Source organism: Coffea eugenioides, chromosome 8 (genome assembly GCF_003713205.1).
Source record: "Coffea eugenioides isolate CCC68of chromosome 8, Ceug_1.0, whole genome shotgun sequence".
In the NCBI taxonomy this organism is placed as follows: Eukaryota; Viridiplantae; Streptophyta; class Magnoliopsida; order Gentianales; family Rubiaceae; genus Coffea; species Coffea eugenioides.
The window spans coordinates 3758581-3829461 of record NC_040042.1 but is presented as its reverse complement, the minus strand read 5'-3'; the positions used below and the strand labels follow the sequence as shown (position 1 = coordinate 3829461).

The window sequence follows — 70881 nt, the reverse complement described above, 5'->3', positions numbered from 1 at the left end:
TATTTGAACCAGAACCTCTAATTTCTCGACGCTCGACTTTTAGCTATTTTTAGGGATAACTTGTGTGCGCACAAACAAATTGTAAAGTCCAAACACGCCATAACCTAAATGATGATTAATTTGCAATTAAGGTGGATGAATGAACTCAATTAAGGCGGTCAAACAGGGATGGCCCAAGGGGGAAGAATAGGGCCGTCCAGGGTGGGAGCGTGAGGACAAAAGTGGGATCCACTGGCCGCAGCACCATCTCCCACTTGCCCATTCCCAGTTCCCACCCGCTTTCAATTTACTCTATATAAAATTCGTCACACCTTCCCTCACGTTTAAGCTCAGCATAACCTGGTCAACTTAGCCTCCTTAACCCTGATTAGTCCCACCAAGTCCAATTAATACACACCTCTGATAATTACAAAACCAGCATCTAATCATGATTGCAATCCTATTGACCCCAACATAAATCCAGGTTTTATTTGCTTAAACAAAGGATCGATCTACTTGGTGCCCTGGGCTTAAATTAAACTTGTGCAACTTGAAATTTAATTAACTGCCGTTCTAATTATTCCATCAAACTCCTTTAATCCCTACTTCCAGCAAATTCCAGATCAAGTACTCGCCTCCCAAAGCTCCAAAACTATCCAATTTGCACCTAATTTCCAGGCATATGGCTATGTTTTGGAGGTTTCAAAGCATATATAGAGGAATCATGATGATGTTACATTCTAGGTCTTCCTCACAGTTAAAAATGAGAGGGGACCAGATTACCAAAAGCTAATGTGCTTGTAATAGAATAACTACTCTAATTTAAAGATGGAAGAGAGAATGTAAATCGCGACAGTCCGAGTTAATTTCACTTCGATATTGAGAATATTAAAGTTGATTCTCAGGTCGAGAAGGTTTTGATCGTTAACGTTGAGATCTCAGAAATTAGAGTCACGGGTTCAGATCTCTTCCCTCCTCCTACTCCGCTTCTTGATAACGAGCATCGTTATAAGCACTCCAATTAATTGTTAATGACACATCAATTCCTTTGTATTTTTTTTTTTTTTTTACAAAAGTTCATGAAACAAATTATTTTGAGAGAATAAAGGAGTGAGAACAAAAGCAACAGAAATCTATGTTAATTATTTTGAGAAGATTGCGTGATCCATGTTGTTAGCTAAATTGTGTTATATATTGAGGAGTGCTTCCATTTGCATGCCTTTTATAGTTTTAAAGAATTTTGCTTCTATGGAGAGCTAGCTTGAGAATGAACGGTTAATAAAAGACCATTAAAAAAGTTTTTTTAATCAACAAATCTAATCTTGTCCTCATGACAAGAATGATGTTCTTTCATTATTAATCACTGAAATAGGTTCGTTGACATATTAATCCAAATTTTTTATGAGTTCGGCCAAACGAGAAAGAGTAGAGTTTTACTTTATTGTATTTCTAAATAACCATTTCTTTTCACTGTGGCAAGTGATAAAAATTAATATATCATGTACTTTATTGCTCCCCCTCTCTCCCCTAATAATATTGAAATCTAACTAATGCAGCATATTATATCGCTAATTAGTTTATCATTACAATGCTGCATCCTTGGTTTTACTTTATTAATTTTTCTCGTAAATTCATAGTTTAAAGTCGTGAATTAAATTTTTCTAACAGAATCCAATAGCAAAACAATTATTTATGCCAATAAGCATTCCTTCATTTCAATATAAAATAGGGTTAACAAAAGCTATTATATTCTTTAAATAATTAATCCGAATCCTACCATAGCTAATTAGCTAGCTTTAACAAAAAGTCTTCTTTACAAGCTGTTACCACAAGGATCCCATTTTCTAAAACACTGCCTTAATTTGTCTTACCCCACGCGCGCTACATGAAACTTGTTTTGGATTAACAATGGGGCTAACTACATAATTTTACCTCCAATCCTATTCTCTTGTAAGTCTTCTAAAACCCCCCAAAAATCTTGTGAGTTTTTCGAAAAAATTTTTAAAAAAAATATTTGCTTACATTACAAATACAATTTTCAACGCACTTTTTTATCTTCTCAGTTATCTTTTTATCTCGCATACATCACATCACAAAAAGTGCTACAGTAATTATTCCAAGTAATCTCCTATCCAAACACACTCATTATTAGTAAATTATTTTTTTATCTCACCTGCATCACACCGCTATCATACAAATTCTAAAAAGTTTCAATCCAATAAGGCTTAATAGCGTTAAGTTAGCTTAACCTTCTATAGAATTTACCGTTATATATAGTTTTACCTCACTTTAAAGCTTTCTTTCTCAAGACAAATTATATGGTAGCAGTGGCATTAGAGTAAAGAAATATTTTTCAACTTCGACAATATTTTAAGTCTATATTTAAGCTTTTGGGGCGAGAGAAATGACTTGGTATCGAGTCCTTGTCCCCCTCCCGTCCCATCCCGTCCCTTCTCTCTCTCTCTCTTGCTCTTCCTCTCCTTCTTCCCTTCCCTTTCTCTGCACTCAAAATCTTCCGCAGTTGTTTTCTAATCTCTATTCAAATCTAGGGTTCGAGTTCCGGAGCTCTTTTCTATTCTTTTTTTTTTATTGCCTTATCTTTTCCCTCCCACTCCATAAAATATACTACCACAAAAAGACGGGAAAAAAAAACAGTACTCCCTTTCTTTAAAATTTTCCACTTTGATATTTTTTTACTTTTTCCCTTGTTTTCTGTTGTTCGTGCTTTGTGTTAGTATTTCTTTTTTGATGATCTTGTAAACCATGGCCGGTTTAGATTTAGGCACGGCTTCTCGTTTCATCCACCACCACCAGCAGCCACAGCCGCAGCTCCACCACCGCCCTTCAGACTTGCATCTCCAGCATAATACTCAAAGAACACTAGAGGATGAAGATGATTTTCCCAGTGATGATCACCAAGATGCAGATGCATCCCATCAGCTCGACCTTATAGGGGCAAATTCCGGGGGTCCCGGGGATATCGTAGCTCGAAGGCCTCGAGGACGACCCCCGGGATCCAAGAACAAGCCCAGACCACCAGTGATTATAACCAGGGAAAGTGCCAATACTTTGAGAGCACATATTCTTGAAGTCGGCAATGGCTGTGATATTTTTGACTGTGTTTCGTCTTATGCTCGTCGGAGACAACGTGGGATCTGCATACTAAGTGGGAGTGGAACAGTCACAAATGTTAGTCTTCGACAGCCAGCTGCAGCTGGTGCTATAGTAACCCTGCATGGGAGGTTTGAGATTCTATCGCTTTCGGGATCCTTTTTGCCTCCACCTGCACCACCGGGCGCCACGAGCTTGACTATATTCTTGGCTGGCGGGCAAGGCCAGGTTGTTGGTGGGAGTGTGGTGGGAGAGTTGACGGCTGCTGGGCCGGTTATCGTTATCGCGGCGTCGTTTACTAATGTTGCTTATGAGAGGTTGCCTTTGGATGAAGATGAGCAACTGCAGATTCAACCGCCAGTGTCTCAAGCTGGTTCTGTTGCTGCTGCAGGTGGTGGTGGTGGTGGAGGTGGAGGAGGAGGGGTTAGTAGTCATGCTTTTCCGGACCCCTCTTCTGGGCTTCCATTCTTCAATTTGCCTCTCAATATGCCTAATTTGCCAGTTGATGGATGGACCGGAAACACAGCTGTTCGACCTCCATTTTAGTTAACTACTCAAGCTCAGATACGGAAGGTCAAGTGATAGAAAAGGAAATTCTGTGGTTTTGGTGGGCTGATTGGATTGGATTGGAGGAGAAACAGGATTGGTGAATGATGATGAAAAGGTCAGGAAATTAATTAAATCATTGTATTTTGATCAACTATGATCATTCTTCTTCTCCTCTTTCTTCTCTTACCTTGGGTTGTAAGGGGTTTTTCTTCTTCTTTCCTTTCTTATGCGGGGGTTTTTGTAACACTAGTTCCTGGAAATAGTCCTCTCACTGTTTTTTTTTCTTTTATCAAGCTCTTTTTATAAGAAATGGTTTGAGAATCAGATGTGGATTTTCCCCTTGTTTAACAGTTGCCTACTTAATGTTAAGTTTATCTATATGTACATGCTTTTCTTGTTATTTTTTTTCGAGCTTACCGCATTTCTTTCTTTACTCTTTTATTTTTTTTATTTGTTTTTGGTTGATTTAATGCACGATATGCCAAAAAGTATTGTAGTTTCACATTTTTTTTTCTTCTCCTTTTCTGGTATTTAAGACTTTTAAGTTAATCAATTCAAACTACGGATGGGTTTCAGGACTAAATCTAGTGGGATTGGAGAAATAAACCTGTCTTGGACAGCATTGCTTTCAAGGGATGATAAGTATACTAAGAAATGATTAAGGTGTTGTCTGAAGGATTCCTTTTGTTGGATGAGTTGTACTACATATGGTTTTTCTAAGACGAGCAACATTAATGTTTTTGCTGAATTTCTTGATCTACTTCTTCTGGGAAATTGATCCAACCGTCCTTTTACTGAAAAACGTATAATTTTCTCCCTCTCTCTCCCCTTTTCTCAGCTAAATGTTCTGGAAAATGTAAATCTGAACTGAAACCATGGGAAGTTGTCCATCAAAATGTTTGAGAGACATTTCAAGAAATTAGTCATCTTCCCTTCCATCAATACAGGATGTAAAAATATTCAATTAATAGTAGTCCATTTTCATTTGGCTTCTTTCTGATAAGAGGTAACACCTATATATCTCAAGACATTTGTATTGAGTTTTCTATTGCTGGTCAATATTAGAGACTTGAAACATACAATAGAACGTAGACATATTCAGCAAGGCCTAATTGGCCACCAAAAACTCTACCCTCGGCATCCTTGGTCAATGTCCACCTGGTTCCACACTAAAAGCAAAGACATACATAGGGAAATTGCTTCATCTCAACAACTTTCCTGCCACAAAGATCGCAATTCTTCATTTAGTTGGGGAAGCAGATTACTGTGCCAGTACTCTTGTTCTAAGTCCACCATGCATGCAACCTTGCCACAATTGAAAGAATCAAAGTTGCAGAAGCTCGCAAGTTTTTTTAGTGTTAAATTGTGATTATGATCATGAGAACATGATGCTTTCTATCCAACTTTTCAATAAATGTTACTTGGTTTTTGAACAGTTAGTTGATACTTGATAGGACACAAGAAATATAATATAGCATCCACTCCTATAGCTATCGTTCTCCTTTTTGATTTTGTCCATGATTTAGATAGTTTTCTGACCAGTGTACAGTTTATCACAGTTTCATACCGTTTTGCATTTTAGTATCCAATACCATGTTCTTCTATAGGTTGTATCGGTATGCAAGTCCCTATACACCCCTAACTCTAACAAAGTAGCAATAATCCTTGTATTAACATATGCAAGGGTTTTCTTTAGATATTGAAGTTTCTTCATCAGTTTGAAAGGCAGTATGAATTTGTTTTGATTTTGTATAATTAGTCTACTGCGACAGATTACATCTCATTGGCTCAAAGGATGAGCAGTTTAATTTGCAGGTCCATTTTGTCGTTCGGTTTCATTAGGAAATGTTCGATTAATTTAGGAACTATTGGTTTCTTTGGACTGTTGATGCATCCACCCAATGCATTTGGTTTTCTAGTAGCTTGAATTTCTTCTCAAACAAGACTCGATTAGCTTTTGTTAAGGGGCTACATTTATCTGACATCGGCAGAACTGCAACACTGCAGATTCATATTAGGCATGTCTGATCTACTGATTGGCATGAACCAATACCCTATATGTCATTAATTCTTCATAAACTCTTGAAATTCTCCAGCCTAATACCTTCAATACTGCAGATTCATATTAGACATGTCTGATCTACTGAATGGCATGAACCAATACCCTATATGTTAATTCTTCATAAACTGTTGAAATTCTCCAGCCTAATACCGCCTTTTTCAATAGAAGTATTTTATATTCCAGCATTCTTCTTCATCAAGAAGATTTTGAATAAACAACGGACCTATGCTACGTAGATGCAATATCAACTCCCTTTATTCCCCACTTGAGATGCAATACCAAGGTGCTACTGATTTGAAAGAAAATGGCCATTTTGTTTTGCAATTGGTGAGATCCTTACTGCACTTTCATCGGACACATTTTCTTCTGGAATCAATTTAGATTCATTAACTAAAAGCATATCCCTGGACAAATATGCTTGATTATGGACGTTCATACTAATGTTATAGTGAGATCATCCTTAGGTCCGTTTGTAGACTAATTAACAAACTTATCGCATGTGACATAGAAAGATGATAGAGACATGGTTGCTTTGGATATTTTATATTCGAATGTTGCTTTATTTTCTTTTCACCAACTATGTAAAGTACGATTTTATGGACTCAATTACTGTACATTTTTGCTCATTACACCATAATACAACCTAATCTGAGTTACAGACATGTTAACATGCCTTATTTTTTGTCTGAGATTGAAAGAATGAAGCGTGAAATATGATAAAACCAACCTGCAAAATGTAAAGTATTTTGTTTGGCAACTTCAACGGTTGAGGCCGGAACCCTTAGACGTGCATGGACAAGGGTAAAATAGCTGAAACAACCATACCAGATTTCCAGCTATTGCCTGCAAGAACAAGTATACTGAATCCGTTTGAAGCACACAAGTAACTTGATGTCAGAGCACCTAGACAAAGATCTCTTTGCGGGGTGGTGTTGAAATAGGTATAGATCGCTAAAAATGACCAGGGCAGAATCTATATGTATGCCCTCTTCTTTTGCCAGACCCCTCGATCGACACCTATGGGCTACATAAAATAACTTGATTTGAGACTTTTGCAGCTATACCGTGATTTTAGCTGCCAACCTGGTTTTACAAGATTTAAGGGAGAAACTGGATCTTGTTTAGTACAACAAATATATTAACCATCAGTCTAGCATCCATACAAGCTTAACTAGCTAGGCAAGCAATTATTGCACGTATAACACCAGCATACCGCCCCCTACCGTACTAATGAGCTCCCATTAAATTTCTTCTACTTTTTTCTATTTTCTATTAGCAAATCCCAAAGCATAATTACTTCAACATCTTGCACAAAGCATATTTCGTCGAGAAACATGGTTTGCATAATTAACCCGCGAGCGGGGCTAAGTCGCAACTAATTATTGTTTGCTTGCGTTACAGACATATTTTAAGAACAAATCAGCAAGAATCTTTGAATTTCTTGTTCTTTGTCCTTGATAACTGATGATAGATGAATTATTGCTGGAAGACTTGGATTTTAAAATTCCGAATTGACTTTGTTTTAGGCATATTTACGTACATAAATGTACAGTGGAAGAATTTGGCCACATCTAGTCTCTATGGGACTGCTAATTGGGGCATTTTATAGTGATATTTGAATAATTAAAACCTCAAATTAGCGTGTCACTTTCAACCTCACGGTTGGAAATAGAGATGTGGACCAATATACACTTGATTTATATGTACGAATTAATATACAAACTTTTGTTCTTTGTCATTTGTAAATCGACAGGGAGGTGCAATTCAATTTCGACCACAATCTTGCACACTTGTTACAAACTGATAGTTGTGGAAATAGAATAGCAGTTGATGGAATCATATACTAGTCGTTTTGCTATAGATTTGCTGTTGGCTGGAGAAGTCAAAGAGTTGACCACAAGTTTCTCAGGTGATGCTACAATTTTGTCTGTTCAGGTTAAGAAAATAAAGGTGGTCCTAACATTTATGTAGTAGTAGTTTTCAAAGAGGCAAATTACATCAACTTTGCATTAATTAAACATATCAGGTACAGCTTAGGTAGACAAAGAAAGAGATTGGCTTAACTCATATTCCTGCCAGCAATGTATGTGTGAGATGTCATGAAAAGCACATAGTATTATTGAATTAGAAGAGCCCCATTACTGCAAAGTGAAAGGTTCATGAGATGATAAGATTATGCAACATGAACGATTTTGATTTTATTTGGACAAAGGAAAAAAGAAGGAACCAACCTGATTTGATGGTTTTGAACTAGATTTGAAGAAGAAAACCTCTGGTTAGGACACCAAACAGATAGATAGTTCAAGAAACAAATGATAACTAGGCCCTTTGTTTCACTATTGGTTGTTGCCCCTTGTAATTTGGATTGGATGTGCTATATAGATTCTTGCTCACCCAAAATTGCAAAACCAAAGGCCTTAAACTCTGTGGATTTTTCGTCATCCCTGAGATCATCTTTCTATTGACGAAATCTGCTAAAGTTTGAGATAAGATAGAGAGAAGAGGGTAATCAACCCCATGACTGGATCCAACGCATATATGACCTCTATGAACGTTCAGCATTGTTCAAATCAACGTTATGCATGAACAAAACTGATTTAACATTCTTCAACATTGCCAAAATCTGCATGATGCGTTGTTACACCATACCATTCTTAAGCACTGAAATGTTTATTAGCTCTAGCGGTTGCACCTAGAACTGGCTTTTTCTCTCATTTTTCTTACCTCAACTTGTAGAAGAACATCCAGAAATTTACGACCTCAACCCCAAATCATATGACCAACAAAACCGTGCACCATGGGAAGGCCAAAAGCATAATCTCCTTCTCCATTCAAGAAATAGTCTCTAATTATATCTACTACTACTACTAATCCCTGTTTGGCAAAGTGGTATACATGACAAAATGCGATTCCTTCAAACTTTATATTGAGTTTGCATTTGGTTATCCTAGATAAGATCAATTCTATATGGGAAAAAAATATCATACCATGGTTTTGTTGATGTAATTCCTATTTTCAAGTATATTATGTGGAGATTTTTTACTTTTTTTTTTGTCGACACGATAGATTCTATTCTACGTCTTCTCCTATTCTGTACTAGGGGAAAGGGGACTTAAAGAGGTTAAGGAGAATCCAGTAAACCATACCGATTCAGACAGTTGCCTATGTACGCATCCGTTGGTAAGATTTCTAAAAAAAATTTAAATATTAGAATGCAGGCATACATGCTCCGACCATCTGTTATCCACTGGTTCAAGCCAAGTCCATTTAAGGTAGACAAGACAATATTTGGATGCTGGATATAAGCACAGAACAAGACCAAAATCTAGACATTGGTCAACCCAAAATATACAAATCAAAAGTTGAATAATTGTCTTCTGGGCCTTGGCAATTTTAGCAGCACTTAAACATTTGTTGTAGCTGGGCTTTGCTCCTGTCGAAGTTGTTAAACAGAAATGTTGTCTTACAATTATGAAGCTCATCATCGGAATCGCAAGCTATTAAGGCCCTATAGAGGTTGTGAATTTAACCCACAAACTGTGCCATTCTGGTCAGCATATGATGGACTTCAAGCAGCCATAATACTGTTCTATTTTACTGTCCCATTTTGATTGTTAGGTTTCTTTGCTTGTAACAAAGAGTTAAATACGCTAAATCTCCATAACGTTTGGTGTGTTTGCACTTTCTCTACTCATTATTTTTTCTGCATTTTGTCCTTTCTATTAAGTCACATCAGTTTTGTATGTTGAAAGATGTTGAAAGTTTCAATTTTGTCCTTATTTCTTCTTTTTTTTTATCCATTCTTCTCTTTGTTGCCTGAATTTGTCGTATCACTTATTTTCATTGGTAAATCTTTTCTTTTTCTTTTTGAAAAATAAAGAACTAAATTCAGAAAGTATTCCACTTGTATTTTTAAATAAAAAAGGAACATATCGCAAACTTCAGTAAATTCGACATCTTGCCATAGTTCAGATATTCCTCCTCAAATTTTGAACAAAATAAGCAGATGTGAGATGCAAATATGGTAAAATATCTCGTATACATGTTGTTGACATTTGAAAATTGTGAAAGAAAATGTTTTGTTGTTAAAATTACATAATATTCTTTTACAATAGTTATTAAATTAAAATTTTTTTCTACATGGAATGACTTTATTCTTACACAGTTCGCACGCAAAATTATTTTGTTCTTACATTTACCTTAAATTCCAAAGGTATGTGACTTTTTTAAAAGTGGTTGGATCCAACTTTTAGGTAAATTTTCTCAAAAAAAAAAAGTTTGTATCTTCTTTTTTGGTATTGTTTCCACTAATTGTCAATTTGTGGGCATTTACGCATTTTCACAAAATTGTTTGTGCTAGCCATTAGTAAAGTAGGGAAAATACAACAAAAGGAACATTACATTAGGCCGGAAACCCCAAACCCTGCCAAACTTTAGTGGGGCTTAATGCATTTAAACAAACAAAAAAAGCCAGCGAGATGAAAAAGTTAGGAGAGACTTAGTCAGTTGTTTTGGTCACTAACATTATCAGATTTTCATTTTATATATAGTCAATTGAAATTGCCGTGAATAAAATAGTAGCCCGTGGAAATGTGGCTTGATATAAAATGTTCCAGTTCTAAAATTCTAATTTTTAAAGGGAACCAAAACATTTAAAATAAAAATTATGTAGAATAAGCAACAAGCCAGTGCAAAAGTGCTCAATTCTTTCTTTTTAATTTTTTTTTAATCAATACTCGATCATAAAGATTAAATTTAAAAAAAAAGGAAACAAAACTTATTACTACAAGTATGAGTTGCGTAGTTCAGACAAAAGACTTCTTTCAAAAAAATGATTCTACAATAAAGTATTTGTCTCTTAAATTGAAGCATAAATTTTACTAGATCTATTTAGCATTAGTTACGTCATTTGACCTTTACAATACTTTTTTTTTTCGACGCTCGGTAATAGTCTATTTTATATCTACTTCTACTCCTACTCTATCCTATTGTAGGGGGGACCCAACTGAGCCTATGAGGGGGCCGACGGGAACTCAATCACCATTGAACCAGACAGATTAACTACACACCCGTCTGGATTTAGAGAACCACACTTGTGGCAATTAGACCACCAAGCTTTAAAGGCTTAATGGTGGCCAACTCCTCTATTGGGAGTTCATTTGACCTTTGCAATATGAAAGACAAAGTTATGAACTAATTTCAATTTCATGACAAACTCATGTACGAAACTGAACTACAAAGCAAACTCTTTTTATAGGGAAATACAGGATGATATGCCCACGTTTGATTCAGGGGAATGCCACCCTCTTTGTCGTAATCATAAACCTAGTATGCAATTTGACAATTCACCCTTTTCTTCCGAGCCCTCCCATCTCTCTTCGCACTCTTCCACTCCAACTGTGAAATACAATATTCGAATTCTGAACTAAAAAGTGAAAAAAAAATTTCAAGAACTCTCTCTTAACCATTGAATCGACTATAGTGATTGATCATTCACCCTTGTATGCTTGGTTTAGGGGCGGAATGGATTTTATTCCATTAAAAGTTAATTAATTTGAAATTCAAAGTATAAGTGGAGAATACCATGAACTTTCAATCCTATTAAATGTTTCCCATAATGATTACCAAACAATAGGTTACAAGTATTGTTAACTTTGATATCATTTTCTGCCCCTCATTTCCATTTACCAAACACCCCACACCCCTTAATTCTTTCTGATTTTTTTCCCTTTCTTTCTGATTTCTTAACTCGTAATTTAAATCAAAGGCGGTCTCCAATTGTTATCTTCCAAAAATGGGACACAATCTATTGTTTCTGTACACTTATATTCATCAAGAAATTCATCCATTTTTATGAATAGCTAAGTTTAATAAAGATCTTTGTCTTGTCGAATAAGTGATCTAACGTTTGCTATGATCAAAATTGTAGTCAACATCGGAGGAAATGGAAGAATGGAATTTTTTTTTTTACTTTCATACCGTGGAGATAATTTTAGATGCTCTTAAATTACTCATGAAAATAAACCAAATTTCACAATAGCACTTGTCCTTGACCCACAATAATGAAAAGTGTTCATTTGCGGCATTATGTTGCAGAAAATGTCAATCTGCTACATGAATTTGCATGACTGCTCGATGCTAAATCACGTGAACAGCATAAAGAAATTAAGAGGAAACTTCAATTGTAATAAATATCAATATTCAAGTATATATCATGTTATCTTCCCTCAAACAGAAAGAGCAACAATTAATTATCCGCCACCAACATCAAGTACATATATGAGAACTTTCACTTTTCTTCTTTACTTTTGGTTGAAGCTCATGTGTGAGACTGAAATTATATACAAACACTAATGGTTAAAGAAAGTTGCCGGATGGAAACACAAATTTTCAGAATTAGACAGCTTTCCCTTGCTCCTTTGCAGGCCCCCTGTGATCAAGCCAATGCCATGGACATCACATCTAAAACATCAGTCTTAATATATAGGCCAATCTTCCCCCTGTGAAAATAACACAAAATCAAGATTAGAAGAATATTCAACAATTGGAAAGGCCAAAAGGTGAAGGACTAGCTAAGAAGCATATTCTTTAGATTCATAATCAACATATACATACAATGAAAAAAATTTCTTATTATTCACAAACACATTTGTAAGGTACTTTGTTATCTCACATATATTACATTAGATGAGTGTTACAGTAAATAATACAAAAAAAAAAATTCAAATGATCTTTAATCCAAATGGACTCCTTATCTGTTGCGTACCTTCATGACTAGCTTGTATAGTGAACCCCTGATTAATTCTCTTGAGCATAGAAGTCAATAATCTCTTTGAGGTTAAGTTGAAAGAAGGAAGAACAATCATTTTGCATCAGCCACAACATATGCTCAAACAAAATTGCATCAACATCCACAAATATCACTCTTTTAGCTCCCTTCATGTACACCACTCCTCCCATATTTTCCTTCTTCACCATATCAATCAGAACCCTGAAAGGGCTTTCTTCTAATACAAAAGGCTCAACCAAAAATTCCCTCTTCTCCTTCCCAACCACGACGGTCACCGGCTCATCAGACTTGCCAAAGACATCATCCGTCAGCTGCCGGTAGCCAAGTCGTGAGCCCGAATAACACTTTCTCAATATTGCAACTGGCAAAATTATGCAGTCCATAACGAGCTTTCTTCTAAGAATATGTGTGTGAAAGCTTCTAGCGAGCCTATAGGAAACTCTTGGGGCTATATAGAGGAGAATCTATATGGGAGTTTGGCTATCTACGGTCTTTGACTTTAAGTATGCTGGCTATGGCTTGCTTGTTTTGGAGCGTTGTGGAAGGTTCTTAGATGCTATGGGAGATTTAAGGAGAAAGGGTCATTTGGATTGATGTAGTTGAAGTGGCCAGCCAACGGCTAATGAAGCTGTACATATACAACAAGCAAGAAGCATAAATTCCATGTTTCCCTATTTATAGTCCTGCAGGCATAAAGGAGCCGTTGGGATAAATAAAAAGTTGAAAATCAATTCTTGTATAGCCTCCTATCTTAAAGTATGTACAGCTACATGTATTTTTCCTACATATATGATGTTTATACTCACTTTTTTCACATAAACTGTAAGTAATTAAGTGGTAAGGACTTTGGTGAACAAGAATCTAATGCATGATGGTGCAAGTTTAATTATTAGTGCAAAAAAAATTTTGGGAATCAGGGCAGAAAACTGTTTTTTTTTTTTCTACTACAGGAAGGATAGAATTTAAGAAGTAAGAAGGCAATAGGGGATTAATTTAACCGGCAGGAAACTGTTGCTAGCTCAATGTATCCACAATTTTGGGACCCAAAAAAATAAAATCAGATGTGGGATCTTTCTATCAAATTTATTTTCGTGACAAGGGAAAAAAAATAAAATTTGGAATGTGGCAGAAGAGGTCAAATTGGCGGATAGATCTGGACGAGTAGAGAGCGTGTGATGATTGACCGGGAGTGTGATAGGTTTATCTCAACCAAGCAAGCACATATGGACGTGTTGTTCCAGGAAACTTTAGCCATGTGGGCTTCCACTTTCATGCACTGAAAAGAAATTGCTTGGTGAAAATGAACCTCCACCAACTTCTTAATTTTCAGGGGTACTAGAGGATGCAATTGGGGTTTATACTATAGTTACAAATTTTTAATATATTTGTGAGCATTATTGACTGACTCAAAATTTATACTGACAGCGAAATCTTTTCTTTTCTTTTTGAGTCTTTGGTAGGTCCTTTTTTCTTTATATATACATATACATATATATATAAATTTACAGGATGAGCTTGGAAATAACATCTTTTTTTTACGCAATTATGAATCTAATCACTTTTTTTGAAAGCTTATCATAAGTTCAAATGACGTTTCTTTTTTTTTCTTTCGTCTTTCTTATTGATTGAGACATAATAGCAACTATTCTTGATAAGGTCATTGATTTCAAACAATACGTGCCAGTTGTGTGTTGGGATCGATACGCGTTATGAGCTTGCACCTGGTTGCACACTTCTACAGTTCTACCAGCTTCAAGTCTCAAAGTTTATTCCAGAAATGCGAAAGAAACAAATATAGTGGAAAATAGGGATCCCTTTATATATATATATATATATGTGAGTATTTTACATGACTTGCCAACATGTGAATGACACTTTTGAGAATTCAGCTAAAAAAAAAATTATGGTTGGAGAATTAAACAGCAAAAAATGTGACAGAACAGGATAGAAAACACATAGCCAATATGAAGTAGGGATTTCTGGTTAAACATCAACTACATGGATAGGTGAAATTTAAATCCTCTCATCCTGTCATATCAAAGGTGTTCACTTGTTTCAAAATTCGTTACTCTTATATTAGTGTACATGGTGATTGACAAGAAAGAAAGCCCGTTTGGATTACTATTTTTTGAAGTGTGAAGCGAAAAAATAATTGAAAATGTATTTTTTTTGGAAAGTTACACACTGAGAAGTTATTATTTTCTTTGATTATGTTGTATAATTGTGTATGTACAGATAGATTACAGTGTTTAAGTTTGACAAGTCGAAACTTAATTATAGGCCGTGGATTCATCGCAGCTCCATCTCAGAATGAGAGAAAAAAAATTATATGTGTCGCATTTAAGGATTTTATGTTTAATTTTTCAGAAAATTTCGGGGGAATACAAATTTTAATTTTCTCAGTGATCTTTTTGAAGATACAGAAGTATTTTGACTGGCTTATGAAAATCAGAGGTCAACTACAAATTGGTATTGTCAGGTTGTTCCGCAATGAAAAGGAGTCGGTGTTAGGCTACTGATATTGGGACTTGGCCGGTTAGACAAATGACTTACTTGGAGCTAAATGGCCAAATCTCATCATAATTTCGTTTCTTTCAAGTCAAACTGAAAAGTACTAACTCATAGGGTAAAACGTTAATTTTGACATATTTCAACATGGTTTAATAACCAGTATGACAATTGCCTAAATTTTATTTAAAAAAAAAAACTAAATGACAATAATTTTTTGTACAGTAGACAACAAAATCTTTACATTCATTTTCAAGTACCAAAAGTTTTAAAATTCATTTTTTTCCCTAGATTTTCAACTAGTACTTGGCTTCATTCCATCATTTATAAACTAAGTGTTAATTGTAAACACCAAGAACATTAGGGAGGCAAAGTAAAGGAACATAGAAACTTTCAGAAATTATAAGGGGTGCAATTATAGGATAAAATGAAAATTCCTCAGAGTTAAGATGGGGCAATTACCCATCTACACTTGAATTTGATTCCTCCACTGCTTATTCCAACTGAAATACATAGGTTAGCTTCATCTGTCATTTTTTCTATCTGGCATTTTTCTCTTGTCTTCTTGATGCATCAGCTAGTTTGTAGCTTTCTCGAATTTTTTCCCCCTTTTTGTTTAGCTGATTAATTTTTTTGAGCTTCATAAAATAACACCCAAAGTATTGTTAAAGTTTGTACCCCCCATTCTAAAATCTGGTAGAGACCAATATTATGTAATGATTGAGGATGCCACGCTAACAAACCTTCACCAAAGCAAAAGATATTGGTCCAATTGTCCTGGTTTCTTCTACAAATTATACTCTTCTTGTGTCTCTTGTGTAATATGTCAACCCACCTATTTATAGATAATATTATTTGGCCAAAACCTAAATAATAATAGGAAATCAATTTTAATTCCTAAACTTGTACATAATAGAAAATAACTTCTAATCCTAAACAAAATAGAAAATTCTTTGGTTACTACTTCAAGTAACTAAAACCAATTAGAAAACTAGTTACTTCCATACAAAATAAGAAATCTGTCTAAAAGAAATTAAGCCAATTTCCTAACATTTTCAATATAAATTTTCTAAAATTACTCCAAAAAAAAAAAAAACCATCCAAATAGAATTGTCAATGGATTAATAGAATTCTCTACTCTTCTTAGAAGAGAAGGGTAGTTGTAAGTATCCGTAGTTGTCTCAAGGGTCAAAATTACTAAGTAATCTCTTTGTAGAAAGAACACAAATTACGCATTCGATGTCGGTAAGTATACATCCTCTCTACTAAGTAACTACGCGGCTTTGTTTAGAGTTGACGTTAAATAAGTGCCGGCTGTGGCACTACCTCACCGCGTTTTCTTCTGTCTCTCTCAGCCCTATTTTCATACCATGTTCGTGTGATTTGAGGGTTTTTTTTTTCTTTTAGTTTGGTACGAGTGAAACTTAGGAAACGGGAAGGGTCACAGAGAATTTGAACTCAGAATCTTTAATTTTTGAGGTTTTAACATTACTAGACAAAGGTCTACTCGAGGTATGATTTGAGTTGAGTGTGTCTTTCTTTCTTTCTTTATTTTTTGAATAAATTCCTGAAAAATAGATGTTTTTAAATCCAAATCCTTGATAGTAGTAACGCATATTTCATGTGTGTCTAAAACTGAAAGCTGCAATTATCTTCATATCCTAACTTATTTTACATTATTCAAGAGATTAGATCAATATCAAGTCACATTTTAAATTTTGAGCTCTGAAATGAGAATAATCAACTTTTTATTGTGAATATTTGTTGATTTTCTTGTTCTTGCAGAAGCATAAAGTAACACTTGAAAAGCAATCAATGAATCTACACCATACTTTCATTTTCGTCTTGTTCTAATCTTGGGTTTAAAGCTACGGTTCTTAACTATAAATCTACGAACAATTCTAGCAAAAAAGAAAAAATGAGGAAGTTTTGGCTTTACGAGTCCAAAATTGACAGTTTGGAGCAAATTTAGTTGCTCCTCTGTTCATACGTGCATGTCAAGTCATTCACGAGCTTTTCTTTATCATGTCCATATACGAGCTCGAAGCAAGTCTAGCTCCTTCTCTTTTCTTTTCTTTTTTAATATGATTACAATTAATTCATAATTATAAAGTCAATAAATGCGGACTATGATTCAATAACATGACTAATTACCACAATTACTGAGATGAAAACTAACGAGTAATTAAAAGAAACTCATATTTTGTGAGACTTAGAACCTACCACTTCTAACTCTTACTATTTCAACCTTGACAATTAGAACAAAACCTCATCATCAACCTAGAGCCAAAAGTATGCTGAAAATTTATATTTGTCAAATAATTAGGCAAGAATGAATGACCGCATTCTATTGCTATATATGCACTACAAAATGCTTAACTAACAATGATGACCTACATTTAATTTTATGTCTGTTTTAAGCATAAAATAGAAAAAATTATCATCCATCTTGTTCTTGTTAAGATCAGCATTAATCTTGGACTGAAGCATCTTTTTAAACCGGTAGAACCATTTTTCATTCTTGATGTTCGCCTAATTAATAGAACGGCCTACTCAAATCTATAAAATAAATTTCAAGGGAGACATCGCAACCAACCGTTTCTCTAAGGGACTGGCCAACCGACTTGGAGTTATGCTATGGTTCTGTCTACATCACGCTCGTTGATTACTCAGAATTAATAAGAAAAGTACACTCTAGATTCGTCTGTAATCCATAATTATTAAATTCAGTCTGACCTAACAATTGAATCAATCGGTCCAATGACCCGAGCATTAGAGCGGGTCGGATGTTTAATCGGACAAAAAATTAATCCAGGATAAACCCATTTGACCTGGTGGTTCAACTGAAAACTCATCTGATTTTTCAATTGATCCGGTTTACCTTTTTTTTTAAAAAAAATTATGGGTCATTGTTTTGAAACTATATATATATATATGTGTGCTTTTGATTACTAAGAATTAATAAGAAAAGTAAACTCTAGATTCATCTGCAACCTGCATCTCTCAAAGGCTGTGAATAAAATAAAAAGAATTCGTAAGCAAAGACCCACAATGGAAATTAATATAATCAAATGCTGTGACAGTTTTGCCGAGTAATTTACTGAATCATTTGCATAATCTTTTTGAGAAGATGTGTGATAAAAATGGATTTAGAAATACATTGATACATGAAATTTTTGAAAGAACAAGGAACGACAGGAAAAAAAAAACTTAGAATACTAAAAGAGTGGCCTAACTAGTGGAGACATTAGCCAATGATCGAGAGATCATTGATTTGACTCCCAAGTTCTCACTTTCCACTTTCTACCTTGTAAGGCATGAAGTTTTCCTTATGCTGAAAATTAGTAAATTAAAATTAAAAAAGCCTGTCCATGCTAAATATGTTGTGAAAGTTGGAAATATGTTTCCTGTTGGTTAAGGATATCAAAAGTATACCTATAATGACACCCTAACCTCCAAATTAATGAAATCAAACAAGTACCTGGACTTGTGAGGGATGCCAGTTTGCCGCCTTTAAGTTTTATAAAAAGCAAAAATAAAAAACCTTCAAATCATAAATTCAGAGTAATATATGCATTTAAGAGGTTAAGATGACCAACTTGGTTTAATTCAAAAGAAAGAAGGAATATGCCAACAAAATTCTGCACACCATGAATTTGTGATCGCGAGCTTATATGTGCTCAAAACTGGTTTCTAAACTTTTGGTGTTCCTTGTAAAAAAATAAATAAATAATAGCAGTCATTCTTTTAATTTCCTTAGATCTTGTAGAATTAGATGACTCAAGGTCAATTTCATATATTTATTTCAGGTGAAATTATATAAATAACCCCTCACATTTGAGAACCAACTTTCTTTTAGTCCCTTACACTATAAAATTAATGATACATTTTGGTGCAAAACTATTCAAAATGTTGTAAGGATTGCAATATCTCATTTCATGCCATGCCCACACCATATGACATTACATTTTTGGGACAATGCATTTTTTTTCCCTCCAAACAATAATTGCATGTATTTACATTACATTATATGGTTATTTATTTCCTTAAAAATGCCTCTTTACACAACTTTTTTCTGTCAATTTCCAACCCACTGAGTTCATTTAACGCATCAAAGGGAACCCTGAGATTTTCTTGATTGGTTTTATTTCCTTTTTGACCTTTTTTCTAGCTGAAATAAAAATTAAAAGTTGATTCCTGTAATTCAGCAAGGGGGAACCTAAATAAGATTATCTTGATTAGATTTATGTTCTTGTTAACCCTTTTTCTTGGGGAAAAAACAGTCCTAATTAAAATCCAAAATCAGATCAAACTTTTTTCTTGTCGGGGAAAAAATGGTCCGAATAAAAATTCAAAACCAGACGTGTTTTTAGTGAATTATGGTGGGCTTGATCGTTTAAGCTTGAGCCTGATCAGACACACAGTCGATAGTCTTTAATCTGGCTTATTGACTCCCAATGGCTAAGCCCATCATCATTCCATCACATTATTGCCCCGCTGGGTTAGAAGCTCCCACTGCTGAGCTCGGCTTACGGACAATTTTTTTTTTTTTTTTTTTTTTGTATCTATTAATATAGTGGTAAGCGAAATATTGGAAAATCGACGTGGGAAATATTTACAATAACCGACTTTAACATTATTTGATAGGATGAACAATATATTCAAGGGGATAGCAATTATTTCTAAACAAATATTAAGGGATAATTTCTGAAATTGTAGCCACCTCTCTTGAGGTTTGTAAAATTACAGAAACCTCCTCTAAAAGGTATGTTTTGGTAACAAATGGTGATGTAAATACAAAAGGTCTAAGGAATAGTCTATACTACCCCTATTTGATTTACAAAACAAATTAAATGATAAAAGAAATCAAATATCAGCATTGCTTACTGAGTAAAAATTTTTAAGGTAATTCTTTGCAACGAAATTAGGTCCTGTTTCAATGCATCATTGTTTAATGTTTGGAGTTTTTTTAACAAATGTACCCCTACTAGTTGGCTGTTTATAAAACTAAGTAAGAAATCCATTTAATTGACTAAGCAAATGAATACAATGTATTAGCTGAGATGAGTTCAGAGTTTTTGGATAAAGAAATATTTGCAAAATGCGGCTTTCCTTTCCCTTTACACCCACTTTTCACTTAGAATTTGCAGGGTCGTCAAGATTATTATTGTATTAGGTGAGATGAATTTTCAGAACAAATTAGTTCCTTTAACCGAGCAACGACGCCCTAAGATGGCCATGATTAGTTATACTTCCTTAGTTTAAATGTATAATCCATCAAGTTCATGCCCTCCCTCTTGAGTAATTTAGTTCCACTTACAAGTGTGTTTGGATAGGAGATTATTTAGAATAATTTTCTTTTCAAAAAAATATTGTAGTACTTTTTTGATGCAATGTATATGGGATTATTTGGCTTGATTCCATTCCAGTTTTCAATTGGATTCTAGGCACTGACTAGCCAAACAAAAATTCACCCACACAGAAAAATAGAACCTTTTCCCAGCCTGCTTCAGTTTCTATAGTCAAATTCTAAATTTTAATGAATCCAATCCCACTACACTTTATTGTCACCCCTCAAAACCATTGCCTAATAATTCAGTCCTGTGGCGTGTTGATTGATCCATCATCCACATGCAAAAGAGATGTGACATACATTAACCTGCATTTGATATAGATGTAGCACACAACTGCTGATGACTTTTGCTGTTGATTTCTCCATGTAGATGCCATAATGTCATGATGGCTATTAAGCCAAAAGCGACAAAGAAAAGGGGGCTTCTGAAGTGACAAAAAAAAAAGTATATGCAGAAAAAATCAGCCAATGCAATGCGCAACAGATCAACATTTGAGCTAGTTACTAAATTAGTGGTACAGTAAAAGCTGAAACAGCTTCATTGGGTGCCATTATCACTGCAATGACAAAGTGAAAAACAGTGCAATGTATCAATTTTTTTGTTTTTTTTTTTGGTTGCAAAACAATAGTTGGAACTTTTTTTTTTCTCCATTTAGTCGAAGAAATCATCTGAATGAAGAAAATCTTTAAACAGTATACACCTAATAATAATTCCTAAAGGCAAAACCCAAAAGCTTACAAATAAGCCAGTTAGGTTAACAGAAATTAAATATCATGGCAGAAAACCAACACATTCTGAGAACAGGGGTGGCAAATAAATTATGCCTCGGCTGGCCAGCCATATCCAGATCTCTGACAGGAGCAAACTAAACATGGACAGAACAAAAAAATGAAAGACTATGAAAGGTTGGGGAAGAGGAGAAGTCTAGGAAAAGGAAACAAAAGCCCTATAATCTGCCTGTTAGCATTTTAGTCAATCTCTAACCTTGGCGCATCAACTAAACAAGTCAAGAGCCCAAGAAACATGATGTCAATTTGGATGCATCTTGACAGTGGAGTTTGGCCAGCCCATGTTTGTGTACATTGGAATGTTTTGGATTGTTTGGGCATTATTGTAAGGCCCTGAGCTACGATTAAGCGGACTACCATTGTCGTCTGATGAATCACTGGATGCACCCTGGGAGGGAGGACTGGCTCCTATAACTGGATTACCAAAACTCAACATGCCTGGGGCTGGTGCAACAGTTGAGCCTTTTGGCTTTTTCCCATCTGCAATGAAGCTACCAACAACCACCTGGAAGAGACAAACAGATGGTACAGCCAGCACTACACAGACACGTATCACTGACAGAAAGAAGAATAAAACAGTACCTGTACAGGTGTAGCAGCCATAAGCATTCCTGCAACTCCACCACCCAAGACTCTGCCGTCTGACCCTGCCAAGGACACGCTCAAACCTCCAGTTCTACTGCGGCTACCATTATTTTCAGATAGCAAGAAGGAACCTGATAATGAGATAATCTCAAATCGACCCTGTAAATGAAGCAGCACAGTCCATGAATATGAAATAATAGGTCAAAAAACAATGATAAAATCTCAAACTAAACAAGGCATACAAGTTCAATCAATTAAAGAAAAATGCCAAACATAGAGAAGGACAAAAACAAGATAAGCAGCAAACTAGTCATCAATTGACTACATGAAGAGGTTTTTCCCACTTATGACTGGCAATCATTTTTTCAGCTTTGCTTACCCAGGCACCCCAGACTATCACAAGTGTAGTCCACACATACACCAGGGAGAAGAACAAGCTTTACTGGCTCTGGTAGGGGGGAAAAAAAGAAAGAAAAATGATGCAAAGATACCTTTGGTAGTCATTATGGTAGCAATTTGGCTGTAATACATACACTCTTACAACATGTTACCTAGCACCAGTACACCATAAACCTAACTGAGAGTACATTAAGTCACATCTCCTCCAGGGTCCACCTCTAACATATACACTCAAACAACACTGAAGCAGAATAACAGAGTCAAGAAGATCAACATAAGGCACTATTACAGGTATACTCATGCATGTTTCTGACCAATTCTGTTCTCTGTTTTTAAGTTTCAAGTATCTGGTTCCTTAATTTCACGACTTTGACATTCTAACGTATTTGAAGAGACATAATACAATGGGAACTGCAATAGGACATGTCAAAAACACCAGTTTACCATATCTGGTGAGTTGAAATGTGGAAAACAAACTGAGATATTGCATATGTAAAGAAACTGCAATTTTTCCTCAGAAACTTCTGTGACAAGGAATAATACTGCTTCAGTATACAGACTCATAACTCTGTAATCAATATAAGTTTTACTTATAGCTCAGCATTAAAAAACAAAGACTAGCCATGTTAACAAGTTAGGGTAAGATGCTCTAAGACTTGAGCAACACTATGAAAACAGAAGCAGGGAATGGCCTACAGCCTTGTAAGGTCTACGAAATTCAGTTTTATTCGTGCTTGCTAATGGGATGTTCTAGTGTATGTGTATCAAACCCATAATATCCATGCTAAAACAAAGGAATCTCACATTGCAGAAAATATGAGTTCAACATCCTTCTGAAATGGAAAACAGCTGAGAATTTCCTGAAAGAGCTAACCTATGCAGCTTTATTCCTGCTTATATAGACTATCATACACCTCACGCCATGGTGACAATGATGCAAAGACTCATTTTGACACTTCAATAAGGGTAAAACAAGTATCTCCACTTCACCTCCCTAAAATTGCATACAATTCAAAACTCATGTGCCTTCAGTTTAAACCAACCTCCACATAAAACTTGTTGAAAAAATTCAAACTGATGCCAAAAAAAAATGTTTTTAGTTGGGGCGTGTGTGCACACGCACGCGTGTAGCATCAGCCATGCAAATAGGAATGCTTTTTCCCTGAACAAAGAAACGACAATTCTCCATAAAGCTCCCTCTTTTTTCCCTCAGGAAGTTGACTTAAATTACATGCTTGAACATGTCCCAACTATTCCCATGTATATCACACCTCTACAGTAATACAAGTTTTTGCCAATTTCAAGCCTATTTGCATATGCTTGGCATTGCACCATTGTATTTGGGCTCCGAGTGGCATTTGGTGTTGTAACTTTCTCAATAATTTGAAGTGAACAATTTCAGAAACAAAGTGAGCAAATCTCTAAGACTTGCCATTTTATTGAAGATAAGGGTAACTCACAAGAAGGTATTAAGTCACGTAACACTAGCTGCCAACTTGAGTGGCATTTAAGTGTCACCACTTCACCACAAGCCCCCAAATGAAAATTACCCAAGTAGATTAACAAGCTTCACTTGTATTACACAAAGGAAAGGCAAGGAACAGGATGATAGAAAGAGGGTTAGTGCAACACATGGCATATCATCATGTAATCTGGAGCCAACTGATCAGAAATTTACCAGATCATTATCACTACTTTGCTTTTATCAAACAAAACTACCTACCTCCTTATCAAACAAGACTTAAACACAAGGCAAGGACTTGAATTGGCAGAAAACACTGGACCACTACAAAATAGCAAGACTTGTAAACAGCAGAAGTCTCAAACTCTATAAGTATCTGATATAACTAGCGAATAATATTTCAGAAGTAACAAGAGTAGTATGAGATTGTTCCAGGCAATTCATCAAAAATCTGTAAAAACTCGCACATGTAAAATTTCATATATGAAGGATCATGTAATGCAGACCATGTTTATTTTACAGGAAAAAATCATCCCCAAATGAAGTGTGCTTTTGGGAAAAGATGCAGAGGATGCAGCACCAACATGCTGGAATAGATCATGGGCCACACTAGGGAGAGAAAGCCAAAAGTACACCAACTTGTCACCGAAAAGGCACCAACTTATAGCTTTTTAACGCTTTTAAGGGAGTGGGTGAAGAGGGGTCTACTTAGAACCAAGGCCAAGTGCTTGATGATCGTTACTTTCTATCTTTTGTCCTAAGATATACTTTCGCGAAAAGCATGACCTGATCAACCCAAAAACAAAGACTACAAGAAACGATGTATGAGCAAAAGAGAATTCCATAACCAATAGCTCAAGCTGAAAACAAGCAAGCTGGGTTATCTGGGCAAAGCTGATCAATGCATATCAGGGTTGCCAAAATTGGCTAACAGAATCTCTAGCCATCAACACCTTTACATATTCAACCCCAAAATACCAACAAAAAGACATGGAAAGGGAATGAAGATGTAGGACTTGTGTGATAATAAAGACAGCATATAGGGCAAGTATATTAGACCAACTATTTCAGGGTGGGAACAACAAAAAGAGTTTGGTACTATATGAGTAAAGGTCAAGCTTACAAAAATTAGAATAAGAGCAAGCTTTGAATATCAACTCCACGATAGTTAAGTTCCATGTACTTTCTGAGAAGTCAAAAAACAAAAGGTTGGCATCTCCAAGGACTGCAGTAATTCATGTAATAAACTCTAAAATTGAGAAATTTCCTCATTTTTCTCTCTTGATACTTGAGTCTGACATCAAAAGCCAAGTTCAAGTATAAACAAAGGCCTCTCACAGTAAAAGGACCATCAAACCCATGATACTCGAGGACTCTACATCCCACCTCTATAAACACAAGAAAATCAGTACAAAACAGAAAAGAAAACACTGTAATGGAGAACAAGTGGTAAAGCTCGAAACTTCATAAGCATACTACGTACAATAACACTGGGGAACCCATACTACAACAATAAAGAAAACTACATAAAAAGCTGCACTTATTCTTGGTAGATAGGAATAATATCAACTATGAATTTGCATCATAATGTCAACAACCTGCTAAAATAGACTCCATTGTCCACAAATTAGAAACTGATAATATCCCAATCACAACAGTTGGCGCAATTATGACCTTCTGTACATGCATCCAGCCACAAAGGTACATGCACAGCAGTAAAACATGTTATCATGGGAGCCTAGAAATTGATTAACACACTCACCTCATATGTCACAGTGCCACCAGACATTGCTGGTTGTCTAAGGGTCACATTGCAGATGGCACCATTTGCAGATAGGATACAAACAGTACGTGGCCCTTGCTGTGAAAAAGCCATGATCTTCGATGCTATATCCTGCAAGACACAATTAAAATCAACAAAAGATAAATAAATTTCGACATATATTGAAAATAAACCATTACTACGATAAACTCATTTAAAAATACAAGTTGATATGGAAGAAACTTAAGCAGGAATAAATCGCAAAAGTGTCTCCTCGAGATTTTGATAATTATGTTTAAGAAGCATAAGGCGTTCAAAGTTCTTTAGTCAAGTTGGATATTAGCAATTATGAAGCAATAAATAACAAGAACAATGAGATTCGGCGAACCAATTTTACAGGCAAGTACAAGGAAAACCGTGTTTTCCTTGAGAACTGAAAACAAAAAGACAAATTTCGCATTAATTATTATACCAAACTTCATGTTGCCAAAAACCGTGTTCATAAGTATGCCAGAGATAGTTTCAGATCACATTAGTAAGATGTACAACTTTTAAGTATTTTAAATAATTTTCAAGGTGTGTAAAATATTTTCCACATAGATGGCGCACGTTTTGTTCCCCTCCTAATTCTGCTGACAATGTAGTGTGCACATAGAAACATAGGTAATAGGAATTGAAGAACAAAAGCTTTGCCTCTACACGGTCAATGTCTCTGTAGAGATGTAGCTTGAATCTCATTAAATTGATATCAACTGGAATAGGATTACACCATCACTACTTTGGGGCTCTTTAAACATACTGAAAAATTCATTTCCTAAAGGCACAGGTTGCAACTAGGAAACATGTAATGCAAATCCAATTCAACCCTCAAAATTAATATTGTGATGTAGGAAACAGAAAAGTTCAATCAATTGATATTGTGATGTAGGATGATCAAAGTTTAGTTTAAAACATCATATGCATAAATCTTTGAAATGCAGAACCAATTTAGAGTGTCCAGTAGGTGAGAAATAATATTTCATCTTTAATAGATTTTGTGCATAAAAACGTCATTTAGGACGCTAGCACTCCAGGCAATAGGACCATGCGCTAATTTACATATTGTATACCACCTTCCGTAAATATAAGGAAACAGCTCATTAGCATTTCTAGCACATTTATTAGTCAATGGCGTGATCGTTTCCAGGGCTCCCAACAAAACTTCGCCTCGATTTGCATTTGACAGCAAGGCTCAGTTCAACTTAGGAAATCGATTTTTAAGTTATACACTCACTTAAGATAAGTTTTCTATTTCCTTAATTGAGCTTTATATAAAACAGATGAGCCAAAGACAATAAAAAGGTATCAATATTTCTATTTCCTTAAAAGTGATCAATATTCTTTCTTCTCAAATTCAATGCAAAAAATCACAAACAAAGACAGACTAATCAATAAGCCAAATTACACAGCTCCCAGACAAATTACACTTGAAGGAACCGCATTCACGATTTACCTCGCCAGCTTTCACTGTAATAACATGCGGCGTAAACCCAACTCCTGCAGCTCCTGCCAACCACAATACCAACCCCACAATCATAATTTTACTCCATTATACTCTAAAAATGTAACTTTTAGCAAGAAATAAACAGAAGAAGCTCAGAACTACAACTATCATCATAACTATAAGAGGTTTAGTCCAATGATCAGAGTAAATATGAAGAGGGGTAATTAAAAAATCACCTAAAGCATCAAGCTGTCTCTTTCCAGAGCCAGGGGGACGGCCACGGTGCTTCTTAGCCGGAGTCTCAGATGAAAGGGTCCCGCCACCGCCGCCGCCACCAGAATCCGCGAGGCCCACGATAGAGGCGGAGGAAATCGGAGTAACAGGGGTGGGCGAAAGCCCCAGAGCAATGCTACTACCAGCCCCATCAGGCGAATACTTCCTCGGCCTACCTCTCTTCTTCTTAGCAGGTTCAATGTTAAACCCACCCCCAGGCCCAGTACCACCGCCAGTGGTCGGCGACGACTGCCCACCACCATCTACATAGTCTGAAAACGGCTTCGGTCCGGGCCCGGGCCCGGACGAACTCACCATCGACGAGTTAAACGGGAATCGCGGGGGGTTCTGCTGCTGTTGCTGCATAATACTGTTACTATTAGCGGTGGGGTTGGATTGAAGAGGGTAGGAGTTGGGTTGGTGCTGGGATACTAAAATGGAGGAAGGAGGTGGCGGTTGATGGTGGTGATGGTGGTGTTGTTGGAGGTGGTGGAAAGATTGGGGGTGGTGGGACGGTGCTGCGGAGGAATCTTGGGAATCCATTTTTTTGTGGGCTTTGGATTTTTTATTTCAAATTTTTCTTTTTTTGGGTTTTTTTTTTCGGTTTTTGGTTTTTGGTTCTGGGATTAATGGGGATCGAAGAAGAATCAAATCTAAAGAGGGGGAAAATGAATCAATGATGAACTAATGGAGGAATCTAAGTTCCAAGAAAGTAAGAAACCCCTACTCAGTAGTGACTGAGAAGGAGGGAGTCAAGAAGAGGAAAAAAAAAAAAGAGAGAAAATGAAATAGTAAAAGAAATAAAGAAAGATGGGACTTGGGAGTTGGGAGGAAGAAAAAGCGGAGCCGAAAGATGGTGAAACTGGGGGGGTTTAGAATTTAGGGTTTTATATATTCTTTTTTTTCCGTCCGTTTTATGTGTGTGTGTGTGTGTGTTCGCGTGTGTTTTAGTGTGTGAGTATATAGATACAGGTCAATATATATATATATATATACACGTAGTGCAGGTGTCTTCAGTTCTGGGCTGGCTGATGCAGAGTTGTTAAGGTTGGACTATCGTTGGGTCATAAATGTTTCAATGGACTTTTTTGTGTTGCTCCCGAATAAGTTTTTTTTTTAAAAAAAAAAAAAAAAAAACTTCTTTGTTTTGTTTCTCTACTGAAGTCTAATGAAAATGGGAAATTGGAAATTTTGCACCTATATCTAAAGAGGTGTCTTTCGGTATAGGTATTTAAGAAAGAAATTAACCTCCAATCTAAGGGCACCAAATAGTACATCTAATTGAGTCATATTTATTACTCCTCAATATGTTTTGTTTTAAAATTAATACTAAAGACTGCTCTTAATAAAACAATTAACACTTAAAATTCATTTCCATTAGTGTCCATTAGATATCTATCTGCGAGAAAATTCAACAAATTATAGAAGTCAAAGTACAATAGGTCCATCTATAATGTAGTTTTAGATGTTTTGTTAGAAGAGAAGATAAATAATTGAAATTCTCTCTCAGGAAAAAAAAAAAATAAGAGCAACTTATTTAGGGTGAGGAATATTGGGTAAATTATAGATATCTGTGGCTAGGAAAAGGTTTCTAGAGTATTTTTTTTATTGTCAGATTCAAGTTCGAATTTTATACCTGACAATTGCGGTTATGAAAAGTGTGAGGAGGGATGAGACGATAAACAAAACAAATTATAAATAGAGTTATTCACAAAAAAATTAGAAAAAAGAAAGAAATACAAATAGAGTTTTTTTTTTTTTGAGGGAAAATACAAATAGAGAGTTAAAGTTCACTTTTGTAATTCGCACAATCATCTGATTTTTCTATCGCGTCAATCAAGGATCTTCAACTTTCTTCGTTGAACCTCCAATCCACAGCAAAAGATGTCACATCATTCTTCAATTTTGAAACCTATAGAAATGCCTACCTTGAAATCCATTACTAACACATTCTATAGTAATTTTTGGGAGGTAATGTACCTACTTTAATTATTGAAATATACCAACCCTAAGGGCCAAGAGGATACTTCTTTAGACGTGACATTTTCTACTTGTATCTTTGTCGTACATAAACTTGTCTGCACATAGCTTCTTTAGCATGAGATTTGAGTCTGAAAACAAATTGGATTTCCTTTAAAGAACACCAATTCTAAGGAGTTAAAAAAAAAAAAAGCATTAAGGCCTCGTTTGGATTGCATTTTTCTGAATTTTTTGTAGAAAAATTTTGTTTGTTACATACAAGAAATTTATATAAAATTTTCATGAAAGAGATTTGGTTTTTATGGTTATAGTAATTTGGTAGTTACACTACTATTTATGGTGGTTATGAGTAGTAATATTGGCAAAATGTGATTAAGTGATCAGAATAAAAATTAATTTTCTTAAGGTTAAAATTAAAAATTCAAAAGATGACAAAAAAGTGTTTACACCAAGAGTCATTAGATACTCGGGCATCTGTACAATGAGGAGGCTTTATCTCCCGAAGTATAAATTTGTATTTCTATCTATCAATAAGAGTGTATATAGCACTAAAATATTAAGAATTAACACATTATGCTAAGAATCACATAATCAGCTAAAAGCAGTTAAGATAATAATATATTTAAGTATTCAACTATAAAATATAGACCGTGGAACAGTAAATTTTTTTTTAAAAAAAAGGAAAAATGACCAATTTAGTCCCTGACCTTTTTTTCCCATCGATTTCATCCCTTACTATTATTTTTAGTCAATTTGATCCCTAAACTTATATTGCTGTTCCAATTAAGGATCTCAGCAATAGCGTCACTACATAAATTCGATCAAGCTCTTAATTGAGCAACCAAAAAGGGGTATTTTGGGAACTTTTGTGAAGATGAATAGATTTGAAGTAGGTTGAAGTAGTTGCTACTGAAGACGTTTTTACTCTTTTGTTACGCAGATGGAAATTTGTCTTTGGTCCTGTTTGGTATTAACAAATGGCTGGAATATGTGATTAGGATTAGCTTCATTTTGTCTCTTGTCCAAATTCCATATTTTGTAGTGGTAGGACTTGGATTGCAAGGGTTATTTGTCATCTTCAAAACATTATGTAGTTTGGAACACCTATTCCATATGAATGAAATTATGTTAGTTGGTGACTATATATCACATTGTTCCATTTGAAAGCGTTCGTAATGTTCATACTCGAGCAAATATTTTGTTCAATTTTTGTATTGGTCATTAGTTATGGAATTCTTCCAATTCAGCCAACAATAACGAAATAACATTGCATTTGACACCAAAAATTCACTTAACTAAGCTTGGAATTCAAAACTATTACAAATACTGAACAATTCAAATCCAAAACTTATCATTACCTCGACAAAAACTCAGGAATTACTTCATTTTAAAAGTATAGCATTACAACTTTAAGATACAGTGTTCAAAACTAATGCAACATCTTCAATTCCAGCAAACCTTACTTCTGCCTTTGCTTGCCTTCAAGTACAACAAAAACTAAATGCAGCAACAGACACAAGCCAAGAACAATATTTTCACTTTTGCCTTCAACTTGTTGATTTCAATCTTCAATTCTGCATTTTCCCTCTCGCCACTTCTCATGTCCCTCAAAATTGCACCCATTATATTCTTCATTTTTTGGGGTATGAGCGGATCATACCTCCAAAAAAAAAAAAATTACAGGCACCACATTTCTGCATTCATTACCATTTCATAATCAAAATTCAATCAATATATCAATAGATCCTAACATTTAGCACGCACAAAAAATTATCCCATAATTTTTGCAGCCATGAAACCTTCTTATCCCGGCATACAAATTTGATCTTAACTAGTTTCCTTCCTCGATGAAAGAAAATCTTGTCTTGAAAATTTTACGTATTTACTCAACAGGCAATAGAACGGTAAAACGGATGTTTCTTTGCTTCATGTCCTTGGCACACTGCTCAATTCATCCCGACTTAACAAACACAAACGTTTATATACATGTTTTAATAGCAGATCTTCATCTCCTACGGTTTGTGAGGATCATTACCATTAAGATTTTGGTAGTCATTTCAGGATTAATATAGACACCAAACAAGTTTTGATCATTGTTCCGACCCTTAATTGTATTTAACAATAGGACACTGCTGGTAGAATCGAACCAATCACTAGACATTGCCATCGTTCAGCAGGAAACTTAGCACATGGTGCATGACGGTCCGCGCAGGAGATGACCTTGTGCTATCGTTGCCCTGTGGTGATCCCGTTAAAATGACGAAAAAAAGGTTCTACAGCTGGAATGCCATGGTACTGTTGATTCTCATACGTTCCAGCATTTTCCTTTCTTTTTTTTTTCTCCCACAGTTTTTATTAGAAATGTGTCAGCAAATAAAAGAAGCCACATAGGTGCCTGATAAAGTCCCGCCTTAGCAAATCCCATAAGACTACTAGGAGGCATAAACCGCGCGGTGCTCGGCAGAAAAATATCATCATGCATGCCCAGTTAGGCGTAAATTATTTAAACCTGTAGTATGGCTTTATATCTATTGAAGTAATGGTGGTATAAATGGTAGGAGCAAGTAATAAAGTTCTAATGCTAAAAAAAAATAAATTAAGCATTTGAATGACAGCTATGTACAAATCTTCATTTGGTATTTATTTTGATTAGTGACGAACGATGTTGAGAGCACAAAAAAAAAATTTTTTGTTCAAGCATGATTTTGTTATAATAGAAGGCTCCTATCCAAGACAATTGCAGCCTAAATTACCAAATCATTTTTTGGGTTCAGCGAGTGACCAATTCCTTTGAAAATTATAGGTGCCTGTTGCACATATTTAAGAGAACATTCAATTACTTGAACAAGCTAACTGTGAGAAGTTTTCTTTCCCCAGGATAATTTGAATAAGTGCATCAGAGATAATCAGTGTATGATCTCTCTTAGTCCCTGAGACAGCACAGCTTGTATGATCAACAACCACAGCAGAAGGATATTATGAAATGGGGCAGGCGGTGGTGGGTGCTTCAGCGCTAGGAGCCATATCTTCCAAAAGCCAAAAGAACCACGCCTTTTATACTCCAACTGCACTCCAGAAGAACAAGACAAAACATCATTGTAGCTGAAATCCAGAGGTGTTGGGGGGAGGAGGAGCGAGCCATGGTACTGGTGCATTATGAAGTTAATACCACAATGTTGAGTTAAGAAAGCCGCTGCAGGTATTTTAAGTTCCTTAGATAATTCAAGCACAAAAGGCAGCAATGTGTCGTAGATGATGTAGTCAGTTGGCTCCCCTAAAGCTTCATGTATACTTCTGGATGAGTTCAAGAATTGATTTTGAGCCAACATCTTCGAAGCGAGCCATGGAGGTTGGGACATTGTCTTTCGTGAAGAAGCCACCATCATCATTACCGTCCGTTATCAAATCAATCTGGACCATGGTTCAAAGTCGCGGTCGTGGTCATGGTCGCGGCCCGGAACGTTCCACATCGATTTTGGCATATCAGTCGCGGTCTCGGTGAGACGCAAATTTTAAAGTATTTAATATTCTAAAAATTGTTAATAATATAAAAAAAGTATGCTAAACAAAAATAATAAAAAATGACAAAAGAAATGGCCGAGTCAATCCGTCACGGTGTAACTCGGCCGATTTCTCGTCTTGACTCGGGATAACTCGGTGTGACCCGGCCGAGTCAATCCGTCGCGGTGACGTCTCGGCTGATTTCTCGACGAGTCAAGTATCTCGGTATCGTTTCTTCACAGTATCGTATCGGTAGGGGCCGAGACGGTGACGACTCGGCCGAGACTTCGAACCATGATCTGGACTTCTTCTGACTTTATATCCATTGTTTTGGAGATGAATTTGCTAATTGTAAGTGTGGTTTTCAGCCCCACTACGTACCAAAGACTTGCATATATAGCTGAAGAACAGGATTAATGTGGCCGGACCGTTGGGCAGGATAGCCAAAACATGAGCCCTGTATTCATGCTTTTTGATCTCCATCACTCGCTGTAAAGCTACTGAACAGAAACATCACAGAAGAAGGAAAAACTAAGCTAATTACACATGTCAGAAGTGAATTGAGAAAACTCTTGGTACATAATTTGGTAAGAAAATCTGGAAGGTATGAAGTTCATGAATGGCCTAGATAATCGATCAGTATAATCTGAGTAACGCATGGTAGTAGTTACTGCTAGTAAAAATAGGAGTAGAAAATTGGTTTTTCATGTTTTAAGGAATGTCCAGTTGCCAATCAAAGAAGTACTACTAATTAGAATATATCTTAGTACAAAACCTGAATAACAACTTGATCTGTCCAATTTAAAGTCTCATACATATCTGTCATTTTTGAATATCCAAAAATATTTGTATGGCTAATCTTATTTTGAAGTGAAAATCACAATAATTTTGGCCAAATATCACAACAACTTGGTGCATGCATATGCAATAATGTTCCTTAAACACGTTTAACATTTTTTTTTTGCCTTTAAAACTAAAGCTAAGAAATCAAATGTAACCCTCATTAATTCTCCAGCTTCAAGGCTGAAAAGTAATACAAAAACAGCCAGTCTCCCACCTAGTAAGCTCCATCCAGCATAAAAGAAGGTACGACAACAACGGAGAAGAAAGTAAGTGCAGCGGTTATTATTTTTTACCAATGTTTTCTTGTCAGCTACGAAGCTAAACGGCGTTGCATCAATTGACCAAAAACACATTCAGCAGCCAAAACACAAAACGCCATCGTGCCACTTATTTACGACACACATGCAGCACGTGGTGACGACAAAGACGAAACTCAGCTAAAGAGGTCTTCGGCTCTTGTACTCGGCTCTGACTTGATCGATATTGGCCAATTCAGATAAGTGATATATGATATTGATCGATATATTCAAATTAATTTGGAGTCGATTTATATATATATTTTAAATTATACTTTTTTTTATAACTTTTTTTATTTTTAATAATTTTTTCACATTTTTTGAATTATGCATATCATTCGAAATTCAACTATTCTGTCGTGACGGATGTAGAACAATTGAGAACGTGACGCAACTGCAGTGGCGAACCATGCTTATACTATTTATGTTGAAGAGCGAGATACTGGGTTTGTTTGGATAGGGTATTATTTGAAATATTATTTGAAATAATTACTGTAGCATTTTTTGTGATGTGATCGATGTATATAAGATAAAAAGATAATTAAAAAGATAAAAAATTATATTAAAAATTGTAATGATAATATCAGCAAATATATTTGACCAAATAATCTGCTGTCCAAACAAACCCGCTGTTTATGCTGAATACTCATCCCCGCCCACCTCTACCCCCAGCCCCCAACACACACACAAAAAGGGCAAAAAAAAAAAAAAAGACGAACCTAATCAGCAATGGCTGGCTGGGGGCACGTGCGAGCACCCTCCGCAAGTGAAACAGCCGACGTGGGCAATGGTGACGCGTGGCAGAAGCACAAATCGGAGCCTGGGACTTGGAAAGTAGTGCCGCTACGTTCCGGAACGACACATGTCACTTCCTTCGTTGCTGATCGGGAACGACACAAATCAGAGCATGCTTGCTTGGTAGTATTTGTACAACTTTGCCGCCTCACCTTCCTTGCTGGGTTGGGTTTGTATGGCTTTTCCTCTTCCATTCAACTCTTTTTCTTTTACGACTACCAGTATAATAACCTCGGATGCTTCTGGCCTCCTACTACTACCACTATCATCTTCTTCTACTACTACTGCTACTAGTAGCTATGGATATGGAGTGCGGCGAGGAGGAGGCGTGTAAAACAACTTCTGGGGATTCGGAGGAGAAAATGATCACCTTAGAGTTGGAGGCCGCGGAAGCTTTGGCGGGTTTAGCCTATTCCGCCATGCCCCACCAACAACCGGAATCCCCACCAGTGATCAACTACGGGTCTTCCTCATTCCCACCACAAATACCATCACAGCCGCCCTCTACCTGTGATCTAACTCCTCAGGTTCTATTCTTATATTTAGTTTGGTTCATCTGGATGCTACTCTGTCTGGGCTGGATGCTTTTGTTCACTACTACTAGTCTGTTACGGTTACTACCAGTTTGTAATGCTAGACGGCTAACAGTAGCATGAAGTTTTACTTACTCGACTGTTTACTACGTATACTGTTACTATTAGTACTTAAGGTGCAATGCGCATTTTTTTATAGCTGATAATTAGGGATGGGCACCTGCCCGGCGGGAAGCTGATGGGGCGGGGGAGGGGCGGGCCGGCGGCATTAAAAAATGGGGCGGTGGGCGGGGAAGTATAGCCCTATCTCCGCCCGTTATCCGTTGAAAAAAATTAAATATGTATATTAAATATTGTTTGATTTGATTAATTATAAACTTATAATAATAATACTATTAATTATAAGTATTATATAATATATATTAGTATATAAAATATAATTAATTATATTAATAATTATACATGTCTATTAATAGAAATTATTAATTAGTTATACTGAATTTATTAATAAATTTATACTAATTTCTAATTACAGTTAATATAATAATACTTTTTTTCTTCCAAAAAAACACAATAACAGTGGGCGGAGGAGATGATGCTCCCATGGGAGAAGTAGGGCGGGGTGGGGGGAGCGGGGGTTGGACTAGTGGCCCTCGCCCCACCCTGTTGCTATTCCTACCGGTAATTCGGGTGGAAAAGCTAGCTACTTGGTAGTATTTAAGAAGACAAATGACAATAAATATGTCTAGCTGCCATTCATGAGCATGCGTACCAATAAACCTCCTAATTGCAATAAATTTTGATTAGGAATTAATGTTTGGACGATAACGTTATTCTATTCTTGACGTGATATTTAACTGGTTACATGATTTTGACTCTTCGAATCAATATGTCTAATGATCCATGAATGCAAAACTAATTTGCCTGCACTGAAGAATAAATTTTGATTAGGAATTAATATTTGGACGATAACTTTATTCTATTCTTGATGAGATATTTAATGGTTTATATGATTTTGATTCTTTCAATCGATACATGTCTAATGATTCATGAATGCAAAACTAAAGCCTTGTTTGGCAGATAAGTTTTTTGCCAAATTTGTCTGCTATAAGTTTTTTAAAAACTTTAACTATAGTAATTTCAAAAAACTTTTCAAAATTTTTAAACTACACGCTTCAAAAAATTTTTTAAAAAAAAACACACTTCAAAAATATTTTAAAAAAATTTCTACAGTAAACTACAGTAAATTTTAAACAAACATCCAAAAAACTTACTTGCCAAACGGGGCCTAATTTGTCCGCATTGAAGAATCGTTTTACGTGCTTGAAGCTTTCAAGTAAATCATAAATTTTTACTTTTAAACTGTATTTGATTTCGCTTGAATTGCTCTAATTGTATTGATAATTTCCGTTCATTATTTGAAGTAGAAGTAGCAACGTCAAGTACTTAAAAATCAACCAATGGAAGTTGTGTAGTTTTACTGCACTTGAGACACATACACCTAAGTTAAGAAATAACTCTCCATGCTTGTACAACACAAAGATCCTATTACTATTAGACTAAGTCCTACTACGTAGATGGTCTAGGGTGGATCTTAAAACGACTTTGCCATTCATTAGGGGGATGACATACGGGATTAAGCTGCTCATTACCCGTAGATTCTCTCTTAAATATCGTCGCTAGTTTGCACCTTATACAAATCATTAACTACAAGGTTATTGATTACAAAGGTGCCTTGAAGCGGAATGCCATCCCCCCATCCTTCTTTCTTTTCCTTGCATTATCTGCGCTTGTCTTCATGGTTTTCCAATTTCCATTTTTATGGTGGAAAGGGAAATTTTCTTATATTCAGAGGGGCTATAATCACTATTCATTGGAGCAGATGGTTTCTTATTATTCGAGTTGACTGTAGATTCGTAGAAATATCTCTCTTTACTATGTTTGTTCTTTATCTTTAGAGCTCCAAATGGTGCATAATTGAGCGTCTTTTGTTTTATAGCAGGGTCAGGCAATTGTCATCAAGGAACCTTCCGAAAGGGTATCAAATGTGATCACTAGAACAGTAAAAGATGAGAAAAATGATGAATTTAAAGCAGGAGGCTTGTCGTGTTCCACCAGTTATTTTTCTGTTGGTTGTAGCAAGTCAAGGCAATCTTTAACTGAGGTACCTAGCGTTAAAGATCGTTTATTTTCTTCTCCCTTCTCCCCTCTTCCTCGAACTCAAAAGAAATGGATGATATTACTCCTTTTTAATTGGGCTTAAATGCAGATTGAAAAGGAAACACGAAGGCTTCGTCGTGTATTGGCAAATAGAGAATCAGCGAGGCAGACAATTCGGCGTAGGCAGGTAAATGCAGTGGTTAACTTTTCTGCTTGAGATCATTACAAATGTTACTACATTTTTGTACATCTGGCTTAGAGGCATTTCTGCGATGAGTTTGAATAAATTATAGAAGCTTTCAATCCATAGAAATTCAAGATGTAGCACTTACGGATATGCTATATTTATACGCTTGTTAGGGTTAAGCAGTGAGGAGCTTATTTGCTGCTATTGTCATTTTTAAACAAAAGCAAATACTTTTCTAGAAGGGTAAATTACACTTTATCCTCCTCTGGTTTAGTGTTTTTTTACATAACCTCTCTATGATTTTAAAAGCTATACATAACCTTCTCATGGTTTGGATTAAAGTGTTAAAGTGACAGAAATAGTCATTCGTAACGGAACTTTTTAAAGTATTGAAATTACACTTATAAATGCATGACACACTAACACCGTATAATTTTTATATTTTACCATATAACCCCCTTGTTGTTTGATACATTACCATATAACCCTCTTATAGTTCTCAAAAAATATATATATATATATAACCCCTTTGGTTAATAAATAATTTTCAACTTTACATAAAGGTTATTTTTGACATTTTAGGTGATTCCGTTATGAATAATCATTTCCGTCACTTTGACACTTTAATCCAAATCATGAGGAGGTTATGTATAGCTTTTGAAATCATAGGAGATTATGTGAAAAAACACTAAACCACAGGAGGTAAAGTGTAATTTGCCCTTTCTAGAGTCATTTATTTATATGTGGTTAAGAGCTTGAAAACAAAGTTATTTTTGGAAATACTAGACTCGAGCAATTCTTCAGCATTGTCCCAAGTAGGATTAGTGTTTTAGTAGGATTACAATGCTTGAGTGCTCAGATTGTAAATTATATCAAATATGAAGTTGCAATGATGTTGGATCGGGTCATCATAGAAAAACATTGTGAAGTGGGCAAATTTTGAAGGGTTTAACCAATCTGGAGCCCATTTACCTATTTTTCTATGGTGATTGTTACCAGTTTTGCCATCGTAATATCAGGTTGTGCATATAGTTTGTGTTCTGCGTTCAAGTAAAATCTAGTTGCTGTGAAGTGTTCGATGATAAAATTATTACTAGGTAAGTTGGCTCAATAACATGGCTCTACATTCTGCCGTAGAGTTCTGATGTCTTTGACTGCTCAGCCGTATCGTTTGTATATTTAGTTGATATCTGGTAAATGAAACAACAACGGTACGATTATTTTTTATACAGAAAAACGTTTTATATTGATTCTCCTACTCAAGTCTTTTGCATGGACAGTGTACTGCAAGACTTTGATATGTTCTGAGGGCGTCACAGAATATTTTATACATCAGATTACCTTATACATCAGATTACCTGTGATGTGCTGTTCTCTCTATCTATCATCACCATTTGTCAAAGTTGCATTTTCCTCCAGTTAATTTGGTTTTTGCAGTCTATAATTCGATCAATGTCATCTGTTCGTTTGCTCTTCCAGGCTATGTTTGAGGAGTTAACTAGAAAAGCAGCAAATCTGACACTGGAGAATGAGAATTTGAAGAAGGTGGGTGGTCATTTCAGCATGTCCTTTTGTATAGCTTTAACTTAGATGGAGAATTCCTTGAATCTCTAATATATCTTGTTATTTATTTATATTTTGGGTTATATTTTTTATGAGAAGAAAAAGGAGCTGGCGGCGAAGGAGTATGATTCACTAAAAAACACAAATGATTACTTGATGGAACAGGTGCTGCATTTTGTTTCTGAGAGGAGTTTTTAATCTGTGCAAGTGTAATATTTGAACTTCGATCTGTGTTTCTATTTTGCAGATGGCCAAAATGGTGAAGCCCAAGTCGGAGGAAATCACAGGAGAATCAAACTTTAACTGCGGAGGATGTTCTGTATCTGCATGTTCAAGAACTGCATCTCCTATTGTTCCACTTCACTGGCCATCAGCAGTTCAACCTCTAGATGCTACCCTGTTTCGAAGCAGATCTCTATGTGATATTGCAAATCCATCGCTTTTTGCCATGACACATGCATCAAGGCCGGAATTATTGTCTGATCAAAGAGAATCTGCGATGGTTGCTAATCCAGGAGCTTTGTTATACGTACTGCCATTCCCTTGTTTCTTTCCTCTGCATTCCCTAACAAATGCTCTTCGCCTGCCGTCCCCTCCTCAAAACGATGGACGAAATCAAACTTATTCAAATAATCAGTGCACAGCAAGTTCTTCCATGAAAAACAGTCTGCATGGAGAGGATGACCAAGCCTGTTTATCCTTGAAAGTCAAAACAGAAGCTTCTAATTCAATCTCCGTTGATGATGTCCATCAGGCTGGATTTGGATACCCTCCAGACGGTGGTGGTAACATTGGAGGAACTTATCCTGATAGGATGGTTCTCATGCCGACACCCTTGAGGTGTGTCAGGCCGGCAACTAGTTTGCGCGTAGGACTTAGTACTGCTGCAAGGAGAAATGACACTTTAACCAAGGCGGAGGTTGTTGCATCTTCTGCCGGACAAAGAGAAAAAGGTGCATCGGAAGAGCATCAAGAGCCAGTGGTTTACACCAGGAAAATGTCAGAGGATGCAACCACTGCTGCAGAAGCCAGGAGGAGGAGAAAAGAATTGATGAAACTGAAAATCCCGTAGGTTGGTCATTAACATTGTAATTTTTGTAATAGTAGGGTCTGAAGTTGCAGGCTTCAAAGGGTTTATCGAATTTTCCGGCAACAAGAGGCTATCAGGATTGAAAGCAAACGGGGGACCAATTCAGAGGAGAAGATTAAAGAAAGGGCAAACTCTGAAGTGGCTCTAGCGTTTCCTGGACTTTTTGAGGTTGAATCTCATGCTTTTGGCTCCAAGTTTTCACTTGAGGTTGAATAAATAAAATCTTTTGGAATGAAACATCAGCTTTGGGCGAGCATAGTATAAACATCAGCATTAGTAGAAGTCTGTTCTTCTAACTGGGGCAAAAAAAAAAAGTGAAGCCTATTTTGTTTCAAATTTCTTACAGAAATGTCTAGCTGCCGAGTCGAGGAGCATTGAGATATCAGGCTCTACAGGATAGCCTCTTCTCGCTGAAATCCTCTTAGTGACTGGTATCACAGTGCTCCTGAACGCTGTAGCTAGAGCAATTGAAATTAAGAATATGTATGATAATCAGACTGATTATATAGGGAGCAAACAAAGAAAAGAGGAGATTAAGGAGTATGAGTACCGGTTAGTGTTTGGGGGACTAATTGGTCTATCATATCATGTTGCTGGACTGGCTTCAATCAGTATGGCAGCCAATCCAACTAAACGGGAAAACTGCTACTACATGTTAGCGGTATAGGTGGCGACGTCCCATTACAAGTCATGCAAACACACCCGCACAGTGGCAAATGATTTTTGCATATAAGATTTTGCTTCCAAGCTTTACTCATGCAGCCTTGCGATGCACTGATCGAAAAAGGAATTCGGAGCCACCAACTTCATCTTTATGGAATTTGGAAGTACAGCAAAAAGAATATTCATAAGAAGCAATCATTTCTTTTTTTAACCCCTTTTCTTCAACACGGACGTTTAATCCATAATCAAATTAAATACCAATTGAAATTCCCTAAACACGACTGATTTCGAGTTCAATTCGGAACTTTGAAATCGGTAAAAACGGAAAGCTCAAAGGAAATCGAAAATTCTAATTTTGAATTGTACGAATTAGGTTTGAATTCCATATCATGTTTTCCCAAATAAAAAATTCCAAACAAATAAAAAATTCCTTCGAAATCAGTAAATCAAGTACCTATTTTGAATTCAAATTCTTATACATAATATACATATGCATATATATATATATATATATATTAATACATCTACGTAATATAAAATATTTATATGATATAATAATACCTCTAAGCTCTAACTACTACTTATATTATATAATAATAGTGAGTCTAATTAAGTTTGTTGTATGGAAACAAAAATTTGCATCTAATTTAGCAAAATTATGTTATACACTTACAAGTTTACCGAATTCGGTGAATTCAGTAGTTTACCAAATTCCGAAATGAAATCAAAATCAAAATTTGTGAATTCGAAATTGAAATCGGTCGAAACTTCCAATATCCAAAGATTCCGAAACTTCCAATTTTCAAAGATTCCAAATCCAGAGTTTTGATTTACTGAAATTGAATTCGATGCACACTCCTAAGCATTTTTGTCCCAATTCCTCCTCGGATGCATTTAATTGTAGTGATTTTTGTACACGAATTTGAAAAATTTGGGCAGATCTCCTTTTTTTGGGTAAACCCCAAGTTTACAATTGGGGTTTTTCATCAATTTACTTCTTTTTATTACAACCCCAACACCAAAAATCCCCAAAATACCCCTTCTTGGTTGCTCGATTAGGAGTCCGATTGAATTTATGCGGTGGCGCCACCATTGAGATCTTGATTGGAACTGTAGTATAAGTTTAGAGATCAAATTGACTAAAATAATAATAAGGGATGAAATCAACGAAAAAAAAAATTTAAAGATAAGGGTGTATTTGATAAAATTAAAGTTTGAAAACTAAAATATGAAATCTGAATCCATTAAATTATTAAATATTAAATCTAATATATTTGAGTGTATATCACATTCAGTGATAAGTAAATAACTACTTAATTAATTCAGATATTCAATTTTTAGTTATCAAATTCGTTTGAACATGTTAAGATATAAATCCATTAAATTGAAGTGGCGAATGAGGTTATCAAACAAGGCCTAAATTGGCCATTTTTCCAAAAAAAAACTATACAACTTTGGGTATAATTATTTTGTAGTCTACACCAAAAAAAAAAAAAGGAAAAAAATTGAAGAGAAGTCATGTGAAATGCACGTGGAATAAACACACTGTGGAAGGGAAATGCTTTTTTTTTGGTAAAAGGAAGGGAAAAGTATGATGATATTGACCAGGAGAAACGTTTCTTCTATGCTATCGTAATTTTCCTTAACAGCTCCGCAGACAAATTCAGATCTTACTACTTGAACCATTTCAGCATCAACATTTTCTCCATTTACATTTTCATTCATCTAAAATTGATGCAATTTTTTGGTTGTTGTATGACACCTCGAGGGTCGAATTGAGTACCCTGGATCTCATTCTCATCTGATCTAGGAGTACCAGCTAATTGGGGGAAGGAAGAAATCGGAGTTGAATTATGCCGGTGGCGGCGTCGGCTATATATTTCTTAAATCTTCGCGGCGATGTCCTCATCAATCGCCTCTACCGCGATGACGTCGGGTAAAAGACCTACAATTACCTCTGATATTTCCTATTATGCGATTTAATTTGAGTGATTTGATTCTACGAAGTAGCAGTAGCTTGATGTTTACGACGTTTTTTTTCCTTTTGAGTGTCTAATTTTGCTTTAAAGTAGTGGAAATATTGTTGAATTGTTTAACTTTATCTTTTACCATCTTTCGAGTAAACGGGGGAGTATGAAGGAGAAAAATTGTAGGTATTCTGCAGAATGAGGCTTCTATAGATGCAATTTTTCTTCTTCGAGTTGGTTTTAGGATCTGATATTGCATTGTGCTGGATTCATTTCATTTGCTCTTCTTAAGCTTAAAAAAGCTCAAGTCTTGCTTCAATCCAGACGACAAAAAAATCTTGACAGTTGGCAACCAGCTAAAAATAATTACTCTGCAGTACTAGGATACGAGGCCTAGTAAAAGTTTCAGAGGTTTTGAAACTAATTAGCTTTTCAGGTGGGACATTTGGAAATTTTAGTAATAACGCATATAGTTTTGTTTTGAGTTAATGACGGCACAGTGATATAGTTAGGAGGATAATAGATTAGCTTTGAACTACTTTGCTTATTTGCCAGCGTTACATGATGCACCACATTCCACATCTAAATATGATAAGAAACATCTCTTTCCAACAATATTAGGCTGTTTTAGGAGTCTTTTGCTCCCAATTCATTTTTCTCTTAGTCTGGCTTTTCGTAATTCTACCTCATGAAGCCTTTTCTTTGTACTTGATGGTATAGTAGTATGTGTACCTTTCTTCCTACTGAAATGAAAGTTAATCACATGCAAAGCCTGTTTGACAAAATTTTTCAATTTCAAACGCTGGATAAGAGCAGATATTGTACACTTAAGAGAAAAAAGGGGCCTTATCTGACTAAAAGTAAGGGCGGCGATACTAGACTGAGTACACTAATCAATTCATCTGAAAGAGGAAGGCAAGAAAAAGCAGATTCTCACTCATTCAGCCAAGCCAGTCTGGCATCTATATCACTTCCCTAATCTTGAAGGGACATAGAATCTTTCAATTTTTCAATATCACAAGTTCTCAACTACTGTTAGAAACAACTCATATCCATTTTCATTTCAAACTCTTCCAACTTTGTCCTTTGTGCAGCAGATGTGCCCAATAATGTGTCAAGTATCTCATGTTCATAATTTCTGCAATAGTATAATATCATTATGTGTTTAATTGTTAAAGCCGACCCTTTCTTCTTGTCCCATATAGGAAATATACAATTTTTTCTTCACTAGGAATACAAGTTAATATATTATTTAACAACTTGATTAGGAAATATACAATTTTTCCCTCATTAGGAATACAAGTTAATATATTATTTAACAACTGGCTCACTTTCAAGTTGACCAATTGAAGGATTGAACTTCTAAAACCACTTTATTTTCCAGTTCCAAGCCCCTTTTGTGCAGTTCTTTTCTGGCTGGTCTGGCAGTTATTATTGTTGCTATTATTTTATGAATTTTTAGTTCTGTCTTTATCTTATTGCCAGAAGTTCTGTTATCACGTGACCTTGCAAACAAGTTTAGCTTACATGCTCTTCTTCATTCTTATCAGGGGCAATATGGTTGATGCCTTTCGAATGCATATAATGCAAACAAAAGAGCTCGGAACATGCCCAGTGCGCCAGATTGGAGGATGCTCTTTCTTTTACATGAGAATCAGTAACGTCTACATTGTGATTGTTGTGAGCAGCAATGCCAATGTTGCTTGTGCATTTAAGTTCGTTGTTGAGGTACTCAGCTGCTACCTAATTCATACACTTAAGAAGTGTGTGGAAGTTTTTTTTATTTTTATTTTTAAGTTGTGACGTAGCCTTTACAGCTGAAGTTTGTTATAATTACTAAGCTATATGTCTTGCTTGCTTGTCAAATTGGTGTTAGTAGGGTAATATGGTTTCCTTACCACTCCCTTCATTCAAATGACAACACTGCCGATGCTTGAATAGAGTTTGTGTAGGTATTGAGGTGTATATGTATAAAGCAAAATGACAAAACCTCAATAAACATGGTAAGCTTGAAAAGTGTTTAAATAGACATTTAGCTAAGGTTGTCAAGGTGTTAATGTGCTTGCTTGGGATAAATTACTAGATGTTGGGACGAGGGTACTACTATTAAGTTCTGGGGTCAATGTATAACTTATATCCTTGAGGTGGCAAAGCTTTGAGGGTGATGGCACATGGTCTGTCTTGCGAAGGCTTGTTGTGAAATTGGATGAGAACTATGAACTTGGAAGGGATCTACTTGAACAATGGATGGGGTAAAACTTAAGGAGATAAAGTTTTCGAAACTGAAAAGGTCGGAGGATTGTTGTCCAAACAGTAATGTGAATGGTGATTTAGTTTCATCCATGTAAATTGTAGCTCACTTGGAATTGTTGTACATTTTCTCACAGTAGGTAAGAGGAGGATATCATTCCAGGAATTTTTCAAGGGTTCAACTGGTCAGCACCAATTAAGTTAAAATAGTGTAGCATAATGCAAGATAAGTATGATTTCTTGGGAAAGCTTATAATTTAATTACTAACGAGAAAAGTTGCAATATAAGGGGTAAAATGGACATTGAGAAACAGAAGACATACGATATATAATTTATGACATAACTTTGACTCTGGATAGTAACCCTTTTCCTGTTTTGTGGAAACTCCAGAAATTCTTGGAATTATGATACTACCATTACTTTATATAATTTAGAATATAAAACATGAGCATATCGGAGTGATTTTCCTACACTGGATACTACTACATTTCGGTTGCCCACGTTTTATATGGTTTAAACTAATGAAGTAATGCTTTATGTTTGAAGTAAAACGTCCAATATTCTCGAAATTTATCTTTGCTTAATTTCTTTATGGCTGCATCAGCCCCATGTGTTGTCTCTGCTTTATCACCTATAGTTAGTTTGATATTCTTTGATAACTGCCTTCATCTCTGGTTCAGTTCAGTTCTTTCATGTTGGTAGTTTAAAAAAAGTATGTATTCATCTATTGATTTATTTGTACAACAGAACCCATGCCTTTTGTGCAGTCTGCATTTCATATTGGCTTGACAAGTAAAATTTGTTATATTTTTAAGAGCAGCTAATTTCTTTAACTGATCTAACCCGGTTACCAACTTTTATTTTTTTCCCACAGGCAGTAAATTTATTCAAATCCTATTTTGGCGGGGCTTTTGATGAAGATGCTATTCGGAATAATTTTGTTTTAATCTATGAGCTGTTGGATGGTACACTCCTCACCTTCCAAGAATACCTTGGACATCTTTGATCAGTACCTTTTAGATATTCACTTGTAAATCTGTATTTCCTCTATCATTGATCTGTATATTGTTGTTATCAGTGTGCCAAACAATCTGCTTGTTAAGACTCAGGATGAGTACCAAAAGCTTGTTTATAGTGCCTTACCTTGTGTTAATCTTTTGCGGATTTCTTCTGTCAATTTGTATATCTTGTGGGGTGTGAATTGCATTCTTTTGTGTGGATGAGATTACTTATTTGCATGGTTAGAGCTGCATTGTTGACATGTATCTATTTGTAGATTTTTGTATGCATTTCATTCAGAATTCTAGTATCTTCATACAGGCTGTTGAATTGATGTTATGATTTCAATGCAGAGATAATGGACTTTGGTTATCCACAAAATCTTTCACCGGAAATCTTGAAGCTTTATATCACACAAGAAGGTGTACGCTCACCATTTTCATCTAAGGTTAGATGTTTGCTTGTTCTTTGGAAATATTTGGGAATGTTCATGGTGTACTGGTTTTGAAGAGTCCCTGTGTACGAGTATTATATGAATACTGATCTAATCTCTATTTGAATTCCATAACAGGCTGCAGAAAGACCGGTGCCTAATGCAACTTTACAAGTTACTGGTGCTGTTGGCTGGCGTAGAGAGGGTCTTGTATACAAGAAGAATGAGGTATTTCTTTTTCCTTTTTCTTTGATACTTTGTTCGTTGAACTTAATTGGGGTTGATATTAATTATACTGTTTTTGGTTAATAGGTGTTTCTAGATATTGTGGAAAGCGTCAATCTTCTTATGTCTTCAAAAGGTAAGATCAATTTAGCCTAAAGGATGTATTGCTCTATATTCATGTATGCTGCTTTCTTATATCAGCTTGACACTTATAGGTAGTGTTTTGCGGTGTGATGTAACTGGGAAAATTCTCATGAAGTGCTTCCTTTCTGGAATGCCTGATTTAAAGTTGGGTTTGAATGATAAGATTGGCCTGGAGAAAGAGTCACAGATAAAATCACGTCCTACGAAGAGGTAATTTGTGATTTTTCACCCTTGGCTTTTGTGGCAACATGAATAAAAAGAATAGAACTCTTTGGTAATTTAGAAAGTTCTTTTGTTCCGATGGAGCGTATTGCAGCCTGAGGTTGGTAGGGACTCATGTTTGGTTTCTGAACCTTTCCATAGTTTTTGGTCACTTTGGAGAGGAAGGAAAGACGGCGTCAAGTGGAGCTTTTAAGAAAATAGCACAACTGAGAACCGGAGTACCCATTAATTTCGGGTTTATTGATGTTCTTTGAGTGAATGCCTATGAATTGCTGAATATTTTTGATCAAGCAAATAGATTTTTGCATTCACAGTTTTTCGTTGTGGTCTGGGTGGCAACCATTTGGTGCCTTTAGTACTGCTTATATGTTATTTAAAAAAATGGGTTGTACTTTAAAGTACAAAAAGTTAGAATGTTGGCTTTTTCCTCTTTGTATTTCTTTGCCATTTTGGATATAGTGGTTAGATGTAACCTTTCCTTGCTGTAAAAGGGTGAAGGACCTTATTGTTTGCTCCTCTTTGGGCTGTTTTATTGTTTTAAAGTCTGAGGACAGCTTTTTCTACACATGTAATGTTCACAAATTGGTACTTTATATTCTGCCATGGATACTTTTTCTTATTTTTTCCTCAGACTCTGACAGATTTGCTGCTTACAAGCTAATTTGGTTAGCACATGCTTGATCAGGTTTCCTCTTTCTACTATGTCTTTTGCCTGAGTGGTATGTAATTTTTGCAGTGGCAAAACTATTGAGCTTGATGACGTTACCTTCCATCAATGTGTAAATTTGACGAGATTCAACTCAGAGAAAACGGTCAGCTTTGTTCCTCCTGATGGTGAATTTGAATTGATGAAGTAAGCTTGTAGTCCCTCAGCAAACTGTGCTAGGTTTCCCGTTTCTCTTTTTTTTTCCCCCTTGGATGATTGTCACAAGATTTTTTTTCACATGCTTTTACTTTCTGATGCTGGGCTCTGATAGTGGCTGTAAGCAGTAATGTAACATCCAAAATAACTGAGTCTGTTATCCTTTTTACATTTATGTGTGTTCATCTTCGCATTAAAAAACAACATACTGCAATTGCTACAGATCAAACTGTAGGCTTCTTGATGGCTTTTTTTTGAGTCTATTGCTTGCCAAGTGCATACAGAGAATACATGAACATTAGATGCAGAATACATTTGGTTGCAAATATTTTATAATACCTAAGCCTATCGAAAAATTGCTGGGTTGTACTTTTCCTTCTGAGCAAAATGCCTCTCCTTGGAGGATCTTTTATTTTAGAATGCTGTAATTTTACAGTCTGGTTTCTGCTTTTCACACTCTGGGGAGTTGTACTATTTAGGTATCAATTGATACCAAGATTTGATGACAAATAAAAATTTCTCCTCATTCGAGTATGTAGGAAAGTTGGTCAAATTTTCTAGTGTATTCAAATTGAATTCTTGGATGACAGTTTTTTTAAAGATTTATTTTTCGTTTTTCCTTTTCTCAAGTTTTTTTGGGGGTGCATGTGGTGGGATAGTTGAGTGGGTGGGGTTATTCTGAATAGTTTCTTACCTCGTTTTGACATCAGCCAAAGGATGTTGTAGTCATGAGCATCTGATATAAGTTAGCAGTTTGTGTATTCTGTTTCTGACAACGTACTTAATTTTATACGAATCCATTTTATGTAATCTTCATTTCTCTAATTATGAGGCTTGTTGGTTTAGTTTATTTTGTTTTTCCACGTACATGGCTCTGTTTAGTTCATTCTTGATTAGACACGCATGTACTTTGATTTCAGGTACCGTATCACTGAGGGTGTGAATCTCCCTTTCCGGGTATTGCCAACTATCAAGGAACTTGGCCGTACACGCATGGAAGTGAATGTTAAGGTTTGTCATCTTATTTTTTGTATATATATGCAATCTACTTGCTGTTATCATTTGCTCAGTTTGTATATTTGCATACAGGTTAAGAGTGTTTTTGGTGCAAAAATGTTTGCACTTGGCGTTGTCGTCAAGATTCCAGTACCAAAACAAACAGCAAAAACGAGCTTCCAAGTTACATCCGGTCGAGCGAAATACAATGCATCTATTGACTGTTTGGTCTGGAAGTGAGTATTTGATGCAATATTCTGTCTTGCATCTGTATGTAATTACTCTAACTATAATGGAGCTATCCTTCTCAATAAATGTATACCACAATTCTGTCTGATCAAGACAAGCATATGCAAAGGAGTGCTACTGTAGAATAACATCCTCTTGCAAGTACCTTTTATATTGCTTATATAGGTTGCTGAAATTGTTCTTCATGTACATTCATTGGTTGGCTTTTTTTCTTCTCCAGATTTTGCACATCATTTCTGTTGGGCTTGAATTTGATTCTCCTTGGTGCCTAGAATACATTTTATTGGAGTGCTGCTGTTTAGTATTTAAAGCAGATGCTACAGTAACATTTTAAGACACGTCAGCTTATAAAATTAAGATAATATTTTTTTGTGATAATTGTAAAGCTCATCGTACAAGTGTATTTATATTCTGTGGAGAGCTTAACTTCTTTGAGAGATTAAAAACACCGTTGATACCTGGTAGCTATATGGCAGGAGACTGTCGGGATGTAGTAGACTCAAGATTTTTGTCTATTGGTCATGGTACATAATGTTCGTTAGTTTGTTGAAGACAGCCTATGATTTTTAGTTGCATACCTTTTAGACCACATTTTTATGCTAAACTACTATTTATCCTGTTCTAGGTATTCCTTAATCCTCAATGGTGGCTGTTGGTCTACAGTAACATCAGTTTCCTTTTCTTTTTGTATCTTGCAGGATTAGAAAATTTCCTGGACAAACTGAGCCAACACTAAGTGCCGAAGTGGAGTTGATTTCCACAATGGCAGAAAAGAAGTCTTGGACTAGGCCACCAATTCAGATGGAGTTTCAGGTATCTTACCAATTTCTATGTTTACAAGCCTTTTCTTCAATTGTCTATCATGTTATGTTCCCAGTGTCACAACTTTATGATTAAGATAACAGGTCCACAAAAGGTTTTCTTTCATCAGCTAGGCTGGGAAGAGTAGGGATTGCAAAACGAACTTTTCTTCCTTTTCTGAGGCATGATATAATTTTTCTCCAAGTTCAAATGCTAGGTGTCATGAATGTAGGAAAATTACTTAACAAAAGTTTAGATGGGTAGTTTTCGGGTCCCAGATCACAGTACTAGGTGCTGAGCAATGCAAAATTAGCATCTCTTTAATTGTGGGCAACTAAATGTTAGACTTCATCCCTTGCGATTAATATCAGTCTCAATTTAGTTCCTTTTGTTTCAGTTACAATACATTTGGTTGAATTTCATCCTACTTTTGGCTTTCATGTTTCAGTATTGGGACATTTGTTTACTTATTCTTCTAAAATTGTGCTTTTTGAGGATGATTAACAATGCACTAAAGTGAAAAAAGAAGCAAATATGTCAAAGTTAAATCTCATGGACCTGAAATGAGACTGGTACAAAAGAGAAGGATGAAATGTATTCAAACTGTAAGAGACTGAAGTGGAATTAGTCCAAAATTTAGGGGATTAAAACTGCAATGTGCCCTTTATTTGTTGTTCCTGGTATCTTCTGTTCTCACTCATGTTACATTGATGAATTGTTCACAGCAAAGTAAAGAACATGGGAGATGATATAAACAGCTTAGTCTCACTTTGGTACTTGGTATAATTAAACTAAACGTGTACATTAATTTCGAGTATTTAGGGCCCTGTTTCTCCTCTTAATTGAGCGCTGATTTTGTTTTGAGAAAGATTGATTGACTACAAGCAAATGTAAAACAAAGATTGATATGGACCTATTTTGTTTTGCAGGTTCCTATGTTTACAGCATCTGGATTGCGTGTGCGTTTTCTGAAGGTATTTTCATTGGCTGGTGGCTGAGTGGTTTCTTTATAATAGAAATGGCTCTTTAACTACTACTGCATTTCTGCAGGTATGGGAGAAGAGTGGGTACAATACAGTTGAGTGGGTCCGTTATATTACAAAGGCTGGTTCATATGAGATTAGATGTTAGGAACCATAGGACCTGTGGGTGCTGGTGTGGAATGTTTTCTACAGGCTTGTTCTACCGTGGGGAAAATTATTCAGACAAGCATGGCTTTCAGAATTGGAAGATTTGCAAAAGATGCTACTGATGGATCCGTTCTCCCCACACGATTCAGTCTCATGTTTGTGTCGTGCATAATTTGAGAGATACTTTTCGCGTAAAGAGAGAGAGAGAGAGAGATGGAAGAGTTTTGACTCTGAAGCAGCATGTAATTTGTAAGTCATTTATATACATAGATCAGATGCCATTTTTCCTGACACAATGATTATTAGTTCTGCATGTGTTATCAATTTATTGTTCAAAATGAGTTCATTGAATCTGATAAATGACCCAAGTTCTCGGGGATGTTCCTCCAATGCTGCTACGTTGAACTAGCTGTGTGTTTGTGATGGAGCTCGTCAAGGTTACGCTTGTTTGGAAAATAGTGCTCAGTCAAATTCTTGTTTGCGAGTATGAATGCATGTAAATGTACGTGTCAGGTCTTGATAATTTCCCTTTTCTCGTCGGGATGTGCAATTTTAGAAATCGTCCCTTCACAAGCAGGTTTGCAGAATGCCCGCGTAGAGCGGACCAGGAATTTATGACTTCTTGCTTACCATTTCTCTTACATTTACTATCTAATTCAATTCTTCCTCAAGCAAAAGGAACTTAATTACTCTTTGTTCACTAATTTCCCTTTATCGATTCTTCAAATATAATATTTTACAAGTGCGCAAATGTTACTTCTGAATCTTATCAGAATCTTTGCCACCAAATAAATAGGCTGTAGCAATAGATAAAACTCTGAATAGCGTATGGTCAACAAGAATCAAAATTCTCACCTTTCAGGGCCGGGTCTGGGCCGGAATTCATTATTCCGGACCCGGACCTGAATGCCGGATGGATCGACCCGTTTACCCGACGGGTCTTTTATTCTATGTTCCGGATCCGGATCCGGGTCTACCCGAACAAATTTACCAAAATGAGAAAAAAATATATTTGTAAACTATTTCTAACTAATGCAAAGAAAAAACCAAATAAGAAAAGAAATCTATTTATTATGGTAGCGGTTTGCACGTTAATTCATTGAAATGCTCACACTTTGATTAATGAGTAGCAAAATTGTTCAAGACTCAAACCTCATGGGCCTTAACAGATTCTGATTTTTGAAGAGGTTGATCTTTGACAAACCCAAATCAGAAACAAATGTTGAAATAAAACAGATACCTCGTAGGGGTGTCTTATGACTTCTGATTTTGGATTTTTCTTTTCTAGCTTTCAAAAGAAACAAAAGCTGAAATAAAAAAAAAAAAGTAGTTGAGAAGATCACATAATTCATTTTGGAAAATTAAATCCAAGAAGTTGATCTTTGAGTAACCAAAATTAGAATCCAAAAAAAAATGTAGGTATCTTATGTCTACTAATTTGAATTTTTTGTTAGCTTCCAAACCAGACAAAAAAACAGCTAAGATCATCACATGACTCGGTAAAATCAAATCCGAAAAGAACCAATTCCAAATAAATTCATATAAATTGCAAGGAGTCACGCATTTTTTTTAGTGTAGGTGAAAATATTCGAATTTGATACCTCTCACTTATACTTCCCAAAAATTATGTATTTTCACATAATTAAGTCAAAATTCTACCAAATTTTATATTAAAATAAGGAAATCCAATCCCAATTGAGATTTGCAAATCCATTTGGACATAAAAAAATTGAAAAATGCAATTCCGAATGCATATAGACTGTAGACATAAATAAACACAAAAAAAAACCAACAAAAAAAAAAAAAAAGAGAGTACTTTATTCTATCCAATCGGCCAAGTCTCTCTTATTTCTCTCCCTGTCTAAAGTCTTTCCTCGTCCTTGTAGCTCTCGACATCGTCGTCATTCCTAGGAAAATATTCCCGAACTGCCCTTCTTGCTTTCACCAAAATTCCACTTCGCTCCTTCGCCGCCGGCGCACCCGTATTCTCTCTCCATCCGTCTAACCCATTCGTATAGGAACTCTTATCTTCCCGCATGATAAAATTATACACAAGCAAGGGCCGATGGGTTTATTCAGAAGACTAGCTGGGTTTTTAGGGATCGCCAAAGATGAAGCAGAAGAATTGAAAGAAGAGGACGAGAACGACGCCGTCTCCACTTCCGCAGCCGCTCAGCATCCCCAGCGTAAAGGCTTCAGTGTCCCCGTCCAAGTCCCCGTCGATAGACCTCTAACGGGTCCTGTTCTCGTCCCCTGCTCCTCCGGCAATGGCGGCGTTCAGGTTAAAATCTCTCTCCAAATTTTACTTTTATTCCAATTTTGATTGAAATTATTGACGGGTTGTGTTGTAATATGTGAAATTAGCGATACTGAGCGTTTAAAGTTGCAAAATTTAGTTGAACTAGCATGGATTTAATACTTGAATCATGAGTTTATTGCTGTTGATCATGGTTTTGAACGATTTTAGTCTGTGTTGTAGTGAGCAGTGCTCAGATAAAAGTATGCGATTATTGTGGAATAATTGTGATTGATTTACATGTTTTAGTGAAAGGATGGTCACCGTATTGATTTTGGGGTAATGATAAGTGCGGAGTAGTAAGCAGATATCTTGTTCTGATTGAGGCAAGTAGTTTAATATAAAGGTTGTGACTTGTGAGCTATAGGGAAGTGGGCAGCAGTTGAATCCGTAGCTGTTAGCTTATGTAGATGGAAATTGACGATGAGTATATGTTAGCTTATGTAGCTTATGTTAGCTTATGTAGATGGAAATCTCGAGAGGAGTGTATCACGATGAGCAGAACTCATATTTTGTCAACTAGATCATTTTCTGTTAGCTTATCTCCTATTTAAGGACCGTGGCAAGCTTGAACTCTCCGATGTTACTCAGCTGGTGTCAGGTTGCATAGTTGTAATTGTAAGCCTAGGTACATCGATAAAGTGGTAATGCATCGTGCTTTTGGGAATACGAGTTTACATGCCAATTGTTAGAAGTAAAGAAAGAACAAATGGTTCATCACAAGGGAGAAAAGTTTTGATTTTTCACGCTGCGCTAGATATTTCTGGAGCTCAATTTTAAAAAATCAGTGTAAAGAAGCATTTTTTTTTTAAATGTTTATGTCATTAATGGAAGGAATATTTTTTTATGATGCTGGCATGCTGATGAACAAGCTAAGACACTTCTTTTTAAGCATGTTAATTGTAGCTTAGCATGCCACTGATATTGCACGATCCTGGCGTAATGCAAACTGAGGGGTATACTCGACTTATGTCAGCCAGAAACATAGGTTGTTCATGTGCAATTACTAGATCTAGGAAATTCATTCTTCTATAATTCAGAGAAGTCTTCCTCTGTCTTAATTCTTCATCATCTGTATTTCCATAATTTGTAACAGTGTCGTCAACTTGTAAGAATTCCTTTATGTTGCCTTTAAATTTGCTTTTGCTTGTTTTCTTTTTTCCTCCCCAGTCTTCTACTCGCTTCCTAAGTGAAATCCAATGTTTTTAAGGAAAATTTTTTGGTTGCATCTGATGTGATTGTGTGCAGTTGACCATATTTCCTTTTTCATTGTACAGTAAGAGAAAATGAGCCTCTTTTCAAATTTAGATATATTTGAGTGATAATTATAATTAATTTAGAACCTTGTAATCTGGTAATTGTGGCCGTCAAAATTTGGCATACACGGGCAAACTCAATAACAAATGGGACCAAAGTACCTTAACGGGAGAAAGGTTGGATTATTGATGATTAAACAGCAAGAGTTCATGACATATAGCTTGCTTAGCCCCTGACATTTCTCCCTTCCTGTATGTGTTAAAAATCCTTTTTGCACTTGTTAAGCTTGTGACATTGTTTAATTTGGTCTTCTGGGTCCTGTTATGGCTAACGCAATCCATATCACAAACATGTAATCAGTTCCTGTTGTCCGAGAATGCTGTCTGGTTTTTATATTGTCTGTGATGCTTGCTAAATCCCTATGTTTGCCTTTTACAGGTTCTCTATTCTATGCTTTGATTTCCACTGCTGTCTGTTTGTCAGTCTCTGGCAACGGTCGGGTAAACCTTAATGGTTATGTAGACTTCTGAACTTTTTGTCGTTGAACACTCAAGAAAAAACTTAATTATGAAGTTGCCACTTTGGCTAGTTTATCTTGATAAGAATCTGATTAGGTTAGTTTGTAGCCATTGTCAAATGTATACTGGATCATGTTTCAACTGGGCATCATGGTATTCTGTCTTTGTCTTGTGTCCTCATTAATCCTCTATACAGTTCGTATCAATCAGAGTCCATGTTGAGCTAGCATGAATATAAGCTGAATCCTATGCTAATTTTGTTGTAGCATTGAGTTGACATGGGGCAGTTTGCAAGCTATCTCATTTGAAATTTTAAAGTTGGTTTAATGCATCAAGGATAGTTTGCTGTATTGAGAGGTAGTAATAAATATCATGGCCGGCTTAGCAGTTTCAAGAGGCTACTCATGCTTTAATAATGGCTATTTGACCAGCTGCCTGCAAACTTTGCCCCTTTTTTGCCCTTATTGGCAGCTTAGGGAAGATCTATGGGGGCATAGTAGTTTTGGTCTTTTGGACCATTTGCTTAGCCGAGACATTTAGTCTCTGTGTATTCTGCTTCACTCGTGCAAATTCTGAAGTTTAGCTAAGTATTCTTTCATGATAAACAAAAGTCTGTATTAAACGATCCTTGTTTTGACGTTTCAGGGATTTAGATGGTATGCCAAGCGTCTTAGGATGGATGAAGATGGTGATGTTGCAGATGAGTTCCTTGATGAGATTCCCCCAGAGAAATATGCAATAGATAAAGAGCATCACAAGTCATTGCCGAGGTTTCAAGCAAAATACAGCACCAGGCCGGTGAAGCTGAGCAACCAAGCAAGATGTCTCAACGGTACAATTCAATTTGGTGTGGAATACCAAGGTAGGCTGGAGTGGGTGTAAGTGATCTTCTTTGAGAAAACAATGGGTGGTTCCTCTGCCGGGATTTACTAGATCACAAATTGGTCATTGGTTAGTCCCTCTAGCGTGTGTTTACTGGACTCCTAGAACATGAACTTTCGTGTTCTTTTTCTTGTTATTATTAACGAAGTGTAAAATTAACTTGAGGAACTCGAAATTGGTGCTTTTTGAATGTTAATGTATACAATCATTCTGTCATTCATGAACTCTCTCTCACAAATTATATATGTTCAAGACGGTGCTTTATTCTGTGGTTTTGCCTAGAATATGAAAGAGAGATTTGTCAGAATTGTGTAATAACACTGTATCAATGAGTAATCCCCATCAGATTCCAATTATTCTGGAAGTACACTAGACCGGTGCTTCTTGCTTGTTGATTTCTAAATTGTACAAGGAAACTTGCCTACTCCAATCCGGAATTTAAACGAACATAAACTTGCAGTCAATTACAAGCACCTATACATACACTGACTGTGGAAACGCTAGACGTGTTTGGTATGATGGTGGCCGGGAGGATGGCTCCCCGGAGGGTAAGCAGCAGTTGGAACCACAGTTGTTGGGTTGGCTGCAGTCCCAACAGGGGCATGATGCCCTTGACCTCCTCCAACCACTGGGTCGTGGTGACCATAAACAGGGTGAGAATGCTTTAGCTTTTCTGCTGCGTTCTCTGCTTTGGTTTCGTGCAGCTTCATCTTTGCTTCAGCTTCCTTAACTTTCCTTCCCTCCTTGGCTATCACCTTTTCTTCCTCTGTCCTTGCTGCAGCTTTCTCTGCCTGAAAAATCCAACCAGAATTTTGATATGTTACCACTTGATTCCTAAAACAAAAGTGATACTGTCCAGTCTTTGATTTAATCAAATAAATGCTGGGATATTAAGAACATAAGAAAACCTAAGCACCTTCTCTTCACCTTTGGCTATCATGATCTCAACCTTCTCTTGGGCTGCACCTGCTGCATTGCTAACCTTCTCTTTGACTGAATGCATTTTTTCTTTCCCTCTTTCGCCGTCACTATGTGTCTTTGTGTATTTTTTCTTGGATAAGTGAACGAGTAATGTTGTTATAGATGCTTCATCCTATAGAAGGGGTGACCGTTTGCATGGCTTTAATGGCGGTTGGACTACCATGGGATGACACGTCTGCTGCATCGCGTCTTCCATGCAGCTGGAGCTTTTCTGGGTCGTTGGCCTATCAAACATGTGTACTTGAAATCTAATTCCGTTTCCTTACTTCTTAAATTCCACCTTTCTCTATTAGAAGGGAAAAAATGTGCGAGAAACTTTAGGCTGCTAGGCTAATCATCAAGTTTGATATAAAGGAAAATCTACTGGTTTAGAATTAGAAAACTGGGCATTAATGAAAGGGAGATCAAATTGGATTAATAGGATCCAGACGCCACAATTGACTATATGAGGTTATGAGGAGAATAAAAACCTTTTTTTTTATTAATCTTCTAACATTGTTAGTTCATTAGCGTACCACTTAATACATGTAGAATTTCGTTTTAACAAAAAATATTAGTCCATTTATCAACTATTGGATGTAAAAGGTATTTTCATCTCATACTGGAACAAGAACATAATTTGGATTGTGATTTTTCACAAAAAAAATTTTACATTTTTCGTGAACACTTTTTTCAATCACTTTTTTATCTCATATGCATCAAATTATTGCAGTATATTTTGCTACAAAAAAAGTCCTAAAAAATAACAATCCAAAGGGGGCCATGCATTTTACTTAGATTAACATCAAATTGTGACTACCAAGAAATATTATGATTTTTTGTTCTTAGGCCCTTTAGCTAGAAGAAAAGGGTGTGATAAAATTATGGAATTTTCTAACTATCAGTGCACACTGCACACTTGTTACGACCTAAGTAACCACGTATATTAACAATTAATTATCTTACCGTACATTTACAAGCTTTTCTTATTTAATTTTACATTTCTAAAATATTACTTATTTGAAAATTCTCTCACATAGAATCCCAAACTAAATCAACTAATATCCAAAATTTTATTCACACTCAACTCTCTGGATATAAATATGGATTACTATCCCCTCCATCACGGGTAAATAATGTATCTCTACTTACCTATTAGAATATTCTCTATAATTATTTTCAGAAATCAAAATTGTTGATAATTTATTTCTATTTCATACTTAGGGTGTGCTTGATAAAATTGAAATCTGAGATCTGAAATTTGAAGTCTGAATCCATTAAATTATTGAATTGTTAAGTATTAAGGGTGCATTCGATAAAACTAAAGTCCAAAATCTGAAATCTAAAGTCTGAATCTATTAAGTTATTGAATTGTTAAATATTAAATCTAATATATTTGAGTGTATATTACATTTAGTGATAAGTGAATAACTTATCACTTAATTTTGGAAACAAGTTTTACCCAAAAAATTCAGTGCCACTTAATTAATTCAAATATTCAATTTTTGATTATCAAATGGTCTCAATATATTAAGATCTGAATCCATTAAATTTAAGTGTTGAATTGGGTTATCAAATAAGATCTAAATCTAATATATTTGAGTGCATATCATATTTAGTGATAAGTAAATAGTTTATTATTTAATTTTGAGAACAAGTTTTGTTTAAAAAATTTAGTGTCACTTAATTAATTCAAATATTTAATTTTTGGTTATCAAACGATCTGAATATGTAAGGGTGCGTTTGATAAAATTGAAATCTGAAAACTGAAGTCTAAAATCTGAATTTATTAAGTTACTGAATTGTTAAGTATTAAATCTAATACATTTGACTGCATATTACATTCAATGATAAGTGAATAGCAAAATCACTTAATTTGAGAGCAAGTCTTGTTTAGAAAATTCAGTGCCATTTAATTAATTCAAATGTTTAATTTTTTATTATCAAACGGTTTGAATATGTTAAAAACTGAATTCATTAAAATTTAAGTGTTGAACTGGATTATCAAATAGGGTCTAAGATCTAATTTTATTAAATTTAAGTGCTGAATTGGATTATCAAACAGGGCCTTAGGGTGCATTTAATAAAACTGAAGTTTGAAATTTGAAATCTGAATCAATTAAATTATTAATTGTTAAGTATTAAATCTAATATATTTGAGTGCATAGCACATTCAGTGATAAATGAATACTTAATTTTGGAAACAAGTTTTATCTAAGAAATTCAACGCCATTTAATTAATTTGGATGTTTAATTTTTGATTATCAAACGGTCTGAATATATTAAGATATGAATTCATTAAAATTTATTTGTTGAACTAGGTTATCAAACAGTGTCTTAGTTCCTATTTGATAACTCAGTTCAATACTTAAATTTAATGGATTCAGATATTAACATATTTAGGCCCTGATTAATAGTCTAATTCAGCATTTAAATTTAATGGATTCAAATCTTAACATATTCAAACCGTTTAATAATAAAAAATTGAATATTTGAATTAATTAAATAGTATTGAATTTTCTAGGCGAAACTTATTCTCATAATTAAGTGATAAGTTATTCACTTATCACTAAATGTGATATGCTCCAAATGTATTAGATTTAATATTTAATAATTCAATAACTTAATGGATTCAAATTTCAGATTTCAGACTTCAATTTTCAGATTTTAGTTTTATCAAACGCACCCTTAGTTTGATTGGATTACACTTTCAAAATTTGATGATTGGGATATATGTAAAAAATGGACAAGTACCAAATCCAGAAATATATGTTCAACAATTTTTATATCGGAGAAAATTAGGACAAAGAAATTATATGAATGAATGATTTAGGTAATGTTCAAATGGCCACAAAATCCGGTTACAGAAGATATTCCCAGAAAGTCCCATAAAAGATCACAGATCTCCTCGAAAATAGGATGGCATCACTATATCCTCTCTCAGTCCCTCTGTCCTCAATCCTCATAACCTCAAACGTTAGGTATTTCCTCTGCATATCTTCCTTGTGTGTGACATCTTTTTTGATATTTGTGAAGGATGAACAAAATCCACTTACAACTGTGCACTTCAGTGTGATCTTGACATGGTCTATCCAATAGATGACTCATTGCTAGATTTATTGTTTGGTGTTTTAATATAAATTTCACTTGGGCCAGTGAGTTCCCCGTCAACCTTCAAGCTATGTTTTCAGAACCGGACCGAATAGCGACTCGACCGAGGTTAGGGGTCAGGGGTCAATGGGTTCGACCGGGGGTCGATAGGGTCGAACCGGATGACGTCATAAATAAAAATTATTTAAAAATTAAAATATTATATATATAATATCTAATAATATATTGATATTAATAAAGGTATATTCATATATATTTGATGTTTCAAATATATTTAACAAGAAAATACAAAGAAATTAGAACAATCAAGTAACAATTTATATTATTTAATAAATATTAACAAGTTTAGAATTAAAATTATGAATTTAATTGAAAAATAACATCAAATTTTAGGACAATATTTATAAAGTATCAAATATTTGAGGTATATCAATAAGTTTTAACAATTTAGGGGGTCAAAATATAATATTAAAAAGTTTGAATTTTTTTTAAAAAAATTACTGTTGAAAACCGATTTTTGCCCGGTCAAACCTGGTTTTTGACCGGGTTTTAAATTTCCGGTTTTTTAATATGACTCGGACCGGCTACCTGGCCGGTTCCCGGTTCGACCGATTCGACCAACCGGTCCGGTCCGAATTTCAAAACAGAGCCTTCAAGCTCTTGGAATGTGACCCCAAGACTAAGTAGATCAAAGACTACAAAGGTAATCTGACATGGACAGATGCCATGACACCGGACTTCTATCGGCAAACACTTGGGCAGATCGGGTTTATGTAGATCTAGTGGCTCAAAATTTATCATGTCGTCTCACCTATTTAAGTATTAGAGATATGGCAAAATTTAGATCACTAGATCTAGAAGACCAAATCTACTTAAGTTTTTGCCGACCTCTATTTGCCTAATGACGACGCTGTAGCAGTAGTAGTCCTCAGAAGTTGGAGAGCCAACACTCTATCAATGAGAGAAGGTTAGAATGGTCTTTGTATTCCCTTTTCCTTTTTCTGCTGCATAGGTTAGAAGAATCCAGTCAATTAATCCATACTACCAAATGTGTACATATTTGATATTGGCAAATGCTACTCCCGAGTCTCGAGCAACTTGATTGGTTTGTAGCAACATTGATTCAGTCACTAATTAGCGTAGGAAAATATATTGTATAGACATGATCTCGCAATAGCTATAAAATTTTTTTTTGTCGCAACGGTAAGTTAGTGATGGTATTACCTTACATCATGGTGGGATGATATATGTTGATGTAAGAAAAGCAAGGTCACCATTCGGTCCTGTTTGATATCTTTTCTTAAAGGTATTATTGTTAAAGGTTTAGCTCATGAACGTCTCACCTTAATTAAAGATATTGCCTTAGATCATGGTAGGATGATATACTTTAAGAAAAGTGATGGTGGGTGCTACATGGATATACCATGACGTAAGAAAAGTGATAGTAGGTGATATATAATGATGTAAGAAAAGTGATCTAAAGTTATGTATGATGATATATGTTGATGTAAGACAAGCAAAAGTAGGTGATGTATGATAATGTAAGAAAATCAAAATGAAACTATTATTTGTATCACCACATGATTAGTATATAAGTGAACTCGTAGACAACTTAATCGGTATACATCTGCTTATCGGGCTATAGACCAAGGTACATAATTTTTTGCCAACAATAAACTATTATCTAATTATTGTAACCAATTTTAAGCTAATTGTTCTTTCTTGTTCAAAACAAGTGTCTAGGATTTGGGTGGTAAGTTGTAACAATTCCCATATCTTTTCTTTACCTTATTTATATTATTAATATTTGATTAAGAGCACTTAGAAAAGATTTTTTGTTTGTTTGTTTGAAAGAAAAGTGCACTTAGAAAAGGTTAAAAAGCCCCAAAAGAGTTATATACATTTTTTCGCCTTTGCATAGGTTAATATCTTTAATTGATGTAATGAGGACTCAATTTTAATTTTTTCCCTTTGGTAGTTCTCCAACATAAATTTTTCCCAAGCGTTACTATAAGTTAGTCGACGTAACCGAGTAGTAACGTCCCGTTTTTCCGTTAATTCGAGTGGACAAGAAAAAGAGGCAGATAAGAAAACATGTCCGCCATCTCTTCTTCTCTCTTCTCCCGGCTACCGCCTATCCACCGCCACCGACTTCACTCCGCACCTCACCTAAATTACCCCAAACACCGATGCAGCAGCAGCAGCAGCAGCAAAACGACGTCGGAGCTCCGAACGCCACCTGCTTCGGTCACCGGCCAAAACGGTAGCAGCAGTTGCTCCCCGTCAGTCCCGTCCCACAAGGTCACTGTTCATGACCGCCAACGTGATATCGTTCACGAATTCTTCGTCCCCGAGGTACATTATCTCACGCATTCTAGCGTGTTTGTGCGTGTTTTTTCTCTTTCTCTGTTTTTTTTCTCCCCTTTTAAGTTTAGTTATATGAATTATTTGTTCAATTTACTTATTTATAGTAGTAATATGGATTTTGAGCAGGACCAGTATATATTGCATACGGCTGAATCGCAGAATATAAGTCTTCCATTTGCTTGCAGGCACGGTATATATTTATTTTTTGATTACTCTACTTTTAGTTAATGATTATTAAATAACTAATTAGGGGTGTATTCAAGCCTAATCAAGATCGACACAAAATTTATGTGCTTTAATTTGAGCTTGAGCTTGAACAAATATCTGAAGATAAGCTCGATCTCAGTGCTTAAAGTATATGATAATATCTAGCTCGACTTGTGATCTTGATTTGAGTGATGTTACTTGAGCTTGAATACTATCTTTTCTTGAACTTGAGTTTGATCCTTTTTTCAACTCAAGTTGGGCTCAATCGAGCTTAATTGAGCTTATGTAAGATACACTAATATTGTGGATGGAGCTAAGAGAATGAGATGATGGTTATCATTTTTTTATCGGTTTGATAGCCGATATGATGGCATTTTATTGTGAATTCTGGCTGATCATTCTCTTCATTCTCCATTTTTTGTGTCCACCTACACTGCACTCATTATCTGTATGATTTTCCTTTTTCTTTTGGAGGGTAGAGGGCACAAAATTGTTTGTTTCACTCGCATAAATTATGATTTAACATATTTGAAATTTTATGCTGAAAAGGTTGGAATTAGTTCCTCTTGTCTGGCGTTGAAAAGATTTACTTTGTGTTGTTACTATGTGGTTCCGGGGAATGAGATGATGCATAGAAATGAAAATTGAAGGCCAATATGATGGCTATATCCTATACGTGTGAATTCTGGCTGATCAGTCCCCCAGGTCCACAAATATAACTAAACTATGCGGGGCTTCTGTTGTCCCTATCTTGATTTGGTATTAGACTCTTTGCATATGTGGGGTTTGCTTTTTGATTTTGTATGCGATTTTGTGCCTGCATGTCTGATTTTTATATTATTTGTTTTGGTGTGTTTTGGCATGAATTAAGAGATAATCTTATATATATTGACAGTGTATACACTATCACGGTTGGATGCATGATGTGTATTCAAAATTTAGATTTCAAATTCAAATTCAGATTATATGTCATGCATCCAATGGTGAAAGTGTATACGCTGTCAATGTATAGAAGATTAATCCATGAATTAAACCCAATAAATTGTAGAACTTTGAGACACATTAAGGCATCTCTTTTTCATTTCATATAATTGTAAAAACTCATTGTCTGGCAGGTTGTTGTACTAGCTGTGCTGTTCGCGTAAAATCTGGGCAACTTAGACAGCCAGAGGCCCTCGGGATATCAGCGGAACTGAAATCTAAGGTAATTTGATCCTTACAAGATATTCCTTCTGTCCAGATTGTAAATTAGTGCTTCATTCGCTTTAAAGGTTTCCAAAGATATGTATTTTTTCAAACTAATTAGTGCTTCATCTCTTTTTGCTTCAAACCAAGTAAGTCCTTATTTGAAGTCAAAGCGCTATCACACATTCATAGAACTATAGATAATGATTTCACCAATTCTTGCATTGATGTTAAATTCTTTGTGTGCAGGGTTATGCACTTCTTTGTGTGGGTTTCCCATCATCTGACCTTGAAGTTGAAACACAAGATGAGGATGAGGTAATGTAGATTACTAGGTCATTGAATCTATCTATGATTCTTTAAGGTAGTGCATAAATCAAAGAATTGTTTCTGAAAAGCTTAAGAGCATTAATTACTGATGCAGGAAGGCTTCAAATGTTGAGGGAGAATTGTTTCTTTAGGAGTAATTTGTTGCTTGGTGTTCAGTTTCAAACTCTCCTAGGATCATTTTGACTTGAATTTTAGCTTTTGGGAGTCAAACTTCATTCTGGAATCTCTCTATCTCTCTCTCTCTCTGTGTTGCGCCCTCTTAACTGGATTTGTTGTCCGTAAGTGATTGACATTGTGCACAAACAGTTTTTTTTTAGTTGGTACGAAGTTATGTTCTTCTTGAAAAGCATACTCAGCATTCTGCTATCCACTGACACAAGAATTGGCCCCAATTTTCCGCAGTCAAATTAGATTTTTTTAAAAAGAATGTTTTCATGTAGTGGTATTTATGCTCAGTGTGGTTATTCTCTCTTAGCAAGTTTGACAAAGATAAATAGATCAAGTGGAGTTTTGATTCAGAAAAAAAAAAACAATCAGGAAAAGAAAAATGGTGTGGGGGGTTGTTATATCAGAACTCAGTCTCATTTGTGGCTGAAGTTCTTGCTCAACAAATTTGTCAAATGCTCTTTAGCTCAGCTAATGTGGAACTAATAATGCTATTCTGTGTAGGTGTATTGGCTTCAATTTGGAAGATATTTTGCCCGAGGACCTGTTGTAAGTTCTCTTATGCATCCTGTAGATCAATTGCAAAGAGATGTCATTTGTTGGGAACAAAGAAAAAGAACATTAAAGTTGAGGACTAACCACCTTGCTTTTCTTGCTGCAGGAAAGGGATGACTATGCCTTGGAGCTAGCCATGGGAGATGAATAAGCTGTCTTCCAGTCCCTTTCGAAGCAAGGTTTGATGGAATGAGTGTGAATGTACTAATCTCTCGTCCCAATTTTGATGTAACATAATTAAGTTAGTTGGCCATGATATAAGTTTCTTCTTCCCGGCCTGTTGTTTTGGATATGAACATTAACCCTCGCGCATCCTGATCCAATGAGAAACTTGAAGTTTTCTTGCTCCTGGTGCAGTCCTTTGTGTAGTCTATGATTCTATGCCCGGTTGTCGCATGTCAACTGCATTTCACCTTCCGCCAGTGGACCTCCTTGTGAGTTAAATGTAGAAGATTGATGTGCATTCTATAGCACTAGAGAATTACTGTTGATTTTATATCGATATGCAGTTTACTGCAGAGAAACAAAGATTCCAGTATAATTCAAAGTAATATTTCTGAAATGTTTCGGGGAAGGAGTGCTTGTGATTAAAAAAAAAAAAAAGTTAAAATAGTATCATAAACTGCAGTTGAAAGCTTTCTTGATCTGGTTTGTGCCTTAAAAAGTCCTTCTAATGAGGAATGACATTCCCAAGAATCTTAATCCTTCTGATCTTTTGAGAATTGACAAAGCAGATCTGCCTTTTTCTCGGGGATCAGATAAGCTTTCTTTTTCTTTTTTTAGAAAAAAGAATTATTAGACCTTGCATGATAAAAAGAGGAGCTTGTGCAAGAGCAGTGCTCGCTAAAACCAGCAGGCCCCTGTCAGGCTACCAACATACAGGCCAAAATAAAAGAAAGAAAACGTTTAATGAGTCGACTCCAAGGAACGACAGGGACAAAAATATCATTAGGCCCCCAATGGGGACTGGAGGGTCTCATGACAAAAGTGGCAGTAGTCCTAGTTCTTGACACTGAATTCTAATACCATTTGGATAGCTGTTCAATGTCAGCCAAGTGTTCACATGGTTTGTCGAAGATGCGAGGGGGTAATGTTATTTATTCACGGTTGGAAAGATAAATATGTTGCATTTATAGCTCTTTTTTAAATTGACAATATATTATTAAAGGTAACCCCTGTACTAGGACTTGTGGTGGTGGTCCATATTTGAAATTTTCCTCAAAAATGAATCTGGCTTTGGTAGAAGGTCAGCTGAGACATTTTGTTGGGCATTGGATGATCTTTGCTTGTCTGGTATCTCGTTCACCCCTTTACTACTTTCGCAATCATATTGAAATTACTTGCATGCTTCCTTCTTGTCAAGAGGTCAATTTTCTTACAATAATTAGGTCAATTTTCGTTTGGTCATACTTAGGGTGCATTTGATAATAAAACTGAAGTCTGAAATTTGAAATCCAAAATCTAAATTTATTAAATTATTAAATTATTAAGTATTAAATCTAATACATTTGAGTGCATATCGCATTCAGTGATAAGTGAATAGCTTATCACTTAATTTTGGAACCAAGTTTTGCCTAAAAAATTCAGTGTCACTTAATTAATTCTTATGTTCAATTTTTTATTATCAAACGATTTGAATATATTAATATTTGAATCCATTAAATTTAAGTGCTACATTGGATTATCAAACAGGGTCTTAGAATTGTTGCAATCCTCTTGTGGTCAAAGTAGTATCCATGAGGGATATCAAGAGATTGAGAATGGAAGATGTGACAGTGTGTAATTGCTATTAAATTTATAAATATTTTCTCTTGATTTTGGTCAAATATTGTATTATTGGATGGATTCTACTTATATTTGACAACCGGTGGTAATTTCAGGACTATTGCAAGAAAAGGAGTAAAAAGTGGATTAATGAAGATTCTTAGCCATTCCGTGGGGTCACGACCTAGTTTTTTGTTCTCTATGGGAACTTCTTTAGTTTTTAGTAGTAATTAGGAAAGCAAAGACGAAAATCAAAAAGAAAGAAGAGTGCCCTTTTACTTAGGAGTTTCGTTTTTGTTTTGAAGATTTGACTAGTCTCGGCACTAGGAGAAGAAAACGGAGGCTGCTGGTTTTCTCGCTTGATTAGTACTTTTGAAAGAAACAATTCGAGGAGGGTCGTGACTCTTACTTAGAAAAGACGACTCTTGTTCTGTCTCTAAAGTCTAAACCGCACGTCTTTTGCTCTTTTTATACTTTTGCGTTGGAGATTTTTCACGCGATGAACAATTAATTTTCTTTTCTAGTCAAGAGATGACGAAGGATTTGATTTATTTATAATTGTGAGATCTAGTTGTTTTTTTTTATTATTCATTAGTATTCATGAGTATTCATGAGTTTCTGATTTGATTTCTCATGGTTATTTTGTTGTTTGAATATCAGGGACGTCCGATATTTAATTCAACTTAACAAACTATTGTCAATTAAGATAGTTAAATCCGTAATTATTTAATTGTCTTAAATTAGTGACGACTAACATGATTGGTTTCATGTTAGGGAACATATGATCTAATTTAAATAAACTCTGGTAGTGCATTTATTAATTAGAACAAAATTTTTTCTAGTTTCTAATGCAATTAAGAAATTAAATTCTATGAGCGTACCTAGAATTGTTTTTTAATTCGAAAAATAGTTAACAGGCGTACCTTAATTATTGAAACAACAAAAAAAAAGTAGATTGTTATCGCGTGTTTGGCATTTATAACCTATTTATTAACAAATAGATAAAATAATTATTGCATCAATGAGCAGTTATATGAACCATTTTCAAAATTATATCTTTGGTTAGAGCTTATTTATTATTGATTTAAATTTAATTTGCTTCTATTTAATTATTTTTATTTACGTTGAGTATTTATTTTAATTTTAATTTTTCAAAATCTCCCAGTTGGCTTTTACTTGGAAGAAAACAAAAAATTTTTTTAATCCCTGTGGAGACAACACTATTTGCCATTATATTCGTTTATATATTTTTATGAATAGGAATTTATTATTGCACAGGTTCGATACCTGTCAATTTTTTGCGCCATTGTTAGGGATTGGCATTGGTTTATTTGTTTCTTTTTGAATTTATTTTATTTTATTTCTAATATTTTTGCTAGTTTATATCTCATTCTTTTCATATAGGTGATTTGATTTTCGATCTCGAGGTTGAGAAGACTGCATGTAAACTAATAAAAGAAACTAGAATATGAAAGGAAGAGCAGCCATCTACTACATCTCCAGGACTTAACTTGATAGTGAATTTATTGGATTCTTTCCGTGATTCTGAGTAGAAAGAAGTTTTGATGGCAAATAATAATAATTAAACTTTAAGAGAGTTGGCTGCTCCTAATTTAAATCAGCAGCTTTTATACATTACTTTTTCTAATTTTGTTGAAAATGTAACATTTGAATTAAAATCAAGATTAATTCACCTCTTACCTAATTTTCATGATTTGTCAGGTGAATAGCCCCACAAACACCTCTGAGAGTTCACCGTTGTCTGTTCGAGCATAAAATCACCTAATGTTATAGAAGAGCTGATAAAGATGTGAGCCTTCCTTTTTTCTTTGATAGGAGCTACTAAAGATTGGTTATACTACTTGTCTGCGGAGAGGATCACCATATGGACGAACATGAAGAGAAAATTTTAGAAAAATATTTTCCTGCATCTCGAACTGCTAGTCTACGGAAGGAGATTTGTGGTATAAATCAGCAACTAGGAGAATCCCTCTACGAATACTTGGAGAGGTTCAAGAAACTATGCACTAGTTGCCTGCAACACCAAATTAGTGATCAGTTGCTCGTCCAGTACTTCTATGAAGGCTTACTCTATAGAAACAGAAACATCATTGATGATGCAAATGGAGGTGCTTTGGTGAACAAAACTCCTCAAGACGCCTAAGATTTGATTGAAGAGATGGTTGAAAATTTTTAACAATTTGACACGTGGGATGAAGTACATGGTCATCGAGTGAATGAGATAAGTGTTTTATTAATTCAATAGCAATTGTTAGAATTAAAATCTATGATTCGACAAATGGCAGTGGGGAACATGCAGTAAGTCAAGACATGCAGAATTTGCAAGGATATTAGTCATTCCACTGATGGATATAATAATGCTAAACAAGTGAACATAGTTGAAAACGTGCTCACGCCCCGTAGGCAGTACGACCCTTATTCTAACACGTATAATTTGTATTGAATGTACCATCCAAATTTCATTATGGGGAAAATAAACAGCAAGATTTCTTTCCCGATAGATAGCAAAGGTTTCAACTATAGTATCCATCAAGATCTCAATTCTCTTCGTCTAATTCAGAAACATCTCTTAAGAATATGGTCAAGGCATTGGCTTTTAACACCATGCAACTTCAATAGAATACCTTGCAATTCTAACAGAAGACGAAGCATACAAAATCTACAAAATCAGATGAGTCAGATGAAATCTGCAATAAATCGTCTGGAGTTTCAAGAGAAAGGAAGACTTTCTTCTCAACCTGAAGTAAATTCAAGGAATGTTAGCGCCATGACCCTCAAAAAAAGGAAAGAAATTGAAGGACCAAAACCTACAGGTCCGAAGGATAAGAGCGAAGATCAAATTGAAAAGGAGTTGGAAGTAGAAGGATTAAACAAGACAACTCCTGAGATAGTTTCTGATCATTTAATTAAAGTTAATACTAACTCATCACCTAATTCAAATAAGTTGGAGAAGCCAAAAAGGCAAGATAAAGAAAAAGAGGTCCTAGAGGTGTTTCGAAAAATGACAATCAATATCTATTTATTAGATGCGATCAAGCAAGTACCAAAATACGCTAAATTTTTAAAGAACTTGTGCATCAACAAGAAAAAATTGAGAGGGGCTGAGAAATCATGGTAGATGAGAATGTCTCAATGATTTTATAAAGAAAACTACCACCTAAATACGGGGATTCAAGTATGTTTACTATCTCATGTAAGATAGAAAATTCTAAAATTAGAAATGTCATACTAGATTTAAGAGTTTCTATTAATGTGATACCTAAATCTAGGATCCTTGAAAGTAACAAGGGTAATAATTTAATTGGCTGATCGTACATTTACTTATTCGAATAGGATAATTCAGGATATTTTAGTTCAAGTAGATGGATTAGTTTTTTCTACTAATTTTTATGTGCTTTACATGGATATTAAAAGCTCTCCAAATTCATCACTCATTATATTAGGGAGACTCTTCTCGAATACTGTCCAAACTAATATTGATATTAGTAAGGGTACTCTTACGATAGAATTTGATGGAGAAATAGTTCATTTTAATATTTTTAATAAGATAAAACATCATATTAACTTTCATTCTATGTTTGCCATTTATGCTATTAATCGTTCTATGCGAGAATTTTCTAAATATAATTGCAGGGATAAGTTAAAACTTATTGTGACCAAGTGTCATGGGTTGAAAATAACTTATGATGTGAAAATTGATAAAAAGTTAAAAAAGGTGATTGCACGTAATGGTGATTTGAATTCTAAAGAAATTTCACCAATTACAAGAAAGTTTAAATTACAACCGGATTGAGAAATAATGTTTTATATCTAATCAAAGACGTTTATTGGGAGGCAACTCAATTCACTTTTTAGTTCACTTTTTTATTATTTTTATCTTAGATTTCTTATATTTTATGTGTTTGATTTTTGTTTTGTTGTTTTAGTAAATAGAAGACTGCTACCTGACAAGGTGTGCCTACGCATAACTGACTGACAAACTCATATTTCAATTTCAGAAATTTCAGAAGACAACTAGACCATAACATGTGGCGACGTCTTGAGGACATACTAAATCTCGTGAAAATTTCAAAACCATGATCAGAAGACTACAACGCAACAAGACATGCCCGCGTCTTGTTCCGCCAAGAGGGAAGCAAAAAAAAATTCCCAAAACCCTAATTATTCTTCTTCTTTTCTTTTCTTTCTTTTTCCATTATCTCTTTCTTTCTTTTCATTTTTTTCTCCCCCTTGTATTCCAAATGACAAATTCCTTGTTGTCGCTGTTT

The 70881-nt window shown here is 35.4% G+C and overlaps 7 protein-coding genes, 1 non-coding gene and 1 pseudogene across 8 annotated transcripts; 6 read left to right on the top strand and 3 right to left on the bottom strand.

The window, feature by feature from the left end:
• Positions 1-2727: 2727 nt before the first annotated feature.
• On the top strand, positions 2728-3636 carry LOC113781702 (annotated as a pseudogene).
• Positions 3637-11918: 8282 nt separating this feature from the next.
• LOC113781491 lies at positions 11919-13113 on the bottom strand. Its single transcript, XM_027327436.1, has 2 exons — positions 12468-13113; positions 11919-12201 (listed from the first exon to the last, which is right to left on the bottom strand). The coding sequence occupies exon 1, from the start codon at positions 12872-12874 to the stop codon at positions 12500-12502; it is 375 nt and encodes a 124-aa protein (XP_027183237.1). The 5' UTR covers positions 12875-13113; the 3' UTR covers positions 11919-12201; positions 12468-12499.
• Positions 13114-21087: 7974 nt separating this feature from the next.
• LOC113781436 (AT-hook motif nuclear-localized protein 10-like) lies at positions 21088-27968 on the bottom strand. The gene is made up of 5 exons (XM_027327373.1): positions 27069-27968; positions 26842-26894; positions 25350-25481; positions 21724-21885; positions 21088-21646 (listed from the first exon to the last, which is right to left on the bottom strand). Exons 1-5 carry the CDS (start codon positions 27646-27648, stop codon positions 21383-21385), a joined length of 1191 nt encoding a protein of 396 aa, XP_027183174.1. The 5' UTR covers positions 27649-27968; the 3' UTR covers positions 21088-21382.
• An 11098-nt stretch (positions 27969-39066) lies between these two features.
• Positions 39067-40295, top strand: LOC113781714. Its single transcript, XM_027327688.1, has 2 exons — positions 39067-39128; positions 39211-40295. The coding sequence occupies exons 1-2, from the start codon at positions 39120-39122 to the stop codon at positions 40033-40035; spliced, it is 834 nt and encodes a 277-aa protein (XP_027183489.1). The 5' UTR covers positions 39067-39119; the 3' UTR covers positions 40036-40295.
• Positions 40296-42318: 2023 nt separating this feature from the next.
• LOC113779808 (AP-2 complex subunit mu) lies at positions 42319-51518 on the top strand. The gene is made up of 13 exons (XM_027325534.1): positions 42319-42652; positions 44234-44411; positions 45809-45899; positions 46287-46381; positions 46505-46594; positions 46679-46727; positions 46807-46945; positions 47694-47810; positions 48740-48830; positions 48909-49051; positions 49763-49877; positions 50795-50839; positions 50916-51518. The coding sequence occupies exons 1-13, from the start codon at positions 42570-42572 to the stop codon at positions 50994-50996; spliced, it is 1317 nt and encodes a 438-aa protein (XP_027181335.1). The 5' UTR covers positions 42319-42569; the 3' UTR covers positions 50997-51518.
• Positions 51519-52845: 1327 nt separating this feature from the next.
• LOC113781245 lies at positions 52846-56172 on the top strand. The gene is made up of 2 exons (XM_027327149.1): positions 52846-53276; positions 55712-56172. The coding sequence occupies exons 1-2, from the start codon at positions 53061-53063 to the stop codon at positions 55946-55948; spliced, it is 453 nt and encodes a 150-aa protein (XP_027182950.1). The 5' UTR covers positions 52846-53060; the 3' UTR covers positions 55949-56172.
• Positions 56173-56275: 103 nt separating this feature from the next.
• Positions 56276-56980, bottom strand: LOC113781247 (late embryogenesis abundant protein 18-like). Its single transcript, XM_027327150.1, has 2 exons — positions 56865-56980; positions 56276-56739 (listed from the first exon to the last, which is right to left on the bottom strand). The coding sequence occupies exons 1-2, from the start codon at positions 56949-56951 to the stop codon at positions 56449-56451; spliced, it is 378 nt and encodes a 125-aa protein (XP_027182951.1). The 5' UTR covers positions 56952-56980; the 3' UTR covers positions 56276-56448.
• Positions 56981-62096: 5116 nt separating this feature from the next.
• Positions 62097-65324, top strand: LOC113781244 (ferredoxin C 2, chloroplastic-like). Its single transcript, XM_027327148.1, has 6 exons — positions 62097-62374; positions 62513-62576; positions 63709-63797; positions 64028-64096; positions 64778-64822; positions 64935-65324. The coding sequence occupies exons 1-6, from the start codon at positions 62114-62116 to the stop codon at positions 64977-64979; spliced, it is 573 nt and encodes a 190-aa protein (XP_027182949.1). The 5' UTR covers positions 62097-62113; the 3' UTR covers positions 64980-65324.
• Positions 62913-62994, top strand: LOC113781826. Its single transcript, XR_003469729.1, has one exon. It is a non-coding gene; the product is annotated as a small nucleolar RNA Z102/R77 (small nucleolar RNA).
• Positions 65325-70881: the final 5557 nt, after the last annotated feature.

Excerpts from the sequence above, each read along its gene's own strand:
- LOC113779808 (XM_027325534.1), top strand. The coding sequence starts at position 42,570 with ATGCCGGTGGCGGCGTCGGCTATATATTTCTTAAATCTTCGCGGCGAT. Across the intron at positions 46,595-46,678 it reads TTGTATACAAGAAGAATGAG|GTGTTTCTAGATATTGTGGA; the intron begins GTATTTCTTTTT and ends TTTGGTTAATAG. Across the intron at positions 48,831-48,908 it reads GCATGGAAGTGAATGTTAAG|GTTAAGAGTGTTTTTGGTGC; the intron begins GTTTGTCATCTT and ends ATTTGCATACAG.
- LOC113781247 (XM_027327150.1), bottom strand. The coding sequence starts at position 56,951 with ATGCATTCAGTCAAAGAGAAGGTTAGCAATGCAGCAGGTGCAGCCCAA. Across the intron at positions 56,740-56,864 it reads TAGCCAAAGGTGAAGAGAAG|GCAGAGAAAGCTGCAGCAAG; the intron begins GTGCTTAGGTTT and ends TGGATTTTTCAG.
- LOC113781245 (XM_027327149.1), top strand. The coding sequence starts at position 53,061 with ATGGGTTTATTCAGAAGACTAGCTGGGTTTTTAGGGATCGCCAAAGAT. Across the intron at positions 53,277-55,711 it reads CCGGCAATGGCGGCGTTCAG|GGATTTAGATGGTATGCCAA; the intron begins GTTAAAATCTCT and ends TTGACGTTTCAG.
- LOC113781244 (XM_027327148.1), top strand. The coding sequence starts at position 62,114 with ATGTCCGCCATCTCTTCTTCTCTCTTCTCCCGGCTACCGCCTATCCAC. Across the intron at positions 62,577-63,708 it reads TCCATTTGCTTGCAGGCACG|GTTGTTGTACTAGCTGTGCT; the intron begins GTATATATTTAT and ends ATTGTCTGGCAG. Across the intron at positions 63,798-64,027 it reads CAGCGGAACTGAAATCTAAG|GGTTATGCACTTCTTTGTGT; the intron begins GTAATTTGATCC and ends CTTTGTGTGCAG.
- LOC113781491 (XM_027327436.1), bottom strand. The coding sequence starts at position 12,874 with ATGGACTGCATAATTTTGCCAGTTGCAATATTGAGAAAGTGTTATTCG.
- LOC113781436 (XM_027327373.1), bottom strand. The coding sequence starts at position 27,648 with ATGGATTCCCAAGATTCCTCCGCAGCACCGTCCCACCACCCCCAATCT. Across the intron at positions 25,482-26,841 it reads TTACAGTGAAAGCTGGCGAG|GATATAGCATCGAAGATCAT; the intron begins GTAAATCGTGAA and ends TGTGTCTTGCAG. Across the intron at positions 21,647-21,723 it reads TGGCTGCTACACCTGTACAG|GTGGTTGTTGGTAGCTTCAT; the intron begins GTACTGTTTTAT and ends TGTCTCTTCCAG.